Consider the following 72089-nt stretch of genomic DNA (forward strand, 5'->3'; position numbering starts at 1 on the left):
TGAAGCCATCCACTTGTGGCATTTCCATCATAGCACCATTAGATAACTAAGACGGAACTTTGAAAGACATGATTTAAGACTCTTCCTAAATTGGACTGACAAACTTACCTTAATAGTTTCTGACTCACGTGAGATTGTTTATAATTCTGAGTACCAGGGCCAAGCAATTAATCTCAAATTAGAAAATCTATCATGATGTCAAAGTTTCAATGCTTTCAAAAATTAGGATGACAATGATGATGAATACTATTCTTATTATACAACAGGGACAACAACAAAACATGAGCAAAGTCTTCTAGGTACTTTACAAATCCCAACTCTGTTAATCCTGACAATAACTATATGCGGTAGATACTTTTATTATTCCCGTTTCACAGATGAAAACACCAGGGCACAGGGAGGTTGAGCACACTCTAATGACACCAGGAGATGCTCACAAGCTCTGCTGCAGTAAGCGATGATAAAAAGATGCAACAATTTGCTCCATGAAGGTTGGTCCTTTTGGGTTGACTTGGACGGCTCACCTCAGGTGTCAGGGCCTAGTCCCCAGCCTGGCATATTGAAAAATACCCTTTGCCGAGTTAACTCGGAGGTAATCAAGTTCCGGTGATTTATTTGTACCAGCTAATGTAATTTCAGATTCAATTGTAAGCCAGAGTTATCAGTCTACTAACTCAGACATTCCCATGCTTCGCTGGTTTTTGACTCAGGAATTTTATCACCATGCCCCAGGCCAGAAGAAATGTCACAGTCTTTCCAATCACCTCATATGCATGTGAATGTTGGGTAGTGAAAAAGGAAGACAGAAGAAGAATTGGTGCCTTTGAATTGTGGTGTTGGTGAGGAATATTGAGTATATTGTAGAAAAATGAACAATCAGTCTTAGAAGAAATACAACCAAGATGCTCCTCAAAAGCAAGAATGATGGCTTACTTTGAACATATCATCAGGAAAGGCCAGTTGCTAGAAAAGGACATGGTATTTGGTAAGGTAGAGGGTCAGCAAAAATGAGGGAAACCCTCAAGGAGAGGGACTGGCACAACAGCCACAACGGACTCAAACAGATCAACCACCTCGAAGATGGCGCAGGACAGGGCAACCTTTTGTTCTGTTATCCAAAAGGTCACCACAAGTTGGACCCGACCTGACAGTGACGAACAAAAAACACAAAACATTTCCTTTTATTAAGTAGTTAGATTCAAACCACTTAATAAGTATTTATGCCCTAACAACACTGAGCTGTCTGAAAATACATATATACAAATATAAAAGAAAAATATTTATTGTATTACTTGTTAACGTGACGTGTGTGCTTGTTGGGCACTGCACAATCTCTCCAACCCTAAAATTAGATGGGACACCACCACCCTTATTTTTGTGACAAATATGCCTTAATCACAGCGACCGCCGAAGTCCCAGCTTCAGGAAGTATGACCTCGTGGGAATTAGAGCAGCCTCCTCTAACACTGAGACCCTGAGCTGCTTCCAGAGAGCAGTTCACGTGGTGTTCCATAAATGTGCAGTATTGATGCGTTTCCCTGGAAAACTTAAAACATCCTGTTCCTGTGAATTTGCTGTGGGGGCCTGGGTCGACTCAGGCCCAGGTTGGGAACTGCGACATTAATTCACACTAAGAAAGGTAACTGCCACGTGGTCGGGGCCTCTCATATTGGGAAAGCAAATGAGAATCAGAAGGTCTTTGGCGCCCACAGTCAGCAAAGGGAAGTAATGGGGTGCTAAAGAGCTACCCTGACTTTGATTTAGTTTCTGCGTTTTATAGCTTGTCGACGTGTGTGTGTGCGTGCGTGCATGTGCACACGCGCGCACACCATCTGGGTTTCTCAAATCCCAGGATAGAACACAAAGTCTTTTTCCTATAACAATTTCTTTAAAAGGCAAGGGACTTATTTGTTCATTATTCACCTTTACAACTTTCTCATGTAATATATATGTATTACATTGGAGCCCTGGTGGCACAGTGGTTAAGAACTCAGGCTGCTAACCAAAAGGTCGGTAGTTCAAATCCTATATGGAGCCCTGGTGGCGCAGTGCTTAAGCATTCGACTGCTAACCAAAAGGCCGGCAGTGTGACTCCACCAGCCACTCCCTGGAAACCCTACAGGGCAGTTCTCCTCTGTCCTATAGGGTCCCTGTGAGTCAGAATCAACTTGACGGCAATGGGTTTGGTTTTTTCTTTAATATATATAATTTTGAAATGTTTCCTTAAATTTTTAAAATTACCATTTCATAGAAATTTACAAAAACGAAACATCGGTTTTTAATTCTTCTTTTAAAAAAAAAAAACTGTATTCACTTCCTTAGTGACACAAGGAAAAGTAGCAGCATTATTCACATTAGGAAATTGGTGCCTTCGACATTTTTTGTTGATGAGAAATGGATTCAGAGAGTTCGTGATTGGCCTTCAAAACTAAAAGCTATAATGGTCAAGTAAAAATAACCCAGTGTGCCCCCTTCCTCTACGGAAAATAACTGTCTCAATTCATCAATCCTTAGCACCCCCCCCCCCCATTTTTAACATCTGGACCTCAGGGTGCGTCTCACAATTGCTGTCACCCAGGCAGCAATTGTGATAAAGATGTGATTGTTCGCCACCTTCCGGGAGGATCTGGGAAGTGCCAGCACCAAAACTAGGAGAATAGGGCATCAGAGCTGGACTCCTAATGAGAGGATATTTTAAGAACACCTTACCAATTTATTTTACCTCTTTTTTACTTTTTTATGTACACACCGGAGTGATGTGACAAGAATTTGTGTCTGGATACATCTGAGCGAGCTCCTTCAAATGTATAAAACAGAGCTGTGTTCCATGCAAGTTCACACTCATGTTGAGCCACCAGCATCCCACCTAAAAGGCACAGCAAGTCCCTCTCCAAGGCACAGGCACACCGAGTCCCTCTCCAAGGCACAGGCACACCGAGTCCCTCTCCAAGGCACAGGCACACCGACTCCCTCTCCAAGGCACAGGCACACCGAGTCCCTCTCCCAGGCACAGGCACACCGAGTCCCTCTCCAAGGCACAGGCACACCGAGTCCCTCTCCAAGGCACAGGCACACCGAGTCCCTCTCCAAGGCACAGGCACACCGAGTCCCTCCAAGGCATAGGCACACCGAGTCCCTCCAAGGCACAGGTACTTGCTCAGTCTTTGTACAAACAGATCCCAGAAGAGCAGGGGCGTTGTCCTCTGGAAGCAGCCCTCAAGCACGGGGCACCAGGACAGGGGGATAAATAACCCAGGTTCCCATGTGTTGGGTGGACAATTCTGGTAGACCTTCTGGTAGTTCTTAAGACTCTCCCTCGGTGGTGTAAACAGTTAGTGCTCTCAGCTACTAAACGCAAAGTTCGAGTCTACCCAGCATCGCCTCAGAAGAAAGGCCTGGCGATCTACTTCCAAAAAATCAGCCATTGACAACCTTATGGAGTATAGTTCTGCTCTGACACACACGAGGTTGCTATGAGTCAGAAGAGACTCTGTGACGTTTGTTTCTTCATTCTTCTTAAAGGTCTCAGAGGGCCTGAGTTCTCAGTGTATACAACGCTGTCCTTAGATTAAAAAAGCCTGTTGCCGTTGAGTCAATTCTGGCTCATAGCGACCCTATAGGGCAGAGGAGAACTGCCCCGTAGGGTGTCCAAGGAGCGGCTGGTAGATTCCAGCTGCTGACCTTTTGGTTAGCAGCTGAGCACTTAACCACTGCACTACCAGGGCTATACTGGCCTTTCCTCTTCCCTGCCTCCCTCCCTCAGCTCCCTTGTGCCTTTGTCTTGGAATCTCACCTCAGATAAGCTCTGCACCCAAGTCTGTCTCAGGCTCTGCATTTGGGCAAACCCAAGGTGAGACGCGTGTCCTTTAGTCACAGCGCTCAAGAACTGACCACAGCCTTTCCTGCGTTAGTTACAATTTCCATCTTGATGTGATTCTTGAACCACCATATTTTTTTAAATAAATTATATTTTTTAGAAGAGTTTCAGATTTACAGAAAAATTGGAAGATAGGAAAGAGAGTGCCATGGAAGCAGCTGTCAAGAAGTCAAACTACATACCATTTTGGACAAATCTGCTGCAAAAGACCTCTTTAAAGAGTTAAAAAGCAAAGATATCATTTTGAGGACTGAGGTGTGCCTGACCCAAGCCATGGTATTTTCAATCACCTCATATGCATGCAAAAGCTGGACAACGACTAAGGAAGACCGAAGAAAAATGGACACCTTTGAATTGTGGTGTTGGTGAAGATTATTGAATATACCATGGACTACCAAAAGAATGAACAAACTTGTCTTGGAAGAAGTACAACCAGAATCCTCCTTAGAAGCAAGGATGGCGAGACTACATCTCACATACTTAGGACATGTTATCAGGAGGGATCAGTCCCTGGAGAAGGACATCATGCTTGGTAAAGTAGATTGTCAGTGAAAAAGAGGAAGACCTCAACGAGATGGATTGACACAGTGGCTGCAAAAATGGGCTCGAGCATAACAATTGTGGGCATGGTACAGGACCGGGCAGTGTTTCCTTCTGTTGTACAAAGGGTTGCTATGGGTCAGAACTGACTCAACGGCACCTAACAACAACGACAACTTTGGTCATGTTATCAGGAGGGACCAATCCCTGGAAAAGGACATCATACTTGGTAAAGTAGAGGGTCGGCCAAAAAGGGAAGACCCTCAAGGAGATGGGCTGCACAATGGCTGCAACAATGGGCTCAAGCATAACAACGATCATGAAGATGGCACAGGACCGGGCGGTGTTTCATTCTGTTGTACGTAGGGTCGCTAAGAGTCGGAACTGACTCAAAGGCACCTAACAACGATTACCACTTTATGCTCTGAATTTCCCAGATAAAATGCTGGTTCCTTAGAAGCAAAGTCTTATCTTTACAACCCCAGGCAGCATCTGGCACATATCAAGTGATGAATAAATGTTTGATGAATTAGACTAAATTGAACTTAATTTGTGAATGGACAGGAAAAAAAAGAGGAAGAGAATCGTCAGAGAGTAGAATCCCCAAAAGTGGAGAAGCTAAAGAAGCCAAAATGAGAGCTTGAAAGAAGAAATGGTCAAGTGTATGGGAAGTTGTACTGAAGCCCAGTAGGACGAGGAGGAAGAAGGGGCCCTTAAATTTAGTGTTTAGCAGTTTCAAAGAGGGGTGGGGTTAGAAGTCTGACTCTCCTGCTGTTCTTTTTCTAACTCGAGTGGATGCTTAGTGGATCGATTTTCAGCCGTTCTACTTTTCTAACATTGTTTAATACAAATTTTGATACTTAGAATTTTCCTCATGGCCTAGTTCTAAATCTGTTTTCTATTTTTCTAGTTATATCTGTTAATTTCTAACTTAACGGTATTGTGATCTGAGACCTTGTTCTGCATACAAATCCTTCAGTATTTTTTGAGCCTTGCTTTATATCCTTCTCTGTGTTAATATCATAAATATTCTGTGTGTGCTTGGAAGGAATGTGTATTCTTCAGTCTTAGGCGTAATGTTCCATATTATGGCCAAGAGGGCACAGGACCAGGCAACATTTTCTCCTTATACATCATCAGGTCCCCATAAGGTCAGCATGAGTTGGAGTCAATTCAAGGGCAACAAGAACAACAAAAAATCAAGCTTGTTAACTGAGTTGTTAAAGTCTTCATAGAGGTACTATTTATTTTGTTGTCTGTCTGATCTATTGATTTCTGAAAGAGGTATGTCAATCTCTCTCACTTTAATAATGGATGTTAATCTTTCCTTGAAATTCTGGCAAATGAAGTCGGATATAGCTTGAGGCTAGGGTAAAAAAAAAAAAGGGTATTTAGGTACATGCAAATTTAGGACTCTCCTGCTTTCCCGGCAAGTAAAAGCATTTTTTAAGCACACAGTGAGCCCTTTTATTTATAGAAGTGAATGTACCTTCGATTCTTTTTTTCTCATCTTTCTTTTTCTTATTATGTGCCTGATATATAAGATCCATTCTTTTACTTTCAGTCTTTCAGAAGCCCGTGTTTCAGATGTAAACAGCATAGCTGGTTTGTGTGTTTATTCAGTCTCATAATTTTTGCCTTTTGATTTCTCGTGATTACTGTTTTGGGTTTATTTCTGACTTCTTACTTTGGACTTTCCAAGGCCCAGTCTTTTCTGTTCCTTTCTGGTCCCTTGAATTAACTGACGTTTTTTTGTTTTGTTTCATTTTTTCCCTCCTAATACTTGAAAGGAAACCCTGGTGGTGTTGTGGCTAAGAGCTACGGCTGTTAATCGGAAGGTCAGCAGTTCAAATCCACCAGCCGCTCCATGGAAACCCTATGGGGCAGCTCTACTCTGTCCTATTGGGTTGCTATGAGTCGGAATCAACTTGACGGCAGCGGGTTTGTTTTTTTTAAAGGTTATATTCTATTTTTTTCTCTTTCATTGCTAACTAAAATATTTTTAACATAAATATTTAAGTCTAAAGACTTTGCCAATCTTGAGTGATTTTTAAGGATCTAAGAACACTTGAACTCCAATTAATCTCCCTTCAGTGTGCACGCTATTTTGTCCCTTTTTTTATTTTTCAGTTCTATCTTCCTTTTAACGTCACAAATAAGATATTATTTGTATTGTTTTGAAAAATTAATGATTGCTCAGATTCACTTTATTTTTTCTTCTTTCTGTTTTGGTCACCATGCTTTCTTGAACTTCAAACCTTCCACCAGAGTTTATTGTCCTTCTACACAAAGTAAATCCTTTAGATTTCTTTTAATGAGAATCCATTGGTGGTAAACTTGTTCAGTCTGTGTCTGAAAATATCTATTTTATCATAATTCTTAAAATATAGCTTCACTGTGTATTAACAATTCTTGCTTATATTTATTTTTTTCTTACCATTCCACTGTCCTTTGGCTTCTGTTGATGCTGTTGAGAAATCAGTCTAGTTGTTGTTGTCTCGTAGGTCCTCTGACTTTTCTCACCAGCTCACAGAAGTTCAATGCACCAAGGTGTGGTAGATGCCCCTGGTGAGAAAACTATTTCAGTATCTGCTTATCTTTTTTGGGAGTCCTGCTTTCATTTTGTTTTCTTGCCTCTGAGAATGCTTTCCTTTTTTGACAGCTCAGTGACACATTTAGAACTTTAAAAAAAAAATGTTTTATCGAACATTTTGAGTTTTCATCAGGTAGGTTACTTAGGATATCTAGTCCTTCACACATTGGAAATGGAAGCTCAAGAGTCTAATTCATCAACTTAATAACAAAAAGACAAATAACCGAATCATAAAATGGGCAAAGAACTTGAATAGACATTTCACCAAAGAGGACATTCGAATGGTCACCAATCACATGAAAAGATGCTCAGTGTCATTAGCCATCAGAGAGACGCAAATCAAAACCACAGTGAGGTACCACTTCACTCCTGCTAGGATAAAAAAAAAAAGATTAAAAAACAAATGTTGGCAAAGATGTGGGGAAATTGGTACCCTTATTCATTGCTGGTGGGAATGCAAAATGGTACAGCCATTGTAGAAAAATAATGTGGCAGTTCCTCAAAAAACTAAAAGTAGAACTACCATTTGACCCAGCAATTTCACTCCTAGGTATATATCCAAAAGACTTGAAAGCAGAGACTTGCACACCGATGTTCACTGTACACTATTCACAATAGCCAAAGGTGGAAACAAGCTAAATGCCCATCAACAGATGAATGGATAAACAAAATATGGTACAAAAATGCCGTGGAATACTACTCAGCCAGTACCAGAAGTGAAGTCTTGATACATGCTACAGTATGGATGGGGCTTGAAGACATTCTGCTGAGCAAAATAAGCCAATCACAAAAGGACAAAGATTGTATGACCCCACTTTTATAAAAAGACAAGGAAAGGCAAATGTATAGAGAACGAAGTTTACTAGTGGTTACCAGGGGTGGGAGGGAGGTGGGTAAGGGGGATTAATGGTGATGGAAAAATCAATTGATTAAGGGTAAAGTTGCACAGCTAATTATTGAAATTGCTGTCAATAAGTTGTGTGGCAGTTGTATGATGGATATTGTCTTAGTTACCTAGTCCTGATATAACACACATACCACAAGTGCGTGGCTTTAACAAACAGAAATTTATTCTCTCACAGTCTAGGAGGCTAGAAGTCTTAATTCAGGGTGCCAGCTCCAGGGGAAGGCTTTCTCTCTCTGTCAGCTCTGGGGGAAGGTCCTTGTCATCTATCTTCCCCAGGTCTAGGAGTTTCTCAGCACAGGGATCCCAGGTCCAAAGGACACGCTCCAGTCCTGGCACTACTTTCTTGGTGGCATGAGATCCCTCTGTCTCTCTGCTCGCTTCTCTCTTGTATATCTCAAAAGTGATTGACTCAACATAACTGCCACTAATCCCATCTCATTAACATCATAGAGGCAGGATTTACAACACATAGAACAATAACATCAGATCACAAAATGGTGGACAATCGCAATACTGAGAATCATGCCCTAGCCAAGTTGACACACATTTTTGGGGGACACGATTCAATCCATAACATGTATATTTCCAACAACAACAAAAAAGAGTAGCTGCTGAGGCTGATTATGTGCAACCAAAAACCTCATGGGATTTGATTCCTTGGTTTGAAGGTTTAGGGTCATGGTTTCATTGGATAGCCCAGTTAATTGGCTTAATAATGTTTAGTGCTTCTGCTCTACCTCCTAATTTGTTGCAGAGTACCTGGGGTCTTCAAAGCTTGCAAGCAGCTGTCCCAGGCATAATAATCAGTCTCTAATCACCTGGAGCAACAGAGGAAGAAGGAGAGTCAGGAACAGGAGGAGGATATGGAACGTGTAGCTAATTACCTCCTTTGCCATGAGACCAGAAGAACTGGGTGGTACCAGGCTACCATTATTGAACATTTTGAACAAAGATTCCATAGAAGAATCCTGATCAAAAGGGGGAAAATGCAGAACAGAATTTCTAATTTTCATGGACTCTAAACTTTCTGGAGCCATGTTTGGAGGATGAATGAACCCCTGAAACTATTGCCCTGATATAATCTTTAAACCTTAAACCAAAAACTTTCCCTAAAACCATCTTAAAACCAAACAATAGTGTAGCTTTGTTGTTTCATTGTTGTTAGGTGCTGTCAATTCGGTTCTATGTACCACAGAATAAAAAACTGCCCAGTCCTGCACTGTCCTTACAGTTGTTGTTACACTTGAGCCCATTGTTGCAGCCACTGTGTCAGTCCATCTCGTTGAAGGTCTTCCTCTTTGTTGCTGACCCTTTACCTCACCAAGCATGATGTCCTTCTCCAAGGACTGGTCCCTCCAGATAACATGTCCAAAGTACGTAAGAAGTCTTACCATCTTTTGCTTCCAATGAGCACTCTGGCTGTACTTCTTCGAAGACAGAGAACTACCAAGAAAGAACTTCCAAGGAAGAAGTACCCAGCACTTGAGTCCCACTTAAGAAAGGACTAAAACCCTTCCTCATAACCCTTTCCACTGAACACCAGAAGACAGGTTATAGGCATCCTTCCTGTCTGTTTTCCTCCGGTTACTATGCGTTTTTGCTGTGGAATTAGATGAACTCAATGCTTACGAGCCAAGTCTTATTGTCAACGTCACGTTAATCATCCTCCAAATGAAATGAGAAGTGGGGAAGTCTCCCAGAATTAATTAAACTACAGAAACTTAAAGATCAGGCTCTTAATCACAACACTACTTTTGGGATAGAAATGATTCTTTTTTAGAATTTCATTGTGGTAAAATATATACAACATAAAGCTTGCCACTCTAACCATTTTTAAGGGTACAATTCAGTGATACTAATGACATTAACTTTTTAAATCAAGTTTTAGTCAACACGACTACAAAACTGCCTTTGTCCTGGGTGTTCTGTTGGTCAGGGCTCATTAGCCAACCTCACTAGTTCCTAATCTTCTCACGAGCTCAGCGAAGGGCTTTGGTCTGGTGTGAAGGGAAGGAAGATGATGAGGCAGTTGTCACACACACAGATCAAAGTGGCAGAGTGAATACGGGCTCCACAGCACAATGCCGCCTGCCACCCTCCACCACTGTGGACACAGCTCTCTCCGTGGTGTGGGCATTACAGCTCTCAAGCAGATGCAGTACTTGAGCTTCCCACCTGTGTTTCTCCCGTGGCATTTCATTTTAATGTCAGCCACCAAAAGAAAATCAACGGAAGAAGCTCTCCTACAAAACCCTTGAAACCAGCATACAAGTGACAGCACTGACCAAGTTTATTTCAACCCTGCAATTAAACTTTCATGAAAAACCCTTTAAGGCAAACTGTTACATAGGCTATATTCTCATCAACAGCACTGGCTCTCATTTACATAAGAAAAAAATATTCACTAACACAGCCACTTCTGACCGATAAAAAAAGGTCACAGCTGCTTGCTATTCTTTAAATCATAGCAAAAACAAATTTTATAATACAGTCCAAAAAAAGTGACTTGTATTTTTAAGATTCGAACCAACATTAACTAAGCATTACCTCATACAGCACAAATATTAGGAAATCATATCTTCCCAAATTTTTTTATCAATGTCAATTTGTCAGAAAGTGCTAAATGCCAAGGACTCTGGTCCAGAAAACTTTATTTTTTTATGATTGATGTATAATTTATCTACTTGTTTATATCCTTTATGAATTGAACTGTTCCCCCAAAATGTGTGTCATCTTGACTACGCTATGATTCCCAGTATTACTTATCCTCCATTTTGTAATGACGTAATTATCCTACATGTTGTAAATCCTAACCTCTATGTTAATAAGGCAAGATTAGAGCCAATTATGTTAATGAGGCAGGACACAACCTACAGAATTAAATTGTATCTTGAATCAATCTCTTCTGAGATATAAGAGAAATGAGCAGAGAAGAGAGGGACCACCTACCACCTAGAAAGAAGAGATGGGAGCAGAGTGCATTCTTTAGACCTGGGGTCCCTGCACTGAGAAACTCCTAGACCCAGGGGAAGATTGACGACAAAGACCTTTCCTCAGAGCTGACAAGAAAGAAAGCCTTCCCCTGGAGCTGGTGCCCTGAATTTAGACTTCTAGCCTCCTAGACTGTGAGAGAATAAAACTGTTAAAGCCATCCACTTCTGGTACTCCTGTTATAACAGCACTAGATAGCTAAGACAATATCTCATTTCCAAAAAGAATTTCATGTGGCCTTTTACGATAATCAAGATTAGCCGACATTTTAACAGTTTGAGGCAATAACTATTTTAACTACAAAAGAAATAGAAAAGAAAGATGGCAGTAACTGGAATCTTTCAGTTATGGCTTTGATAAAATGATGTTTTATAAAAATTATTGCCTTTCCCCATCAACAAATGAATGGATAAATCATGGTATATTCAACAATGGAATACTACGCATCAATAAAGAACAGTGAGGAATCTGTGAAACATTTCATAACATGGAGGAATCTGGAAGGCATTATGCTGAGTGAAATTAGTCAGCTGCAAAAGGACAAATACAAGACCACTATTATAAGAACTCGAGAAATAGTTTAAACAGAAGAGAAAATATTCTTTGATGCTTACGAGGGGGGAGGGAGGAAGGGAGGAGGGTATTCACTAATTAGATAGTAAATAAGAACTCCTTTAGATGAAGAGGAAGATAACACACAATACAGGAGAGGTCAGCACAACTGGACTAACCAAAAGCAAAGAAATTTCCTGAATGAACTGAATCCTTCAAAGGCCAGCATAGCAGGGGTGGGGCTTTGGGGACCATGGTTTCAGGGGACATCTAGGTCAATGGGCATAATAAATTCTATTAAGAAAACATTCTGCTTCCCACTTTGGAAAGTGGCGTCTGGGGTCTTAAACACTAGCTAAGTGGCCATCTAAGATACAATTGGTCTCAACCCACCTGGAGCAAAGGAGAATGAAGAACACAAAAGACACAAGGTAATTATGAGCCCAAGAGATAGAAAGGGCCACATAAAACAGAGACCACATCAGCCCAAAAGCAGAACTAGATGGTGCCCAGCTACAGCCAATGACTGCCCTGACAGGAAACACAACAGAGAACACCTGAGGGAGCAGGAGAGCAGTGGGATGCAGACCTCAAATTCTTATAAAAAGACCAGACTTACTGGTCTGACTGAGATTAGAAGGACTCCAGAGGTCATGGTCCCCAGACCTTCTGTTAGCCCAAGAAAGGAACCATTCCCAAAGCCAACTCTTCAGATAGGGATTGGACTGGACAATGGGATAGAAAATGATACTGGTGAAGAATGAGCTTCTTGGATCAAGTAGACACAAGAAACTATGTTGGTATCTCCTGTCTGGAGGGGAGATGAGAGGGCACAGGGGGTCAGAAGCTGGCCAAATGGACAGGAAAAGAGAAAGTGGAGGGAAAGAGTGTGCTGTCTCATTATGGGGAGAGCAATTAGAAGTATATAGTAAGGTATATATAAATTTTTGTATGAGAGACTGGCTTGATTTGTAGACTTTCACTTAAAGCACAATAAAACTATTGCCTTTCTTCTAAATAGAATACTAAGATTGTTTTTGCCAGATGTCATTCTTATGTATTATTGGAGCTAATAGTACTGTTCCTACCTTTATAAAAGAATAAGGAAAATAAACAACAATGTAACTATAAAGTCGGATTCACAATTTTTTCCACTGTATAATTTGTTCACATTGAAAAACTCCATATCCCTTTTTATATAGTGCATGTCAATAGGCAGTGAACAGACTTTTACGGCTTACTTACAAGGTACGCAAGGAAAACACAGACATTCACCATACCAGTATCTCGTTTTTATTTTTATTAAGGAAATGTCATTAATTTAAAAAGAGAGCTGCAATGAAATTTAAAAAGATTCCCAGCAATGATTATTTCTGAGATGTATAAGATTTTCAACATAATTTTATATAAAAGGCTAAAAACTAAAGGATTAAGTTCTGCATTTTCCTTTTTAAAAAATCCAGGTAACGTGTCACACCGAGAACACCCGGCAGGTTATCATGCTGGCGCCTCAGTCATCCTCGGAATCACTGCCTCTCCTTGTGGGGACCGAGCTCCGCACCGACGACAGTAACGCGTCTTCTACTCGTTTCCTGGGATTCTCCTCCAGGTCCGTCTTGATTGCTCCAGATTCAGATAACTGCCACTCCAATTCTACGTGATAAAGAAAAAGCAAGTCGACTAAAGAGCGGTCCTGGATGGGGCCCCTCACACCCTGAAGTTCACCAAGTTACATTTTTTTCCAAAAAAAAAAAACTAAATCATCAAGATTTCAGGACAATTGAATCTTGTGCCATAATGTTAAGATGACTAGAAGTGAGGAAAAAAGCCAGCCCTTTAGGAAAGGAAGATGGAAAATACTTTCAAACACTTTTTTAAAAGATGAGATCAAATGAGAATTACAGAAATTGGAAACTTTGTGGAGATTTTTTAAAAAATACAAAGGCTAAACCTGTTTTCTAATGACTATAGTTTCTCAGTGTGGGCAATTACAAAGGAAAGAAATCAGCACGGCACACTTAAAGGAAATAATTTTCACAGTCCTGCTGGCCATCTAATTACATCTAATTTTAGTTAAAAAGAGGAAATTCTTGAGCCTCACACTCAGTATCTCGGTCTATTATAGTCAAAAGACAAATGCATGACACACTGGAACTGCGTTATTTGTACCAAGTGATAATGATAACTTAAAAAGTGCCTGACAGTAAAGAGTCAGTAACTAAAGGCTCAGATCCTGCGTCTCTCTCTCACGCTCAGTGGAACCACCAAGGGGGCGGGATGTTCGTGAAGCAAAATCAGCTGGGGGGCTCTCTTCCTGTAGACGAGAACCCTGGCAGAAGGAGAGAACTAGCCAAGAGATGGTAAAACCAACAGCCCGGGCTTTAGTTACACCTGCTTTAAACATGCGTCAACAAGTGACACTCTGCCAATGAGGTGCTTCTGCACAAATCTGACAACCGGTTTTACTGAAACCATATTAATCTGCAAACCGCTCTAGGGATGTGAATAACACTAGTATTTTCAGCACTAGGTAGCGTGGTTGAATGTTATGAAAATTCAACAGATTTCTCAAAACTCTTTAAGATTTCTGATTCTTGACTCAAAAAATACATATCCACATTGTTGCTGCTGTTGGGTGCCGTCGAGTTGATTTCAACTCATAGTGACCTCGTGTAACAGAGCAGAACTGCCCCATGGGACTCCCTGGGCTGTAATCTTTATGGGAGCAGATCGCCAGGTCATTCTCCCATGGAGTGGCTGGGTAGGTTCTAAACCTCCAGTCTTTCAGTTAGCAGCCCAGTACCACCAGGGAGTTAGCAGCCCAGTACCACCAGGGAGATACATGTCTGTATTTAATGCCACTGTTTATTTATAAGCTATAATCATTATTAATATAAACTTCGCTAATCCTCAAATATGACTTTTTCTAGAAACAAAGACTGTAACTACTATTGTATACCTATCTTTCTGCACTTATGGTACTTTCAAAAAGGTCAAAATAAAATGCAAAATATTTAGTTTGAAATGTTGTATGCCTTTGAACAATAGAAAAATGACTGTAAAATTGTTGTATTTTATATACATATTTGTGCATGTGTGTATAAAGATGAGTATCTTAGTAGCTGTAAGAATGGCAGCAATGTGGCATCTTACCTCCTCTAACTTCATGATGGGGAGGAGAGAAAATCAAGAAAGATGGGCATCAGCCCAAGGCAGGTCCCCATGAGGCAGAGGTCGGACAAACCTCCCCTCTCGACCCTATTCATCAATTCTGAAACCAGCCGTCCCTCCCACGACACTCTCTACTTCTCTGCTGGGTTCGATAATTCGTTGCAATAGCCACACAGAACTCACAGTTATGGGGTTTACTAGGAAAGTAAAAGGTTACAATTCAGGATCAGGAAGGACTCAGGATACAGTTCTTCCATCAGAACAGCCTCTTCTCAGCTGTGCCCACAGGCAGGCCTCTCTCTGGCTCTTGGACCCTCAGCCTGGCCTCTGCCTTGCTCAGACAAGTGTTCCAAAGCTCTCTAGTTCTGTCAACAAGTACCCACAGAAAGCTACTCCACCAGTAAGCCTTGGCCCAAAGGCACCCAGCTCTCACTCCACGGGTCAGGACTCCCACCGTAGCCACTTGCTTCGTGGGCTGGGAGGCTCACGGCACCTCCTCATGCCAGTCTCCTGGTTCTGCTGCTGCCATTTCTCTGCTGCCACTTCTCACGCCTTCTCCAGTGTCACAGCTCTCTGTCTCCTGGGTCTAGAGGTTCTCAGCACAAGGACCCCAGGTCCAAAGGTCACACTCTACTCCCAGCTCTTCTTCCTTGATAGTAGTAAGGTCCTCTCCTCAGCCTTTGGGATTGGCTTCTTTTAAGCCTAGTGGGATGGCAAAACTAACCAATCCCCTCGCTAGGATTTCATACACCTTATTTGCATGGTCTCATCCCAGCAAGGGCGTCATGTACCTTGTTTGCATTATTAGTAAGCCATCCAATTCCCTTGGTGGGCCACAAGCACTGTATTTGCATAGTCCCACCCAATCACTTTGTGGGAGTTACAAGACCATGCATGGCTAAGCCAAAATTAAACCAAGCCCGTTGCCGTCAAGTTGATTCCAACTCATAGTGACCCTACAGCCCCATAGGGTTTCTAAGGAACGGCTGGTGGGTTTGAACTGCCGACCTTTTGGTTAGTAGCCAAGCTCTTAACCACTGTGCCACCAGGGCCCCATGCATAGCTAGAAAGATCATATTTAGTAATTCAATGGACCGCAGTAGTAAATAAAGTCATGTTTTAAAATTATGTTTTTAAAGACCAGTAAAGCATAGACGGATAGAATATTTCAGTAAGGAGATAAAGAATTTCACTTGGTGGGAGGCCTTCTGGCCTTGGGTCGATATACACACATTGTATGTACACACATTGTGTGTACATATGTATACTGACATCTCCAGGTGTAACAGGTGCAAAGGAATAAAAAAACATATCCTTCAGGGAGTTAAGAGGTAGAATTAAATACACTTCTAATTTAAATTGAAAAGCTACTAAGACATTCAACTGCAAAAATATTTCCATAGAAAAAGCTAACGTGTGTGTATCAGCACTTGTGACTAACATGTTCATGAAAATGAAATAAAAAATGAATGATGTGACGCTGAGCTACAACTCAGAACACAACACATTAAACTGTGGAAACAAACTATATTAATATAGAAAACACCTATCTTTAAATCCCCTGTGCCTTCCTTAACTGAAAATTATCAGACCTCATTTTAACTGCCCTGATTTAAACCAAACCAAACCCGTTGCGGTCGTCAATTCCAACCCATAGCAACCCTAGAGAATAGACCAGGATGGCCCCACAGGGTTTCCAAGGAGCAGCTAGTGGATTCAAACTCCCAGTCTTTTTGGTTAGCAAGCGAGCGCTTAACCACTGCTCTGATTACTAGTCTAAAATAAGGGATTCAATGTGCTTATTCCCTTTTAGCCACCACTCACACAGAGGAAGGATGAACTGAGCAAATCCTCATAACACATGTTTAGGAGTGGGTACTCTCTTCAGTAGTATTATTCCTCCCTCCATCTGTAAGACCCCCTTACCGTCTCTTGTCAGGTTCATGCCACCAAACACTAAAGGACCAATAAACTGAGCTTTGATGTCTCCTTCAAGGTAAACAAATATTGTGGGCAGGTTCTTATCAGGATAATTGGGTATACAGGTTGTTGAAATGGCTTTGATAAATTTAACATCAGGAAACTTCCTTGCAAGTCCACTGAAGTGTTGGTTTATCAGGGCACAGAGGGGGATCCTATAAAACAGAAAGAAAAAAGAGAAGGAATTGTTGTGATCCTGCATTTATACAAAAGAAAGCTCAACTACCCTCCTACCCTGTGTAAAACCTCATATTAGCATCACATATGATGCTACTCTAGGCCAAGATAACTAGCATTTTTAAAAACCTTTCTAATGCATTCAGGAAAAATTAAGAACTCAAAATCAAAGTCCGATTTAATCTAGCTCAATCATAAGACAGAAAAATAACTTAAATGTAAAAAATAATTGCTACAACCCTTCTGTAAGGTTGAATAAGAGAACATTCAAGATTTAGAATGTGTGAGGTCTCGGGACATCTAGCTCAATCGCCATAACACAGTTTATAAAGAGTATGTTCTACATCCTACTATGGGGAGTAACATCTGGGGTCTTAAAAGCTTGTGAGCAGCCATCTAAGATACTCTACTGGTCCCACCTCATCTGAAGCCAGGGGCAATGAAGAAAACCAAAGACACAAGGGAAAGATTAGTCCAAAAAGAATAACTGACCACAACTACCACAGCCTCCGCCAGACTGAGACCAGCACAACTAGGTGGTGCCCAGCAACCACCACAGATTACTCTGACAGGGATCACAATAAAGGGTCCCAGACTGAGCTGGAGAAAAATGTAGAACAAAATTCTAACTCACACACAAAAAAGGCAAGACCAGGCTTACTGGTCTTGGAGATTGGAGAAACCCCAAGAGTATGACCCCCGGACACCCTTTACCTCAGTACTAAAGTCACTCCTGAGGCTCACCCTTCAGCCAAAGATCAGACAGGTCCATAAAACAAAACGAGACTAAATGGGAACACCAGCCCAGGGGCAAGGACGAGAAGGCAGGAAGGGACAGGAAAGCTGGTAATAAGGAACCCAAGGTTGAGAAGAAAAGAGTGTTGGCATGTCGTGGGGCCGGCAACCAGTGTCACAAAACAATATGTGCACTAATTGCCTAATGAGAAACTAATTTGCTCTGTAAACCTTCATCTAAAGTGCATTTAAAAAAGAAAAAAAGATTTAGAATGTGCAAGATAGGTCAGAAGGCATTTCCTGCTTTACAGAAACTCCTAGTCAACTGACGACTCTATCGCAGAAGAACAAGACCAGGCAGGTGGGAAGCAACAGAGAACAGCTGCAGCAGTTCCCACAGAAAATTATTATAAAGGTCACCCTTGCCATCTACAAGAGTGAGGAATTACACTGAATTCTGAAAAGCCAGACCTTTTCCAGACGGGTAAATAACTTAGGAATTCCCTTCCAACAAAAGTCTTTATTACTACATGTCAACACAGACATGAATATAATACGTTAGTTACGAGATAGTAACTTGAAAATCTCAAGATGAAAATTAGGCATTAAAAAAAAAATAAGGTTTGTGAAAATGAGTAATCAAAACACATAAGACATGGCCCCTGGGCTCTCTGTTACCCCAAAACTAAAACCATTCCTGAAGCCAACTCTTCAGACAAAGATTAGGCTGGGCTATAAGACATAAAATGATACTGGTGAGGAATGAGCTTCTTGGCTCAAGCAGGCACGTGAGACTATGCGGGCAGCTCCTGTCTGGAGGGGAGATGGAAAGGCAGAGGGGGACAGGAGCTGGCTGAACGGTCATGGGGAATACTGCACGGAGAGGAGGAGTGTGCTGTCTCATCACAGGGAGAGCAACTAGGGTCACAGCAATGTGTACGTTAAGTTTTTGTATGAGAAACTGACTTGAACTGTAAACTTTCACTTAAAGCACAATTTAAAGAAAACACATAACAACACCAATAAAATAAATGACAACCCGGATTAAGCTCAAGGTGTTCAAGACATAAATGCAAACGAACATTTTTAAAGACAACGCATAAGAGCCGCTCACCCTTGCTTGTAAAGGTGCAAGACTACCCACAAGCCCTCACCAGCTTTAGTAACTTCTTGAACATAATCCTTTCCAGAGATCTCCAAAACTTCTCCAAATTTATTCTTCAGTTTAGTTGCTTTCCACTCAGCCAGTCTTTGCTGCCTGCACAACAGGACAAAAACGTCTTATGTACACACATAGATGTACACACGCATACATGTACACAAGCATGTACACATATACATGTACACGCACAAACGTGCACACATACATGCATGCGCACACAGATGTACACACAGATGTACACATACATATATGTGCACACACATACATGTGCACACATACATGTATACACACACATCTATCTTTCAGACAGCAACCTCTGTAAAAGGTCCAGGTTTATTTGCCTCATGACAAAACCTAAGACCAGTTCACTGTAATCTGCTATATTATTATTTAATTAGTCCTTCCCAAATGCTATCTTAGCCAGGAAATTCATTTTTCACAGGACACTCGTTGTATTACCCAGCAGAAAACCCAACGGTCCCTCTGGGCAGCACTGACCTGTACATTTCAATAGCATGTTCGTCCTCCTCGTTAAACTCATCTTCATTATCCTCCAGCTCTTCCAATGTCATATCTTCATACGTTTTCACTGGAAATAGTTACGTTAGCAAAAAGCAGAACATTTAAAAGACAAATAAGCGTGCACTTTGTTTTTGTCTTCACTTTTCTCCTCAAGATGCACACGCCACATCAGAAGATCCCCAGCCCACCAAAACCAAGTATTTAAAGCATTACGCTAATAAGAAAGAAATTGAGGTGTTTTATAAAGCTGTAACTATGTCGACACCTAGAGGCTTGACTGTCTTACCTCGGCACAGTTATAAGGACAGGGATGAGGAGGTTCTCATGGGCAGGGTGTGCCAACGGTTCTCATCACAACCAAGGAGACAAGGAACCTAGTCAGTGTCCCCCACCCCCGGAGCACGCCCTTCCTGGAGCTAAAGGGGATTATCACATTACTTTTTGGTCTTTTCTTATGAGGGTTAGGCAGCCTATCTTTTTCTAACCAATAATTATAAAACCAGTAGCTTATTCTTATTGCTATACACACTCATGCTTCTGGCCATCAGATCAGGCTCTTGTCCCCCTCATCAACTCCAAGAAACCGCTCTAATCAAGGTCCACAAGGGTCTCCAGCAATTCCTGGTCCCTGTCCTTCTTGACCGATAAGCAGCATTAGACCCAAACGATTACTGCTCCTCCCTGAAAGACCTTCCTACCCTGGCTTCCAGGACACCCCCTCCTCCGGCCTCTATGGCTGGCCCTCCTTTGACCCTTCACTGACTGGTGTTTCCTAGGGCTCAGACCTGGGGGACTCCTTGTCTTCTTTATCAATTACTGACTCATTGCTTTAAATACTATCAATATTCTGACAACTATTTATGCCTCTAGCCCAGACCCAGCTTCCCACCTAACATTTCCATTTGTCTAATAAGCATCTCAAACTGAAGATGGCTCAAACTGAGTTCCTGCTTTTACCTCCAAACCCGCTGTCTCTCAGCTCTCCCCATCACAGCTGCTGGTGACTCTGTTCTCCTAGTTCTTCAAGCCCAAAGCCTTGCTGTCATCCTTGGCTCATCTTCCTCTCACACCCCATATAAGACCCACCGGCAAATCCTGCCCCATAGGGTTTCCTAGGCTGTGATCTTTACGGGAGCAGATCACCAGGTCTTTTCTCCCATGGAACGGCGGGTGGGTTAGAACTGCCAACCTCTCAGTAACCAGCCAAGCCCTTTAACCATTGCACCACCAGATACCCTTACAATAGGAAAAAAAAAAAAACCATTGCCATCAAGTCGATTCCAACTCATAGCGACCCTACAGGACAGAGTAGAACTGCCCCATACAGTTTCCAAAGAGTGGCTGGTGGATTCGAGCTGCCAACCTTTTGGTTAGCAGCCCAAGCTCTTAACCACTGCACTACCAGGGTTTCCGTACAATAGCACGCAGCACATAGTAATCATTCAATAAACATTTGCTGGGTGAACGCTTGGCAATAAATCCCTCCCTCAATAAATCTTTCTCTAAATCAGCTGGGAACAGGGGACAACGGCACTGGCCCCTGTGATCGACTGATCTCAAACCCTGGCATGCATCAGAAATCCTTTCGGGTTCTTGTTTACCATGGAGCTTCCTGAGCCCCATCTCTGGTCTGACTCAGTAGGGACTGGGAGTTATTTTTACAAGCACCCCGATGGATTCCAATCCAGGTGGTATGGCCACCCCACATATCGCAAACATCTCATGTCTCCCAAATTAAGTTATTTTAATTCAGTATTATCAGTCAAACCACAGAGACAGCAAAGTATAACCTCAGGAGAATACAAACACTAAAAACTTCTTTTGAACAAATTTTCATGACATTATCCATTAAACTCGTTGCTGTCAAGTCCATTCCAACTCATAGCGACCCTACAGGACTGAGCTGAACTGCCCCATACGGTGTCCAAGGAGCGGCTAATGGATTTGAACCGTCAACCTTTTGGTTAGCAGCCGAGCTCTTAACCACTGCGCCACCAGGGCTCTAACATTATGCACAGTGAATCACACACGAGAAAGTCAGATGCAGATATATTTTCTTCAGGGTCATCATACGCTTCACCTGACACAGACAAGGAACTATGGAACTGAAAGGAGCCTCTCAAGTCCCCCTAATTCCACAGCCCAGGAAGGCGAGGGCTAGAAACATCCTGTGACTCGCCTGAGGCCATATGGATTGTCTCCAGGCCAGCATTCAAGTCCCTGTCTCCTGACTCCTGCTCAAAGGATCCTAACCAAACCAGTCAGAGGTTTTGAAAGTTGCTCCCTAAGCCAGACAGACAGCAAATGAAGACCATGAGCAAGCTCACCAACTGACTGCTGAAGGGCTCGCTGCTTGTCCTCTTCTGCTTCCTTTTCCAATTCTTTCGAACTCTCCTTAGAAGGCAAGATGCCCTTTTTGCGTAAGATGTCATTCCACTCGGTGTCTGCATTGGGGTCCTAGAAGGGGAAAGTCAAGGATACCATAAGAGCAAAGCCCAGTGTGGAGGGCGCCATATTGGGCAAGGAGTCGAATGGGAAAGGTGGTGGAAGAGAGGAATGCAAGCCAAATTATTCTGCAGCCTCTCTCTGAGAAGGTGTCAAATGCCCATAGCGTCTGTTCTGCTCCTACATTCCTTCCCCTCCACCCAAGGAATAGCTTATCTTGGGTAACTCACGATACGATGGGCATCAGCCTAACTGCTGTTCATTATTTCTATTAATGACTCAGAGTGATTCATTCAACAGATATTTATAAATAATGGAGACCTGGGGGCACTCAGTTGCTAACCAAAAAGTTGGTGGTTTGAACCCACCAGCCGCTCCACAGGAGGACGATGTGGCAGTCTGCTTCCATAAAGATTCACAGCCTGGGAAACCCTGTGGGGCAGTTCTACTTTGTCCTGTAGGGTCGTTATGAGTTAGAATCAACTCCACAGCAACAGTTTTATACATAAATTACTGCACTAGGCAGTAGGGAAGTGGGGTGAATCCAAGTGACCTATGTTACAGTGAAGGAGAGACGGGCAATGAACAAATAAACCAAAAGATACATATTTACAGGGTGCAGCAAGGGCAACGACCAACAACCACACTGCTGAAGAGTTACAGGTGGCTCTCATTCCACAGAAGTTCTCTTAGAAAAGGTGACATTTAACCATCACCCAATGGTGGGAAGGAACCAATTACCGGGTTGACGGCTTGGGAAAAACTTTCCAGGCAAATGGAGCAGCAGGTGCAAGGACCCAAGAGCAGAGAGACTGTGACATTCTGAGCATCGGAAAGCCCTGAGGGGCTGCAGGAGACTCAAAGGGGACGAGGAGAGCCTGACACCAGGCTGACCAAGTTCTCTAGGGGCCAAACCTGAGAGGAAGATCTGAGACCCCGTGGAGCAGTTAACAACAGCTAACACTGAGCACTGGGTGCTGGGCACTCTTCCAATTCTTTTGCCACATCCACTACCCTGGAGAATGACATCATGCTGGGTGAGGTAGAAGGGTCAACAAAAAAGAGGAAGACCCTCCACGAGATGGGTTGACACAGTGGCTACAATGAAGGGCTCAAGCACAGCAACGACTGTGAGGATGGTGCAGGACAGGACAGTGTTTCGTTCAGTGGTAAGCAGGGTCGCTATGAGTCGGAGCCGGCTTGACGGCACCTAACAACGACTCACCTAATCCCTACCACAAGCCTAGGACACACGTGCATTTAGAAAAATACTGACGCGCTGGAACAACCGTATTCAAAAGGGGGCGCACCCCAATCGGAAGAGCAACACCGAGGGCGGGGTGGGGAGGGAGACAAGACCACGAGTTTCACCAGTTTTAAGTGGTGGGACCCTCCGGCGAGATCCTTCACTCCTCTGAGCCTCCGCTTCCACATCTGTACAATGGGTCCATAACACACCTGCTCAGGCCACCACGGGAGTTAACGAACAGGAAGTCATTTTGTCAGGTGGGATCCGGCGAGTCCTTCGCAGACCCCGGGAGGAGCCGACCTCGCCCAAAAGAAGCGATGTAGCCGGGGCACTAAGTGGGGGGTCACCCTAGGACGGGGCGCCCAGCCCGCAGGTCCGGCGCGGGACCACGCCCGCCCTGCCGCATTGCGCCTGCGCGGGGCCTCGATGCGCGCGGCGCTCCTCCCGCGCCTTGGCGCCCGGCGCTTCCCGTAGGCCGGTCGGGACGTCCGCCGCCGGCTCGGGCCGAGCTGGACAAACGGGCGCCGCGGCCTCCAGACCCCGCACCGCCCACCACGCTCACCTGCATCTCGTTTCCAATCGCTCAAGCCAGGCCGGCCGCTGCGCCCCTCCCGCCCCTCAGCTCGCTTCCGCGCACGCGCGCAGCCACCGCCCCGCCTCCTCCCCCGGCCGGGCCTTGGCCCCGCCCCCAGGAGCGAGCTGGGCGGAGCCAGAGGCGAGGCCGAGGTCTCTGAGGCTGCGCCCGCTCCTTGACGACCGGCGTGGGCCCTCTGCGCGTGCGCGAGGCGGGGCCCGGGCGCTCACGTGACCGTAGGCGATCTGAGTTCTACCTTATTTGGTCTCTGGCGGAGGGATTGTGGGGCTGGGTGGTGCCCCGACCCAGCGGTTCCTTCTCAGCAGCAGCCCCAAATCTATAAGGAAGTCTCAGCTCCGCCTTGGGAAAGGCCCGCTTCGACTAAGAAGTCAGAAATAGAAATGATGCAGGTTGCCTGGAATCACCCACTACCTTTTCAGTACCGGATAAGGCAACTCATTCATAAATATTTATTGAGTACCTGCTGTGTACCTAGCACTATTGTAGGCTCTGCGGATACCAAACCAAAAAACCCGTTGCTGTCCAGTTGATTCCAATTCAGAGGGACCCTGTAGGACAGAGTTGAACTCCCACATAGAGTTTCCAGGGAGCGCCTGGTGGATTCGAACTGCCGGTCCTTTGGTTAGCAGCTGCACCCTTAACAACTGTGCCACCAGGCCTCCATGGTATGATAATGTACCTGAAGAAAGCCAGGAGAATCAAGTCTTAAATGCATACTGACGATACAAGAGTCCAGAATGGGAGCAGGACATAAAAAAAGCAAAAAAGTAGCTTTCATATATATTTACAATAAAAAACAAGAAAGTATATGGGACCCCAGTGACAATAACAGAAAAAAAATAGCGTTTTGGAATAAACTTAAGTTCACAAAAATCTACGTGAGGAAAATTACAGAACTTTCCTGAAGATCCAAAAGTGAACTTGAACAAAAGCAAAAATGTTCTTCGTTTTTGAATAGGATGACTCAACATTATAGAGATGTCAATTTTCCTCAAATTAATATGCAAAATTTAACAGCTTTGTTTCAATTTTAAAACCCATCAAATTACTTTCTGAGACTAGACTGATTCCAAAGTTTGTTTTCCTTTTATGGTGAGAAGCAGTTTTAATTCTCTTGGAATCCAGATTACTGGGGTTCACAGAGTTGGGGTGACCCACCCAGGCCATTTGCCCTTAGATGTCCTTTTGAACCTTGAGCTGTGAAGAAACTGGTTTTCTAAAAGTCACCTTTGAGTCAGATAATGGGCTAGAGAAACAGTAAGACTTTTGCCCTGGCATTGTGCTCTTTTGAAGAAGTTGGACAGTCTCTGGAAACAGAGGCTCCAAAAATCAGACTGAGTTCTTTTAGGGTAAATCAGTAATTAATTGTTCTTCGAGGCAATGCTGTATCAAATCCTTCCTGACCACAAATTGTTTATCAGTTCTGTTCCAGCCCTTTTTGCAAGGCAATGCCAATAAGAGTTGGTATAATAAAGTTTCAAGGTTCTCTCATTTTAAGAACACTTCTGACTCTCTAGTCGAAAGTTACCCCGATTTGTGAATCGTGTATTCAGTAGACTTCAATCCATTTATATTGTTGGCTTAAGAGGATTTTTGTTTTAAAAATGGAAAAATAAACATGCAAGAATATCAAAGGGTGGGGGGAGAGCTAGTCCTACCAGATATTAAAACAATGTGGTGTTGTTGGATGAGTAGACAAACAGATCAACAGAACACCATAGCAAGTTCAGAGCAATTCCAGAATTAGAGCCAAGTAACAATGAACATCCCTGTATGCTTAGGGTGGCATCTCAGTCCACTAGGGGAGGGGAACAGGCTTTTTAATAAATGGTGTTGGGGCAATCAGATAGCCATTTGAAAGTAGAGAATATTGGGTACATGCTTCACTGCGTATATCAGAATCAAAATTGAAAGCATAAAAATACTGAATTCAGAGCGCCAGCTCCCGGGGAAAGGCTTTCTCTCTCTGTTGGTTCTGGAGTAAGATCCTTGTCGTCAATCTTCTCCTGGCCTAGGAGCTTCTCAGTGCAGGGACCCTGAGTCTGAATGACGCGCTTCACTTCTGGCTCTTTATTCTTGGTGCTAATGGGGTACATTTAATAAAAGCGAGAGGGAGACGAACTCTGAAGTTATACACAATGTGTGGATTTCTTAACACCAAGTACAGGAAAAAATCTCTGCATTTAGCCTGAGGGAATGTGACCACAGAAATGTGACTTGGGCTTAGACACACTTCACAGAGGATTCTTCTGAAGCTCGGCTCCATAGGCCATTACTATTCCTTTATGCAAAATGCCAGGTGTTGATGACTCTTGTTGAAATTGCTAGAAAAGCTACCGCTGGCATTAAAATTTGATGACTGTCAGTTTTATAGGATCATAAATACAGAAATGATGTTATTAGCCCATCACTCCTTCTCCTCCCAGGGAAAGCCGGCAAGCGGGTTCACATCTTGAGCTGATCTCAAACATTCATTTCTTTTTAAGACAAAAGGCACTTATGTAAAGATTCAGCTGAGTGACCATGGTTAAAGCAGCAATTTTAATGAGCTGTCCTTCAGCTTGGGACTCCAGGGCTGCTGCCAAATAAATTAAAATTCCATATTCCAAGTATGATTTATGTTTGGTTTTGAGGCAGCCATCTTCCTGAGACTTCTGGTGTTTTGCAGCTTGCGTGTAATTTCTCAGTTAGTGAGAAATTACACTGATCTCCCTTTCTTCTAATTGTCTTCCATCCCCACTTACCCAAAGTCAAAAAAATAAGACACATGGACTGGTTGTGTTATTACAGGAGGTGATTGCATGGCTGTAGGTCTCTGCCAGTTTTGAAGCTAGCTGGAAGTTACAGTGATTAAGAGACAAAGTGGCAGGTACGATTCGATGCTGAGATAGTATCTAAAGTGAAAAGCATTTGGAAGGGGCTTTTGGAGCCTTGATGACTACAGAACCCAGTGAGGCAAACACTATAAAAGAAATGTTTAGGGGAGGGTTTTGGTAAGCAATGATCATTGAGACTACTCTTTTCCCAGAAAGTTAGCTGGCTATTGGACTTCATTATAGAACTAGGGCTCCTACAGGTTTTACATAACCGTAAAAGAAGTCAAGTACTTCGTAAACATCAAGTGGAACGTCTCATCGGAGGCTCTTAGCCTCAACTGGTCTGCACAGGGTTGAAGGGCATGCTTAGAGCTTCATCTGCCTCAGGTAAGATGGCCCCTGTTATGGGTTGAATTGTGTCCCCCAAAGAGATTTGTTGAGGTCCTAACTCCTGGTACCTGGGAACATGACCTTGTTTAGAGTTAGGGTCTTTGTAGATGTTGTTAGTTAACATGAGGTCATCCTGGTGTAGGGTGGTCCTAACCCAATCTGTGTGGTGTCTTTATAAAAGAGGACAAGAGACACAGGCAGAGGAAAGAAGACCATGTGAAAATACATCCATGAGCCAAGGAACACCTGGGCCTAGAAAGACCTGGGAGAAAAGAGAAAAGATTTTGAGAGGGAGCGTGACCCAGCCAACATGTCGATTTGAACTTCTAACCTCTAACACTGTGAGACAACAAATTTCTGTTGTTTAAAACCACCCTCTTTGTGGCATTTTGTTTCGGCAGCCTAGGAGACCAGTATAGCCCCTCATGTGTACCCCACCTCAGCCTCAAGCAAGATCTGAGATGGCTCCACCAAGCCCCACTGTCTGAACACCAGTGCCTACCTTTTTCTCTTATATCTTCACTTTAAGTAAGTTTGGCCCTACTGGGACCTCCAATCTATTGGCCCAGCATCTTTTCATTGTTGCTCACTCCCCTGAAGTTATAAGGAAGAGGTAAGGATTCGTATCACAGCCCTTCGCTATGATCACACTAGGCTCACTTGCTTTCGTCAAGCTTGCGTGTCATACTCCAGTACTAGTTACATGCCACGTTGGTGCAGCTCACAGCAGCTATGGAAACACATACAACCAACCTGACTGGTCTTACTTTAAATTTATGACCACACACTTCAAGTGAGCTTCTATCTACCGCCCTCTTTTATTCACTCTCCTGTCCTAGAGGACAATTTCAAACCTTCTCCTCCCTTTCCCTCTCCCGATTCTCAGAAGATCATCTTACATCTTATTACATCACTAACAGTATTTTATTATTGCAATTAGAAGAGAATTTCTACATGTTTCCCTGACTGTACCAGCCCATATACATCTGGATCCATTGACCCTACCGTCTTCCTGCTACGTGCTTGTTCTCTTTGTGCTACTGAGAAAGGGCAGCACCCCTATTTGTGTCCTGGAGCCCCCCTGCCACATCCTACAGGACTTTGTTCTGGCAATCATTCCTTTTCCTGTTCTTGTACCATTGGTTTCTTCCTCTCTACTGGCTCATTCTTATCAACATACAGATGTACTGAAATACTTCGAATGTTCAAAACCCTTCCTTGCCCCTACAAGACCCTCTCCCTACAGACACGTTCCTCTGTGTCTTTCTAACAAAGCTCCTTGAGAAAGCTGTCTATGCTCACTGTCTCCACCTCCTCCCCTCCCATCTATTCAACTCACTGCAGTCAGGTTTTTTTTTTTTTTTTACCCACTGAATAGGCTTTTGTTCAGGTCACCCATGAACTTCACATTGTTAGATCCGACAGCTCAATCTCAGTGCACGTCTTCCTCTACTCTCAATGGATTTGACATGATTGCTCCCTCTCTCCTTCATGAAACAGTTTCATTGCTTGACTACCTGGGCCCATGTTCTCTAGATTCTCCTACCTCACTGTTTGCTCCTTTTTAGTTCTTTTTGCTGGATCCTTCTTCTCTTCCTAAACTTTAACCTTGGAATTTCACAATGGCTCAGTTCTCAGCTGTCTTTTCCATCTAAATTCTCTTCTTGGGTGATCGCAATTAGTCTTTTGGTTAGGAATGCCATCTCTATGCTGAACGGAACCCTGGTGGCATAGTAGTTAGGTGCTATAGCTGCTAACCAAAAGGTTGGCAGTTCAAATCCACCAGCCGGTCCTTGGAAACCCCGTGGTGCAGTTCTACTCTGTCCTATAGGATCACTATGAGCTGGAAGTGACTCGAAAGCAATGGGTTGGGTAGGGTTGGTCGATATGGTGAGGGCTTCAAAAATGAAACTTCCAACATGCATGCGTGCATAAATGATTCTAATACCAGTTCTGGAGCAAGAATACCGAGGTTTGTATTCCAGCTCAAATGCTTTCCCCTAGTGTTGGGCAAGCTACTAATTTCTCTGGTCCTGGCTTTCCCATCTGTAAAATAGGGGTGAAAATAATAGTACCTTCCTCAAGAGCTAATACACACAAAGGGCTTATAACAGTCCTTGGCACTTAAATATTTAATAATTGTTAGCTATTATAAATATTAGGAAACCCTGGTGGTGTAGTGGTTAAGAGCTACAGCTGCTAACCAAAAGGTCAGCAGTTCGAATCCACCGGACGCTCCTTGGAAACCCTACGGCGCAGTTTTACTCTGTCCTCTAGGGTTGCTATGAGTCAGAATCAACTTGAGGGCAACAGGTTTGGTTTTGGTTTACTATAAATATTATTCTTCTAACCTTCTACCATGTGCCACTTCCACGCCTGGACCTTAGAACATTGTGCATACATGCCTCCAGCTTTGAAGATGCAGGGTATAGTGAGGTTCGATTTTCAGGGTCCTGAACCTCTAAACAGAGCCCTGTGGTCCAGTAGTTAAGAGCTTAGGCTGCTAACCAAAAGGTCGGCAGTTCAAATCCATTAGCTGCTCCTTGGAAACCCCGTGGGGCAGTTCTACTCTGTTCTGTAGGGTCACTATGAGTCACAGTCGACTCGATGGCAATGAGTTTGGTTTTGGGCTTTTTAAAAGGAGTCCCTGGGTGGTGCAAACGGTTAATGTACTTGGCTACTAACCAAAAGGTTGGAGGTTTGAGTCTACCCAGAGAGGCCTCGAGAGAAAGGCCTGGCAATCTACTTTCAAAATATCAGCCATTATCTACATGATACTACAAAAACTCAACTACAAAAAGACAAATAACTTAAATGCTAACAAGCGGCCATCTAGATGCATCAATGGGTCTCAACCCACCTGGATCAAAGGAGGATGAAGAACAAGAACACCAAGGTCACACGACAACTCTGAGCCCAAGAGACAGAAAGGGCCACGTGAACCAGAGTCTTACATCATCCTGAGGCCAGAAGAACTAGATGGTGCCCGGCCACAACCGATGACTGCCCTGACAGGGAGCACAACAGAGAACCCCTGAGGGAGCAGGAGATCAGTGGGATGCAGACCCCAAATTCTCATAAAAAGACCAAACTTAATGGTCTGACTGAGACTAGAGGAATCCCGGCGGTCATGGTCCCCAAACCTTCTGTTGGCCCAGGACAGGAACCATTCCCGAAGACAACTCATCAGACATGGAAGGGACTGGACAACGAGTTGGAGAGAGATGCTGATGAAGAGTGAGCTATTTGTATCAGGTGGTCACTTGAGACTGTGTTGGCACCTCCTGTCTGGCGGGGAGATGGGAGGGTAGAGAGGGTTAGAAACTGGCAAAATTGTTACGAAAGGATAGACTGGAAGGGCTGACTCATTAGGGGGAGAGTAAGTGGGAGTATGGAGTAAGATGTATATAAGCTTATATGTGACAGACTGACTTGATTTGTAAACGTTCACTTAAAGCTCAATAAAAATTATTAATAAAATTAAAAAAAGACAAATAACCCAATCAAAAAGTGGGCAAAGGATATGAACAGGCACTTCACTAAAGAAGACATTCAGGTAGCTAACAGATACATGAGGAAGTGCTCACGATCATTAGCCATTAGAGAATGCAAATCAAAACTACAGTGAGAAACCATCTCACTCCAACAAGACTGGCATTAATCCAAACACAGAATAATAAATATTGGAGAGATCGTGGAGAGACTGGAATACTTATACACTGCTGGTGGGAATGTAAAATGGTACAACCACTTTGGAAATCGATTTGGTGCTTCCTTAAAAAGCTAGAAATAGAACTACTATGCAATCCAGCAATCCCACTCCTTGGAATATATCCTAGAGAAATAAGGGCCTTCACAGGAATAGATATATGCACACCCATGTTCATTGCAGCACTGTTTACAATAGCAGAAAGATGGAAGCAACCAAGGTGCGCATCAACGGATGAATGGATAGATAAATTATGGTATATTCACACAATGGAATACTACAAATCGATAAAGAACAATGATCAATCCGTGAAACATTTCATAACATGGAGGAATCTGGAAGGCATTATACTGAGTGAAATTAGTCAGTTGCAAAAGGACAAATATTGTATCAGACCACTGTTATAAGAACTTGAGAAACAGTTTAAACAGAGAAGAAAATATTCTGTGGTGGTTATGAGAGTGGGGAGGAAGGGTGAGAGAGGGGTATTCACTAATTAAATAGTAGATAAGAACTATTTTAGGTGAAGGGAAAGACAACACGCAATACAGGAGAGGTCAGCACAAATGGACTAAACCAAAAGCAAAGAAGTTTCCTGAATAAACAGAATGCTTTGAAGGCCAGGGTAGCAGGAGTGGGGGTTTGGGGACCATGGTTTCAGGGGACATCTAGGTCAATGGGCATAATAAAATCTATTCAGAAACATTCTGCATCCCACTTTGGAGAGTGGCGTCTGGGGTCTTAAACGCTAGCAAGCGGCCATCTAAGATGTATCAATTGGTCTCAACCCATGTGGAGCAAATGAGAATGAGAAACACCACAGACACAAGGTAATTATGAGCCCAAGAAACAGAAAGGGCCACATAAAGCAGAGACTACATCAGCCTGAGACCAGAAGAACTAGATGGTGCCTGGCTACAACCAATGACCTCCCTGACAGGGAACACAACAGAAAGCCTCTGAGAGAGCAGGAGAGCAGTGGGATGCAGACCTCAAATTCTCGTAAAAAGACCAGACTTAATGGTCTGACTAAGATTGGAAGGACCCGGAAGGTCATGGTCCGCAGACCTTCTGTTAGCCCAAGACAGGAACCATTCCCAAAGCCAACTCTTCAGACAGGGATTGGACTGGACTATGGGATAGCAAATGATAGTGGTAAGAATTGAGCTTCTTGGATCAAGTAGACACATGAGACTATGTGGCCAGCTCCTGGCTGGAGGGGAGATGGGAGGGCAGAGGGGGTCAGAAGCTGGCCGAATAGACACGAAAAGAGAAAGTGGAGGGAAGGAGTGTGCTGTCTCATTACTGGAAGAGCAACTAGGAGTATACAGCAAGGTGTATATAAATTTTTGTATGAGAGACTGACTTGCTTTGTAAACTTTCACTTAAAGCACAATAAAAATTAAAAAAAAAATCAGCCATTGAAAACCCTATGGAGCACAGTTATATTCTGACATACATGGGGTCGCCATGAGCCAGCATCAACTCAATGGCATCTGTTACTGTTACCTCTAAACAGCTCAAAGAGCTCCTCCACCAGTCTAGGTCATCCACATCAGGACTGTAAGCTGGAGAGAAAAATAACTTACTTGTACTTTAAAACACTGTACTGTTGGGGCTCTTACCCTATGTAAGTAATACAAATCTCCTTACCAAAATGTTCCTTTTTGTTTTCTAGCTGAGTGGGCGTGGACCTCATACCCTGATAAGAAGGTACAGTTAGTATCATGTCCATCACAAGCACAGAATGACAACTCTCCTGTTGCTCTCCTTGCCACATAGAGCCCTTAATCTTCTTCACCTGCTTGAGGTCGTGGTGAGTCTTCCTCGGGGAATGGTTACAAATGGTAGCACTTCCCTCGGCCACCTCCCCTTCCAAATCCACAGCTACATGATCAATCACCAGGCTGCTCAGCTGCCCCAGATCCTTGGAGCTGCCGTGCACAGAACGCCTCTTTTCCTGAGCACTGCTTTATTAGAGCAATTCCCTAAGTTCCATTTCACCGCATCTGGAAGACAAAACGTGTAACTAAAGTAAGCCCTACCACCTTCTCCTGCAGGGTTTTGATTGATTGTAACAATCTCCTGAGCCAAATTGATGGTTTTAGTAGTAAGCTGAAATACCAAGAGTCAGCAAAGGGATCAGAGAATTGAACAAAAATAAAATTGTCCGGAAGTGGAATTTTCCCAACTCTGCAAAGGGGCAGGTTGAGGCCAAGCATGTTTGTTTTCTTTCAGGTATTGAGATTCGCAAGATTAATAACTTTATAAAGACTAAGGAAGGGAGAGTGTTGAAACACATTGGATTGGAAGAGTCTGAAACCTCAAGCAAAGGTGGGGGAGGGTTCCTGCTTAACCCTCCCCACCCCCCAACTCGGCAGCCCAACCAGATTTCTCCTGCTCCAACTCTTCCACTTCCCGAGACGACTTGGCTTGTGGCGAACTCTTGCCTTAATGTGTTCCTTGTCTAAGTGTGTCGCCTCTAACTAAGGAGTCAAGGGTCGAGATGATAGGAATTATAGCTTCGTAACTTCTTGTTCAACTCAACCCTGTACTTTCAACTCATCCCACTTTTGTGCCCGGAAATAGCCATCCTTGTTCCACCTCAAAATCTGAGATCGTTTGAGTAACATTTCACTACTAACGTACTCTGCTCACCCCTCCAAGGGGATGTGAGGCCTAGTTAGCTCTACATTTGCTCACAGGACCTGGGTAGCACCTATCTGCCGCAGGGCCTCAGGCCAGCAGCATGATCCCACCACCCACAGTGTGCACGCAGCAAAATGTCAGGCAGAACTAAGTTCGGTCATCTCGTTTCCACATGGTAAGATCTACCGACCAAAAACCAAACCAAACCCACTGTTGTTGAGTTGATTCCAGCTCATAGTGACCCTATAGGACACAGTAGAACCGCCCCATAGGGTTTTCAAGGAGCAGCTGGTAGATCTGAACTGCCAACCTTTTAGTTAGCACCCATAGCTCTTAACCACTGCACTACCAGGATCTACCATGGGGTCTTAAATTATTTTATTTGAGAAAATAGGCTTAAGACCTACTACAAAAGCTTATAAACATTAAAATTAAAAACTAATTTAGAAGTGTGATATGACGGTAATATTAAAAGAGGAGGACCTTTAAATTTGGCAAGAAACCTGAGAAGTTGAAATTTTGCCAAGTGAAAACCCCAGGTTTTGCTGAACGTAACTTGTTAGAGCCAATAAAAAAGAGGCAGGGGTGGGAGATCAGAAAGAAGCCTTTATTTCCTTGTGCAAGGAAAGGAGGAATCTGGGCTGCTGCCTCCAAGACTGCTCACAGGCAGCTTGGGGAGGTGGGCTTTTACAGAGAGCAGACAAGGAGATGCAAATTCATCATGAATATTCAGGATGGACCTTCACGCAGGCACTCAGAGCTTGGGGATGACTATGCTTTTTTTTTAGACAAGGCTTCGATCCCCCAGGATGGAGGAAGAGGTTGATTTTCTTTTATTAGGATGTTAAGTCTTTCCAGAGGTGGGTTGAGGCCGTCTATGGCCCGTTCTGTGGTTCTCTTGTCAAGGACAATTTTAGAAGAACGTGCAGCTTATTCTGCTGGGTGTAGGAGGATAAGCCAGAGCAGGTGTCTCTCAGAAGGGTTGGGCTCTGAGGCTGTCTGCCTCAAAAAGGAGTGCATATTCGGTGAAGCTTTGGTTCCTTGTGTGTGTCACTGGAGTCTAATGTGTTGTGACAGGTTCTCACCTTGCCTTTCCGCACCATCTACTCCTTAGGACAATCCCAGGAGGCCTGGAAACCAAGTACTATTTATGGAGGAAAAACCGAAAAAGGTAAAGGGCTGAGCCTCATGGTTTTGTGAGGAGTCTGGAGTTATGAGTTAATGCTGTTAACTCAAGCCTCTGGTTGACAATACAGAAGCATCTCTCTCATTAGGGCAAGTCTTTTTGGTACCATGGTATAACGAAAATCATCTTTTAATTATATTTATAGTCAACATTGAGTGTTCACTGTATATACCACCATGTTAAGCCCTTTATGGACTCTCTTCTTAATCTCACAAAAATTATGTGAAGTAGGTACTACTATTACCAGCCCCAGTTTACCATGGAGGAACTGAAGCACTGGGACGTGAAGTGACCTATCCAAGGTAACAAAGTAAACTGTCTCAGTTACCTAGTGCTGCTGTAACAAAAATATCACAAGTGGGTGGCTTTAAAGAACAGAAATCTATGTTCTTAGTTGAGGAGGCTAGTTCAAATTCAGGGCACCGATTCTAGGGGAAGGCCCTCTCTCTGTTGGCTCCAGAGGAAGACCCTTGTCTCCTAGTGTTCCTCAGTTCCTTGGCCATCTCCACATGGCACTGCCTTCCCCGTTTATGCTTTTCTCTGGGTCTATGCTGCTCTTTAAATAAATTGGAGGTGATTAGATTTAGGACACACCCTATACTGATATGACCCCATTAACATAACGAAGAAAACTCTGTTCCCAAACAGGATTACATCTATAGATAGAAAACCAAAAACACGAAACCTGTTGCCATCCAGTGGATTTCAACTCATAGTGACCCTATAGGACAGAGTAGAACTGCCCCATAGGGTTTCCAAGGCTGTAATCTTTACGGAAGCAGACTGCCACATCTTTCTCCCACGGAGTGGCTGGTGGATTTGAACTGCTGACCTTTCCGTTAGCAGCTGAGCACTTTAATCACTGCTCCAACAGGGCTCTTTCTCTACAGATATAGGGGTTAGAATTTGTCAAAGAAAAAAATTAATAATAAGCATCTTGCTTTGATTTTAAGGGTTTTTTTCTTACCCATGAATCTCAAAAATATCTGACCCAAAATTGATCTTGACAGGTGTCGAGGGCCTGTTCTTTTCACTCAAAGTTGCTAATCGACTTTACAGCCTGGTTAAACTTGTTTCTTTCCAGCTCAAAACCAAAAAAAAACAAAAAACAAAAAACACCAAACCCATAGCCATCAGGTTGATTCCAGCTCACATAACAAAACCGTTACCTCTTGATTTAATAAAAGAGACTGCGGGCTTACTTAAATTTCAAAAGGTCTCATGGCTGCAGATGGGCCAAATTTTAGCAGGCAGGCCAGACCACCTCGTAACCGATATCACCTGGTCTCAATAAAAGGGAGAAGGCAGGGTTCAATCAATCACATTTAGATTAGCCAATGGTTGGTTTCCTAGTCTTCCCCCTTCTCTTCTCTTTATAAGCTTCATTGTAACTAGCCTGCTTGGAGCCATTGGTAGTTTTTGGAATCAGAATGGTCTCCCTATATGCACATGGAATAACTGCTCAGGGCAAACCTTATCTTTCAATTTCTTTGGGTTTTGATTATTTTAACAGATGCCAATACATATTTTGGAGGGTAGGATGGGGACACAATTCAATCCATAACAGTAGGCCAGCTAAAAAGTGGAGGAGTCAGGATTCGAAGCCAGTCAGTCTATCCCAAGCCCATACTTTTACTTCTCAATAATAACAAGACAGTTGGAGAGTGCTAAAGCTATACCAAAAAGGGCATTTTAAAAATACACGCCAACCACCTCAAGATTTCCAATAAAAATTAAAACGTGTCAATGCCACTTTATTTTTTACACAATGGGATATTCTAGTGAGTTCAGGGCAAGAAAATATCTTTAAATATTGTTCACGGAAAGAAATTTGACATTTCTCAAAATCCGAAATAATCACTAGATTGCCGTATCAGATCCAGCTTTCCTGTGCCACTGAATTCTGAAAAAGAAAAGAAAAAACGTAGAGCTCAGGTCAAATCATTCTCAGGCTCGAGACAAGGCCCATGGGCATGCTATTATATAAAATGTTTTTAAAATTACACCTCAGTTTGACGTGCCGCAAGTGCCCAGGTTCCTCTCCCCACAATCAGTGCTTATAAGATCTGTTCCTGCTGTATCTAAGGAGGCCAGTAGGTTTGCGTGAGTGTTGTGGCCTCGGGGAATGTCTTCCCACCGCTTCCTCCTGGGTGGTTACGTTTCCCCTGCACCTGGACAGCTTTCTGGGATACCTGCTGAGGCCCTGGGCTGCCGGCCTGCTGGGTTGGGCTCCAGGAGGGAGGACAAGACACACTGGCGAGGTAGTGACCTCACGTCGTCATGTTCCGGGGACCAGGGCAGAGCAGGCACAGAGCTGCTTTTGTGCCTGGACCCCCTCTTCCACAGGCCCGAAGGCCACAGGGTTTGCCCAGATTTAACCTCCGGGTCTCAAAGCACCATTGAATTGAGGGAACAGCCTCGTCTGGCTGTACTCAGAAACACCCCCACTAGGGACCCTTGTAGCACCCAGGGGCTCCTTGGTGCCCTCCCAAAGCATGTCAGAATGGCTTTTTCCTCATCAAAGGAGCCAGGTGAAATGTCATGGAGGACCCGGCTGGGTTGTGGGGAGCCTTCATCCCATCACGGGAGGTGACAACACACCTACGAAGAGCTGGGCCTGGAAGCAAAGGCTGTTACCTGTGCCTGGACAACCTGCTTCTGCCAGGCCGGGTGGGGGCCTATGTGGTGCTGTGGGCAGGAAAGAAAGGCTCTCAGTGGTTCTACATGGTCCCCTTTCTTCAGACAACGGCCCCTCTGGCTGCCTCTCCTCCCCAGGGAAGGAGGACCCAATTAGATACATGACATTTGCTTGGAAGAGAAAAGTTGCAATGAAACCGACCTTTGGAATAGTCTATTGCACATGTCTTCAGTGTTCCTGCCATTCCTTGGCTGAAAGAAAAAAAAAAAAAAAAAAGTTGTAGCTACAGATACTAAGATGGAACTGCCTGGATCGTATTTCTTTGTTTCCGATCCTCTCTCCCCTGGACCTGAAAGTCTTGTCCTAGCCTGGAGTCAGCAGCCTCCAGTGGGGCCTCGCCTAGTAAGCCCTAGCACCTTGCTGTCCTAGGTCCTCTGTGCAATTCTCCAGGCTCCCTTGCTGCTTCAGGGGCCCTGACACTGTCCCTCCACTCTACCACCTCCACCTTTAGCCTTCCCTTGTCTGGCAGGAAGATCCTCAAATCGTCCACACAGGACTTCTGATCCGGAAGAGATCATAGAGCACACTTTCTCAAAGTGCTTACAAAAGCACAACCCACTAACAGGTCCCGCAGACCAAAGAAGTGTATGACGGGCAGGAGACAGGGTGGGAAGAGTTTCCAAGGTCAAGTAAGTTTAAGCCAGGTTAACAAAAGTTGTTGCTTGCAGGACTTCTCAGAACCTGCAATGTGCTTGTGTGCATTGCAAATCCTGGAGAATATCAGGCACAGTGTTCCAACATTATTTGATTTTTGCAAAGAATCTCTTAGCACCAGTGATCCAAAGAATAGAGTTGGGAGGGAAATACGGATCGAGCCCAGTGCTCACATTTTTTCTAATGCAAACACTGAGGATCTGTGGCGCGGACCTAGCTGGTGAGGAGCACATTAAAAACTAAACTATAACTCTCATGACTTCCCTACCATTACACCTGGGAAGGAGAACAGCGTGGGGCCCAGACACCTCTTGTCAGGGTGTTTTGGGGCCACGCATGGACCTTGTTGTTGTCGTTGTTAGCTGCCATCAAGTTGGCCCCTGACTCATGCAGAACCCATGCACATTGGAAGGAAACTCTGCCCAGTCCTGTGCCATCCCCATGACTGGTTGTGAATTGGACCACTGTGATTCCATAGAGTTTTCATTGGCTGGTTTTCAGAAGCAGATTTCTAGGCTTTTCTTACCAGCCCATCCGAGCCTAGAAGCTCTCCTGAAACTTGCTCAGCATCATAGCAACCCACAAGCCTCCATTGATGGATGGGTGGTGGCTGCATATAAGGTGCATTGGCCAGGAATCGAACCCGGGTCATCCACATGGAAGGCAAGAATTCCATTGTTGAACCACCTTAATGCTCAGGAACATGGACTCAGGCTCCGGTTGGCCCCATCCCCTGCTCTCCCAGAGCGACGGTGCTGTCCAACCTGTGACCTTTGCAAGTATTAGGTTTGGCGAGGAGATTTTGACTGAGTCATGCCCTAAGTAAGTGGGTGAGAGAATGCCCACTCTTATTCACCAGTTCACCATTGGGCACTGGCTGTGCTGATTGTGCAGGGGTGAATCAGGGTTAGAAAATAAAGAGAAAAAGTGTATCAAAATGTGTCATACCCTGAAAAGGAAAAATGGTCGTCCCAAGGTGGCAGCATAATCCTGCAACATAAAAACATAAACTATGATGCAATCACTTGAACCAAGGTATTTCTGAAATGCATATGGCGGCAGTGGTTTTCCAAGTGTGGGCCCTGGTCCAAAAGCATCGACAACACCAAGAACTGGTTAGAAACGCAAATTCTCAGGCCCCACTCCAGACCTACTGAATCTCTAGGGGTGGGATCTAGAAATCTTTGTTGTTACAAGCCTTCCAGGTGATTCCGATGCACACTAAAGTTTGATAACCCCTGGCATATAGGGTACGTGCCCACTTCTAATCCTCTCCCCAAATTTAGGCCCAGAAGCCACAGAAAGCAAATTCCTAGAAGCGGATGTTCCCAAGGGATCCATTTGCAAACTGGAGACGAAACATTAACAGTCAGGGGCGCTGCCCCTCGGGAAGCCGGAGGAAACCTCCAGTTAAATGCTCAGCCTCAGAGCAGACATTCAGAATCGTGTTTTGAGATCAGTTCTTGCCAGAAATAGTCTAGAGGGGATGCAAATTGGCCGCGCTGCAAGCGTTTTCCCGGCTCTCTTGTAGGTTGTGTTTTCTTTTCTTTTTTTTTTTTTGAGGGTTATGATCTCCACAGGGCTTACATACCTTCTTCTTGGTAAAGTCCACAGCAGCAGCCCCCGAATCCTGTGAGGGAACGAGGCACAGATTAATTTAACATAAACCACATCCCTGAGGCCAGGAGTAGTTGTCCTGTGATCCCGTACTGCCCTGGTTCCATTCTAAGGGACTGTTGTGAACTGAATTGTGTCCCCCAAAAATGTGTGTCAACTTGGCTAGGCCATGATTCCCAGTGTTGTGTGGTTGTCCTCCATTTTGTGATCTGCTGTGATTATCCTATGTGTTATAAATCCTAACCTCTATGATGTTAGTAAGGCAGGATTCAATCCACAGGATTAGGTTGTATCTTGAGTCAACCTCTTTTGAGATATAAAATAAGAAGCAAGCAGAGGGGAGAGGGACCTCATACCACCAAGAGAGCAGCGCTTGGAGCACAGCATCTCCTTTGGACCTGGGGTCCCTGTGCTGAGAAACTCCTAGACCAAGGGAAGGACCTTCCTCCAGAGCAGAAAGAGAGAGAAAGCCTTTCCCTGGAGTTGGCGCCCTGAGTTTTGACGTCTAGGCTCCTAGACTTTGGGAGATTAAATTTCTGTCTGTTAAAGCCATCCACTTGTGGTATTTCTGTTATAGCAGCACTAGATGACTAAGACAACTCAGAAGCAAGGAGCTAAAAAGCAGTTAAGTGAACTGCTAACGATGTATCTAATGACAAGCTCCTGCTGGAAGGTAGCCTATTTTCTTGATTTGATTTCTCAGTTGTACGTTGTCCAGGGCAATGTTAGTTTTGCTTGCCTTTCCCAACAGCTCCAACTTTTAAATTGACTGGTAAACCCCATTGCCGTAGAGTCGATTCTGACTCATAGCGACCCTATAGGGCAGAGTAGAACTGCCCCATGGTGTTTCCAAGGAGCGGCTGATGGATTTGAACTGTCAATCTTTTTGTTAACAGCTGAACTCTTAACCACTGTGCCACCAGGGATCCAAATTGACCGACAGTTGAGGCAAATTTTCATCTTTTCAGTAAAGTTCATTCTTTGCCTCATGGGTCTGACATAAGAATGAAGTCAGACTCACCCAGAGGAAGGCCTCAATCTGCTGGGGATCCAACAAACTGCTGCCTGGGCTTAGGGTGACCAGCCGCACCGGGGCTTCCCAGGACTGAGGGGTTTCCCGGGGATCTTGGAATTTTCAGAGCTAAAACCGGGAAAGTGCTGGGCAAACTGGGACAAGCTGGTCCTCTTTCTTACCTGTCCTGACAGTGTTGAAAACAAAAAATTTTTTTGCTATCATGCACTAAATCTTTAACATTTTAACAAAAAATATTTGTACACTTAAGAAACAAAACAAACACGAAAGGCTCTGAGATGGGGATAAAGAACAGAATAATAGGGGAAGCAGAGAGGATCCCACCAAGGTAAAATGTTCACATCAGGAGGAAGATGTAGGCAAAACCCACTCACTGCCATTGAGTCCATCCTGACTCCTAGCAACCGCATAGGACAGAGTAGAACAGCCCCATAGGGTTTCCAAGGCTGTAATCTTTAGGGAAGCAGACTGTCATATCTTTCTCCAACAGAGTAGCTGGTGGGTTCCAACTCTCAACCTTTTGGTTAGCAGCTGAGCGCTTTAACCACTGTGCCACCAGTAGGCACAGGGAAAGTTAAAAAAAATGGAGCTGAGGAGAGTGAAAAAGGCTATGGTGGGCAAGGCTGCCCACATGCGATCCCTCCCTCAGCCCTATAGCCCCTTGTGGGGTGACAGTCGGGGAAACTGAGGCTCTGGGAAGTTGAGGAATTTGTTCAAGGTCGACAGCCAGTGGCTCTGGCCCAGAGCTTTCTCCCCAGGTGGAGACTGCGATTCAGGGAAAGAATACAAGTGCACCCCCAAACCACAGCACGCATTCACCTGGAACTTTCACTGGCCTAAAAAACATGGCGGGGTAGAAAGAGAAAGAGCACCTACTGGCCGCAGAAACCTTTCCAGCCTCCGGTTGGCGAGCTTTGCAGCTAGGCGCATTAAAGGGTGCACGGGAGGAAACTGCAAAAAAAGAGGCGCCATGAGGGCAGAGGTGTCCCAAGAGGGTCAGACAGGAGCCGCAGACACCAACCCCAGCAGAGCATTTCGGGAGCCCAGGGCTATATGTATTCCTTTGACTCCCTTCCCTTACAAATGGGTTTAATTTTCAGAGTAAAATCCATTCCAGAGCCGAGCTTGAAATTTTATGTTTTCAATAAAGAACCACTTACCAGGTTTCAATTTCAACCCATCACTTCAAAATATTCGCTTAGGGCTAAGTCAGACTTGTGTCTGCATTAACTCCAAGCCTTTCATCCTCCAGGGTGGAGTGCTTTGCTGCAGAGAAGCACCTTCCTTGCAGGTTCTTTCTGGCTCCCTTGCCTGCTGGTCTTGTCTGAGGGACAAGGTGGAAGGAAGGGCAGCTTCCTCACCTCCCACCCTGACTCGTTTTTATTGCCCTATACTTGACTGTCATAGGAGAGGCAGGGTCGCTATGAGTCTGATCGACTTGACGGCAATGGGTTTGGGTTTTTTTCGGCTTTATAGTTGTCTGTGATTGCCCACACACACCCAGGCATGCACACTCATGCATTTCCTAGTTTTCTGTGAATCCTTTCTGGGTATTCGGGCCCAGAGTAAAAGCTAACTAGTGTCATGGACAGTTTATCTTTTCTTTTTCACTGTCCTTCTTTCTCCCTTTGGGGTGTCCCTGCCACTTCTTGATAACTGTCATTGTGTTTCATCGAGTCTGTTTTTGGCTCATATAGCGACCCCATGTGACAGAGTAGAACTGCCCCATAGGGATTTCTAAGCTGTAATCTTTACAGGAGGAGGCCTGCTGGTCCAGAAGTTAAAGCTTTCAGCTGCTAACCAAAAGGTCAGTGGTTCAAACCCACCAGCTACTCTATGGGAGAAAGATGTGGCAGTCTGCTTCTGGAAAGATTGACAACTAAAGTCATTGCCATCAAGTTGATTCTAACTCATAGCAACCCTATAGGACAGAGCGGAACTGCCCCATAGGGTTTCCAAGAAGCAGTTGTTGGATTCAAACTGCCAACCTTTTGGTTAGGGGCTGAATGCTTAACCCCTGCGGCACCAGGCCTCCCTGTAAAGATTACAGCCTTGGAAACTCTGTGGGGCAGTTCTACTCTGTCCTACAGGGTCGCTATGAGTCGGAATTGACTAGACAGCAATCTGTTTCATTTGATTTTTTAATCTTGACAGGAGCAAATTGCCAGGTCTTACTCCCACAGAGTGGCTGCATGGGTTCAAACTGCCACACTTCCGGTTAGCAGCCAGGTGCTAACCTTCGAGCCACCAGGGCTATCCCTGTCCTTATCTGTTCCCCATTCCCAGTCTTACACTACCTGTGAGTCTTTGCTGCCTTTGGAGGCAATGCTTCTCTGGGTATTTACTTTTTTAAAAGGCACTCTTGAAGATCTGAGAAGCCTTAATTACATAAATAAATGACTTTTTTATTGCTGTAAAAATGTATATAACACAACATTTTTCAGTGACACCATTACATTAATCACGCTGTGCAGCCATTACCAACATCCACTGCCAAATTTTCGGTCACCATAAACAAACTTGGTGCTTCCTAAACAGTGACTCCCCCTTATAAATGGTTTTCTAAAGGCGAAATTTCAGTTGCCGTGAACAGGCCACCTGAGTTATAAATCATGTTGTACGACCATCCCAGTGTTCCTCAAGTCTTGTGGTGTGAGAACCCTGCAGAAATTTACCTCTGCAACTGGCTCCCCGGGGCTTATAGGAAAAAAGCTAGAGGTGGCGGTTGTCCTTTGCGTAGCACAGGAAGATGCAGGCGGATGGATCACTTTTGGGGATATGGTGCTTTACATTTCACCAAGCACTTTCCAACATTTAAAAACAGAAGGTAATATAAAAAAAAAACAAACTCACTGCCGTTGAGTCGATTCCGACTCATAGCGACCCTGTAGGACGGAGTAGAACTGCACCATAGAGTGTCCAAGGAGCGCCTGGTGGATTCTAATCACCAACCTTTTGGTTAGCAGCTTTAGCTCTTAACCACTGTGCCACCAGGGTTTCCGAAGGTAATAAACAGCGTAAAGAAAGCGCAGAGCTCCCCAGGCTCCTCTCTGTGCAGCTGCTTAAGTGCATAATGTAAAAAAAGGTCATTCTTGTTTTCCCTTTTCTGTAATTTTATTCTCTAACTTTGCAGACCTGTCAGCCACCCACCACCCCCACCCCAGAGAGAAAGATAATCCCTGCAGCCCTGGAGCTGGGGTCGGGGTGGAACACTAAAAAGCTTCACCCAGAGGGGGTGTGGACGCCCCCTACTCTTCTATTTGCCCGTGGATATTAATTAAGACAAAATAAAAGGCGTGCGGGGGAGGGTCCCTTTTCCAAAAAGGTTATTACGATAAAATACTGACCTCTGTTTTAACTGGATGTGTTGGCTCCTGAGATCTGGAGTAGTGAAACAAAAACTAAAGAGAAGAAAAAAAAAGGCGATTTTAGTACTAAGCCCTGCTTGCTCTAACAGTGGAAGCTGCACGCACTTATTTCTGGGTTAGCAGGTACTCACCCTTTTGTGTATGTCTTGATTAACCTTGGACAAAGAATTGCGAGAGTCCGTTATGTGGGATTTTACTGGGACAAGCAACTGACAGAGTCTTCAGTCTGTTACACCGTGGCCTAGCCTGGTTAACCTGAGTACTATTGAATGAGCTGGCCATCTAAAAAGAAATCGCTCCATTATACAAACTTAAGACTATGGTTGATATGGGATTTTATAAAAAACAAAGTTGCCATAATTTTTCTTTAAATTCATTTCATTTCATCTTCTCAATCTTTGGGAGGGAAACCATACTCTATGATTTACAGTGAACAAACAAACAAAAAAACCAAATCAGCTGTTGTCAAGTTGATTCCGACTCATGGTGACCTAGTGTGTTTCAGAGCAGAACTGTGCTCCAAAGGATTTTCAGTAACTGTCATCTTTCGGAAGCAGATCACCAGGCCTCTCTTCCAAGGCACCTCTGCATAGGTCGAACTGCCAACCTTTCGGTTAATAACTGAGCTCTTAACCAATAACTGAGCTCTGAACCATCTGAGCCACGCTGGGACTCTGAAATCGGTTGTAGTGGAGTCCAACCCAGCTCACAGCGACCCCTTGCATGTCAGAGTAGAAATATGCTCCACAGGGCTTTAAAAAAAAGTTAAAAACGTTCCCTTCAGTGAATTCTGACTCATAGCGAACCCCTTAGGACAGAGTAGAACTGCCCCATAGGGTTTCCAAGGCTGTAATCTTTATGGGAGGAGCCTGGTGGTGCAGTGGTTAAGCACTGGGCTGCTAACCAAAAGGTCAGTGGTTGGTTCCAAACCACCAGCAGCTCCAAGGGAGAACTAGCAGTCGGCTTCCTAAAGATTAAACAAAAAAAGAATCAAACCCTTTGTGGTAGAGCCCATCCTGAAGTCACAGCAACCCTGTAGGTCAGAGTAGAACTGCTTCGTAGGATTTCCAAGGAGCAGATGGTGGATTGGAACCGCCGACCTTTTGGTTAGCAGCCAAGCTCTTAATGAGTGCCCCACAGCCTTGGGAACCCTATGGGGGCAGTCCTGCTCTTCCCTACAGGGTCACTATGAGTTGGGATCAACCGCATTGCAACAAGTAATCTTTATGGAAGCAAACTGCCCCATCTTTCTCCACAGAGCAAACCAAGCTCTTAACCACTATGCCACCAGGGCCCCTTTCATAAGGTTTTAGTGATACTCAAATCAGTCTCAGATCACCTTCTGACTAAGACACGAATAAAATGATTATTAAAGCCTTTAATTGCTGCTAGATGTCCTTCAGATTTCAGTTTTTTAGGGTTAGTTCAAATTCACCAATTTATTGTTTTTTTTTTTTAATGTGTCCTTTCTCATGAATCTTCACTCTTCTTTCAGAAAGCCCAACTTTTAATTTCTAAGGCCTTGTTAGAACCCAGCCTGGCCCTTGTTTGTGGATGATGATCGGGAAATGCTACACGCAGCCCATCTGACCCAAGGACCCTGCAACGTGAGCGTGTGGAGTCGTCTCACGAAACCCCACTCTGCGTCTTCATGCCTGAGTTTTACAAAATTGCTAGAGAGGATCACTGTGAAAGACCTTGTCATATGCTGGTCTGCTAACACTGATCATTGCCATCTCATTCCCATTCAAACATTCTTGGATTATCTCAAGCGCCAATCCAAAGAGAAATTAAAGTTGTTACTAAGACACCTAATTTTGTGGCTGCAAATATAAATACCTATTTGTACAAGCTTTGTGGAGAGCTTCTGCAATGCAAGCAGGTGACACCTTGCGTTCTCTCCTGTCCCTGCCTCTCTTTCTCCTCTTCCTCTACTCCACACTTGCACAGCTGTAAACACACACACACAAACACACGCACTGTAATTAATTAACATTTATAATAGTAGAGGCTCTGTTCAGATTGACTATTTAATCACCATTTTTAAACCAGCAGAAAGTATTCACTGTTTTCACAGCTCCTGCTTTTCCTGTTAGCATCTGCTCACAATGGTGTCTGTCTGTGTCTGTCCGTGTTCATGGACCCTTCTAGGGCAAATAATTGTCTTTTGTACCATGCTCTGCAACTTTACACTGTGACTTCAGGCCAAAAAATAACAGTAAACGTGAAGATGTTTTTCTTGGTGCTAAACACCCTTCTCTACACTTCCTATACAGCTTCCTTGCTTTACTTTTTTCTCTTTAGAAAAAAAATATTTAAAATTTTACATATAGATCTTCTTTGTTACTCATTTCTCACTCTAGAATATCTGTTTGATGAGAGCAGGTGTCTTTGTCTGTTTTGATCTCTTCGGTACCCACAGCACCTGGCCCCGGCATGCTCTGGTTAAATATATATGTATATACATATATTTTTAATGAATAAAGAGTAGGTCTCTCTGTTTGTAAGAGCCCATTGACTCTTTTCCTGACTTCTTCTAGTCCCATGTAGTAACACGAAACACAGAGAGCTTCTGCATAGGGCATTCTCAGCAGAATGTAACTCTTTTCTGAATTGCCTTGAGATAAAGTTCCTCATGTCACCGATCTGTACCATTCTGGAGACCAGAGCTAGATGTGCGCTGAGAGCCCTGGTGACTCATACCCATGGTTGGACAAATGAGAGAACCAAAGTCCCAAGACAGGAAGTGACTTGCTCACAGTCACGCTTTGAGGCAGCAGCTAGGCTAAGAGAGGCCATAGTCTGTCTATTAATAGCTTAAGAGTATTGGTAGTTTTGTTCCCTGTGCAAGCCCTGCTCTCCTGCGATTGGAAATAATGAATGTGATCAGATTTGGGAGAATGGAGACAGGGGAGGGGAAATTCATTCCAGGTTGGCCCTGCCCTTGGGGGACCCTCAGAGCCCCATGTAACACTGCAGGTAGCACGTGTGACGCCTCACTTCCACTTTCTCGGCTGATGCCGGGGATCCTTGCACAGCCTCATGTGAGGGACAAGGAAGGCCCTTCAGAGTGAAGTGGGAGGCAATGGCCAGGAGATGGAGGACTCTGAGTTCTCACCTGGAATCTCTGCTGCAGGTTCCAAGGCTGTACAGACTATTTCTGAAGATGAGAGGTGACAGTTGTCTTCAACCCTGTGAATGATGGTAAACTGCACATGCGGGGACAGAGGCATGATAAGGGGAAAGTGGCACCTGAGTCCTGAAGAGTGAGAATTAGTTGTATTAAGAGGTAAAAACTGTAATGAGATACTACATAGCCCCTATTAGAATGGCGTTGATCAAAAACAGTGAAACAACAGGCGTTGGCCAGTTTGTGGAGAGACTAGAACACTCATCCATTGCTGGTGAGAATGTAAAATGGTGCAGTGGTGTGGAAAACATGTTGGCAGTTTCTCAAAAAGTTGAACATAGAACTACCATATGACCTGGCAATCCCAATCCTACATATATACCCAGAAGAAATGAAAGCAGGAAAGCAAGCAGAACCTGTACACCAATGTGCATTACAGAGATTTTCATGATAGCTAAAAATTGAAAACAATTTAAATATCCACTAACACATGAATGGATAAACCAAATGTAGCGTCTACGCACACAATGGAATACCACTGACCCGGGAAGAGAAATGAAGCTCTGATGCATGCCACAACGTGGATGAACCCGGAAAACATGCTGAGCCAAATAAGTCAGCTGCAAAAGGACAAATACTGTATAATCTTACTTACATGAATAATCAAATATATAGAAACCAGAGATTATTAGTGGTTAGCAGGGGTGGGAGGGAGGGGAAAAGTAGAGTTTTTGCTCAGGAGGCATTGAGTTTATGTTAATGGTGGTGGAATGATTTGGAAAAGGATAGTGAGAATATCTGCACAACTCGCAACTGTTGTTGAGATGGTCATGTTTTGTCGTATATGTTTTCACTACCATATAATAAATTAAAAAAAAAAGAGAGTCAATGGTAATAGCTAACACTTAAATTATTTCATTTACCATGTTCTGGACATTGTTGAAAGCACTTCATAAATACTAAAGCAATCAATTCTCACAATAACATTAAGAGACTACTATGACTGTTATAGAAAACCCTGGTGGCATAGTGGTTAAGAGCTATGGCTGCTAACCAAATGATCGGCAGTTCAAATCCACCAGACGCTCCTTGGAAACTCTATGGGGCAGTTGTATTCTGTCCTGTAGGGTCACTATGAGTTGGAATCGACTTGATGGCAACAGGTTATGACTATTATAAGGAACCTTGTTGGCACTTAAATGGTTAAGCACTTGGCTGCTAACTAAAGGTTGGCTGTCCATACCTACCCTGCAGCTCTGTGGGAGAAAGACCTGGCAATCTGCTTGTGTAAAACTTACAGCCAAGAGAACTCTATGGGGCAATTCTACTCTGTCCTATGGGGTCACTATGAGTCAGAATTGACTCGACAACAACATAACTATTATCCCCATATTACAGATGAGGAAACTGAGGCATGGAGAGATTAAGAAACTTTCCAAAGGTAGGTGTCTAGTTGATGGTAGAGCTGGATTTTAGAACCCAGGTCGCTTAGCTTCAGAGCCTGAGCTGTCAACTCCAGAAGGAGTCAATGGAACTTCTGGCTAAGAAAAAGCATGTGTAGAGATACAAAGGGCGTTGAGCATCTGGGGAATAGTGAGAAGCTCCATATGCCTGGAATGTGGAATACTACGGTGGGGGTGGAGGTGAGAGACAGAGAAGAAATGTGGCTCGGGGATAATGGGCTCTATCCTGAGACACAATTTGCACTTTCTACTGAATCAGCATTTACTTAGTAGCCATTGGAATATTTCTGTTGTGGTTCCCGTAGTTAGTTAGGACCTTTACATTAGCTCTGCTAAGGTTTAAAAAAAAAAAAAAAAAGGTTTTAGAGAACTGCTATATCATAGTATCTATACATAATATACAATATGCTGTATTTTTTATATATCCTGATGTATACATTTAATTAATTATATATATATATATAAACTACAGAGCCGTAGTCACACAGTGATTAAGAGCTCGGCCGCTAACCAAAAGATCAGCAGTTCGAGTCTACCACCTGTGCCTCAGAAACCCTATGGGGCAGTTCTACTCTGTCCTGTGGGGTCGCTATGAGTCAGAATCAACTCAACAGCAATGGGTTTGGTTTTTTTATATTTCTATGATAATTATAAGAATAAAATGAACTCCTGATATTTTTATGGTAATTTATACAAGAGATTCACTTATATTTTCTAGAACTACAGTCTTAGACACACACATAGCATCCTCCTTTGGTAGCAAAAGAGTGTGTTTATTACAGATATCAATTGTAGTGTAAAAGAATTACCATATGTATACTAATTTTTTTTTTACCTTACTTTGGATAGAAAGAGTTGCCCACTGATTCAGACAATATGCCAGTTGCTAAAAAAAAGAAGAAGAAAAGAATAAATGAGGAAAATGAATGAAAGATAGGTAATACCCTCTTTAATGAATAGAATTTTATTACAACACATTTAAAATTCTAAAATTGTCCCTTTTGTGAGTCTTGCATTACCTTCTCACGCAGTGGCAGTGGCCTTGAATGAGGCCATGAAAACTGCCACAGTGAGCTCCTGCTGCAGCCAAGAATCTGATCTTAAGACACAGTTTTATGTGAACATCACCCACAGGACAGGTTCAAGGCAACACTGACTAAATAATAAAAATCTCACATAAACGGTGTACCTCAAGCTGCACAATAGCCAAGGCTTCTGGAGGATCACTTAAAGGTTGAGGAAATCCTATGGTAAGAAACCACAAAAACATCAGTTAGGAGAAAAGGGGCCATGGCATTTATTTTTAAACTTTTGCCGTGAAGATCATGGTAAACATTAAAACAGTATTATTTAATAAATAGTATTTTATGTAGTAATAAAAATATTTAATGAATTATTACAATAAATCAGGAAAGAATCATACAAAAAAGTTAAGAGGAAGAGAGGATTTACAAAGAAAACACACTTCCACCTACCACTGGTAAGTCAGAGATTTGAACCAAAATGAATCTTAAAAGACATGTTCTTGTTTGTTTTGTTTTGTTTTACCAGGAGCTTTCGGTACAGGAATTGGCAAATCAGGAAAGAAAGGGAAAAAGAAAAACCCTAGGTGACAATTTAGTTTGTATTTTGATGGAAATTAGGGCAGAATATTAGGGAATGGTGTCAACAAAGCAGGTGTGTCAGAATCACCCTTGGAACTTTGAAGAAATACGGATACTATTTCTCTGGTGAATCAGACTGTCCAGGGATGGGGTCCTGGAGGAGGTTGCTCCCAGCATGCAGCTGGCTCCTGTGCCAGTCAACCTTTATCTGACCTAAGAGAAGACTTCATCTCATTTGCATGTGACGTAACACTCAGAGGAATAAACAATACTGCAGCTGACGGAAGCAACTGCATAGGTAAAAACTAACAAGATTAAGTCAAAAAGGGATAAATATAAGATCTTGAACTTAGGTTTTTAAAAATATGGTACAGAGGGTTTCTGGCTCAAGAGTAGTTTAATAATAATAATAAAGACCCACTGTTTGCTTGTGTTCAGTTGTTCTCTTTTGTTTTGTTTTTGCCCCCTGAAAACTCTCTATAACCCAAGAAAAAGCAAAGGGAATTTTATGCTACAGTCAAATAATTACAGCGTCCAAATCTTGAACTGTAATAGTCCTATTTGAAATGCCAAGATATAATGTAGAGTTAAGAGAACTGAGCATAGTTTTCTCTGGCAAAGAGAAAAATTAGGAAGTGGATGTTGACTGCCTGCAAATATTTTGAGAACTGTCATAAAGAAGAGATACCAGAATTAGGTCTAGTGGTTAGAAGTTACGTACGAACAGATTTCAGCTCAGTGTAAAGAAGTTTTTGATGATTGGCATCATTCAAAAACATAAAGCAATTCAAATATGTGAATTTATTGAGAACCCACTCTATCTAAATTTCTCTGATAACAATACAAAGATAAGTACTACAGGTATCTTACCCACAAAGAACTTACAATCAAGTAGGAGAAAGAGGGAGGTGAATATAAATATATGGACAGATAAACAAAAGCTAATAACTGATTTCCGAAAGTGTAACATAAACAAGGTTCTGCTGGAGTCCAGAAAGTGTAGTTACTGTCTCAGGTTGGTAGACAGTGGGGTGTCACTCAAAGTAGCCTGTGGTCTGGACTACCTTCTGCAGGGAACCCATAGAAGGGATTCCTGACTCCGTGAGAGGTTAAACTAGATGACTGCTAAGGTTCTTTGCAATGCCTACATTCTGTGATTACACTCCACAACAGGAAAAAACAAACATATGTTCTCTGTTTGAAATATATTTTCAAAGGTTTTCTGCTTTTCCTAAATCAAAATGCTAACGGAAAATCTAAAACTTTGAAAGTGTGTGTTTCCAACCATAACTCCTGCTACCACACTCTTCCCTGTGTCCTACGGTGAGTTATCTGGAGATGATGGTAACGCATTCCGACCCCTCATCCCTCACCCCACCCCTGGTTCACTATAAACTCTTTGACTCTCAGAACTTGAGGCGGTGCCAGGCGCCGGGTCAGCACCTCGGACAGCGCCCCAGCCACGCAGACCTGGGGCCTCGCCAGCGCTCTCGGGCTGTTGCCTCCGGGAAGCCCACGGGAAAGGCTTTGAAAAGATCCCTTTTCCTGTGCACGCGTCACCCCTTCCCCTTGCTAACCGCCTCTCAATTCTCAGCCACTGGACTGTAAACTCAGTTTTCCCACCTGTGCTCTTATCTCTTCAGAACCACAGATGGCTAAGAAGTTGAGATTGTCCTCTGATTCCTACCACGACTGCGCCTCACTCCTCACAGCAGCACAGCCTGGGGCAGGAGCTGTTTAAAGACAGTCCCACGGGGGAAAGTCGTCTCTTTAGGTAAAAGGCTTCGGCTTCTCGCTCTGTCCACTCTCTCATAAAGGCTGGAGACAAATGGGAATCCAGGAAGCCAGAGAGTGGAAGTAGGGGTAGGTGGGGGAGTCAAGTCTGACTCTCAGAAGGGTCGGCAGGGGGCCAAGGTCTGCTGCAGTCCTCCTCAGGAGCTCAGGCCAGGTGGGGCCAGGTGAGGAGGTCCCCTTACCTGAGGAGGGAGACGGTAGCATGCAGAAGCAGTAGATGGCCAAGATGGAGGTGAGTTGGGGAGGAAAATGTTTCATCTTCTTAGTCCGGTTTCTCTTTTCAGGCCACAGAAGTGTGCAGTTAGGACAGGAATTGAGTACCCCCCAAGTCTCACAGGCAGAGGCAAGCTTAGCGCTGCGTCTGGCCTCCCCAGTGAACAGGGTGCCTTTAGTCGCAGTGCCCCGGAGCCCGGTGGCTGAGCACCAATCAGCTTTGCGCAGGAGGACCTTGGCTTTCTGATAAATGTCATGCTGGACCCTTATTTGTAGAATAATATCCTCCTGATGCAGGCATTGTGGAGAGTCATCTTTTCCAACTCGGTGATAAAAATAAAAGGTGGAGAGCCGTAATTGTTATTCTATAGTGGCTTGAGAAACAGTTATGACTCAGAAATGTTTTTTTTCTCTTTTTTTAATCAAAGAACTGGACATAAATACATAAACTCTTGCATGATGAAGTCTTGTTTCCTAAGAAAATGTTTCTTTTCCACCATTAGGATGGTTTGTAGCCTTTGGTGTATCTGAGAAGGATAAAATTTGGAGTCCTGGATATAAAACCCCAAAATTCAATTCATTATTTTTTAAAATCATTGTTAGTAATTAGGCTTTTTGGGTCCCATACAGAGCAGTGAAAAATGTAGAATAAAAGATTAAATTCACCAAAAAAGACCAGACTTACACATCTGACAGAGATTGGAGGAACCCCAGACACCCTTCTAATTCAGAACTGAACCCACTCCCGAAGTTCACCTCTCAGTCAAAAATTAGGCAGGACTATAAAACAAACAGTAACACACATGAGCAATGTGCTTCTTAGTTCAATCAGGTATCTGAGACCAAATGGACAACACCCGCCAAAAACAAAGATAGGAAGGGACAGGAAAACTGGACGAATGGACACAGAGAACCTAGGGTGGAAAGGGAAAGGGGAAGAGTGCTGAGATAATGTGGGTGTTTCAATCAATGTCACAAAACAATTCGTGTATAATTTTTTCTTTTATTTATTGTATATAAAATTTTTAATAAATTTGTTCTGTAAACTTTCATCTAAAGCACAATAAAAAAAAACGCAACCATAAGTAAGAAAAATAAATTAGCCTCTTTAAGGTTTGTTCACATTCATTTCCATGAACAAGTTAAATATTTCAAATTAAATCTCTGTTCAAGAAAACATGGAGATGTTGTCAAGGTGACTCCGTCCCCTGGGCATCTACATGTTGGGATCTGTTGCCGGCATTTCACATTGGTGTTTCATGTTTTATGAATGGGGAAACTGAGTCCAGGGGCAGCTAAGGAAATGGTCTAAGGTCACATAGCTATCAAGAAAGTAGAGCAGGAACCTGGACCCAAGCACATCTGATCCCAGCCACACCTGTAAAAGTATGAAATTCTAGTTGATAGTTAATTCTTTCTGAAAACTTCCTCGAGATGAGATATGGGAACCAAACCAAAAGAACCCATTGTCGTCGAGTCCATTCCAACTCATAGCAACCCTATAGGAAGAGTAGAACTGCCCCGTAGAGTTTCCAAAGAGTGCCTGGTGGGTTGGAACTGCTGACGTTTGGTTAGCAGCTGTGCACTAAAGCACTACGCCACCACGGTTTCCGAGGTATGGGATAGAAGGGATAAAGCAAAAGAATGAAATCTGCTATTTTTTGCCGTATGTGGCAAATATAAAATAAATATTTCTAGCTTTTGTTTCGTTTTGCATACCTTTAATTTTTCTCTTAAGAAGGTTGGCAGGTAGCTAAAAACTGTTTAATGCTTACTGTATGCCTAAAACATGTTAATATTTTACCTAAGTTGTTGTTAAGTGCCGTCGAATTGGTTCCGACTCATAGTGACCCTATGTACAAAGGAAACACTGCCCGGTCCTGTGCCATTCTCACAATTGTTGTTATGTTTGAGCTCACCGTTGCAGCCACTGTGTTAATCCATCTCCTCGGGGGTCTTCCTCTCTTTGGCTGACCCTCTACAATGGATGTTTGCAGCTATTTCGTCTCGGTTTGAGTCATGCCACATCAGCAAATGAAGGCCAGAAAAGCTTTATTCCATCCATGTCATTAAGGTGGACTCTGCCTTAATGACATGGATGGAGTAAAGCTTTCCCAGTTATATTTTGAGTGCCTTCCAATCTGAGGGGCTCATCTTCTGGCACTCTATCAGATAATATTCTGCTGTTATTCATAAGGATTTCACAGGTCAATTTTTTCAGAAGTAGACTGCCAGGTCCTTCTGCCATTCTGTCATAGTCTGGAAACTCCACTGACATCTGCTCACCATGGATGACCCTGCTAGAATTTGAAATACCAGTGGCATAGCTTCCAGCATCACAGCAAGGCACAAGCCACCACAGTAGAACAAGCTGACAGATGCGTGGTGGTTTACTTAAGTAATCTCATTTAATTTTTTAAATGAATGAACTTTTAAAATTAGAATAATTTTGGGTAGGAGTTGCTCAGAAGGAACTGTAGACCTACAACTTGAAATGTGGTATTTCGCCCCAAAAATCTAATTCATAAACAGAGTAGAGATTATAAGCTACTTCATAGACATAAAATTTTGCCTACTTTCTGGAGCAAGTAAGAAATAGAGTTTTCTATTTATTACAATATTTATCACTTTCGTTTAGGAAGAATAGCCTAAGGTCTGTAAACAACGGGCACAGACTGCGTCTTTTGTATTGAAATACACCCACTGCCTGACAGAAAACCTTTACTGAAAGGAAAAAAATGAATGACTACTGTGTTGAACATAAATCACTTGCCTGTTATTGCTGTTGGGTGTGCTCGAGTAGATTCCAACTTATGGTGACCCTATAGAACAGAGTAGAACTGCCCCCATAGGGTTTCCTGGGCTGTAATCTTTACGGGAGCAGATCGCCAGGTCTTTTCTTCTGGGGACCCGCTAGCAGCTGAGTGCTTTGACCAGTGCACCGTCAGGGGTACTGAACCACTTGCCTCCATGGTATGAAATACGCCTACTTATAGACATTTCTCACACTCACCCAGACACACATATACACACACACTATCAAAGGTTTGTGGCAATTCTGTTGTCAATTAATGAGTACTTTTTGAATATCTGGTCTGTGTCCACCAGTGAACTAGGTGCTATATACACAAACATGCATTTTTTAAAATAATCCTCTTTGATAGCACTGATGTGTATCAAATACACTTTAAGTTTCCTTCACCTATTTTGCTCACATTATTTCTCAGATATTCAGAGTAAAAATAAAAATATTTTATTTAATCCATAAATGAGAAAAAGGAAAAAATACAAACAAAAATCTGCACTATAACTATTCAACAGCATACAGGGAGTTTTAGCCAATTCAATACAAAAAGATAAAAACAAAATAATGAAATACGAAGTTAAAAATTGAAATTTTTTGTTTTTAAGTGATATTATTATGCACCTAGAAAATCTAAAAGAATAACTGGCAAATTATTAGAGCTAATAAGAGGCTAGAGAACATCTAGACTTAAAGACAATTATTTATCAGGAGTAATTTTCTTAGACACAACGAAAAAGAAAACATAAGAGCTTTAAAACTATGAAATAACATCTATTGATACTCTCTCATTTGAAGCAGAGGTGAATGAAGAAAACCAAAGACACAAGGAAAATATTAGTCCAGAGGACTAACGGACCGCATGAACCACAGCCTCCACCAGCCTGAGCCCAGAAGAACTAGACGGCACCCAGCTACCACCACCGACCGCTCTGACAGGGATCACAATAGAGAGTCCTAGACAGAGCAGAAGAAAAATGTAGAACAAAATTCAACTTCACAAAAAAAGACCAGACTTACTGCTCTGACAGAGACTGGAGGAAGCTCCAAACTCTGGCCCTCAGACACCCTGCTAATTCAGAACTGAAGCCACTCCTGAAGTTAACCTTTCAGCCAAAGATTAGACAGGCCTATAAAACAAACATAATATACGTGAGGAATGTTCTTCTTAGTTCAATCAAGTAAATGCGCACCACCTGTCCAAAAGCAAAGCTGAGAAGGCAGGAAGGGACAGGAAAACTGGGTGAATGGATACGGGGAACCTGGGGTGGAAAGGGGGAGACTGCTAACACATAATAGGGATTGCAACAATGTCACAAAACCATTTGTGTATAAGTTTTTGAATGAGAACTAATTTGCACAGTATACCTTCACCTAAAGCACAATAAAATTTTTTAAAAACTATGAAAAACTAAGGACCAAACCCAAGAATAAATAGGTAATACATAAAAAAGAGAACTACAGAGCAACCATCTAAGATACAACTATTGGTCTCTACTCATATGGGTCAAAAGAAAATGAAGGAAATAAAAAATTCAAAGAAGAAACTAGCCCACAAAAGACAACCTCTTCAAACCTGAGACCACAAGAACTAGATGGTGCCCAGCTACCACTGCTGACCATTCTGACCAGGGATACAAGAGAAGGTCCCGAATAGAAAAGGAGAAATATGTAGAATAAAACTCAGATTTCTAAAAAAAAGCCAGACCAACTGGAGCGATAGAAACTAGAGGAACCCCTGTGACTATCGCCCTAAGATACTCTTTGAACTTGGAATGGAAGCTATTTCTGCAGGCCATCTTCAGCCAAATAATAGATTAGCTTATAAATTAAACACTATCACCTGTAAGTAATGTGCTCCTAAAACAATTAACTATATGAGACCCCAAGAATGCTCCGAGTCTGAAATAAATTAAGATGCAGGAATGGGAATTAACAGGTCCCTCCAGGGGTGCAAACCATTAAGCACCCAACTACTAGCTGAAAGGGTATAGTTTGAACTAACCCAGAGGCGCCTCAGAAGACAGCCTGGTGATCTGCTTCTAAAAGGTCACAGCTTTGAAGGGTCTGTGAAGCAGTTCTACTCTGCTGTAATGGGGTCGCCAGGGGTTTGAGCCAATTCCATGTCAACTGTTATAGATTGAATTGTGTCCCCCTGAAATGTGTGTCAACTTGGCTAGGCCATGATTCCCAGTATTGTGTGGTTGTCCACCATTTTGTGATCTGATGTGATTATCTTTGGTGATATAAATCCTAACCTCTATGGTGCTTACACAAGTAAAATTTTGCCGAAAATCATTCAAAAGTGGTTGCAGCAGTACATCCACAGAGAATTTTCAGAAATGCAAGCTGGATTCAGAAGAGGACATGAAACAAGGGATATCATTGCTGATGTCAGATGGATCTTGGCTGAAATCAGAAAATACCAGAAAGATGTTTACCTGCTTTTTATTGACTATGTGACAGCATTCGACTGTGGGGATCATAACAAATTATGGGAACATTTCAAAGAATAGAAATTTCAGAACACTTAATTGTGCTCATGAGGAACGTTCACAGACCAAGAGGCAATCATTAGAACAGAACAAGAGGATACTGCGTGGTTTAAAGTCAGGAAAGCTGTGTGTCAGAGTTGTTTCCTTTCAGCATACTTATTCAGTGTGTATGCTGAGCAAATAATCTGAGAAGCTGGATTATATGAAGAAGAACTCAGCAGCAGAATTGGAGGAAGACTCATTAACAACCTGTGATACGCAGATGACACAACCTTGCTTGCTGAAAACAAGGAGGACTTGAAGCACTTACTGATGAAGATCAAAGACCACAGCCTTCGATATGAATTACACCTCAACCTAAAGAAAACGAAAACCCTCATAACTGTACCAATAAGCAACATCATGATAAATGGAGAAAAGTTTGAAGTTGTCAAGGGTTTCGTTTTACTTGGATCCACAATCAACGTCCATGGAAGCAGCAGTCAAGAAATCAGACGACATATTCCATTGGGCAAATCTGCTTCAAAAGACCTCTTTAAAGTGTTAAAAAGAAAAGATGTCATTTAAGGACTAAGGTGCACCTGACCCAAAGCCATGGTATTTTCAATCACCTCATATGTATGCAAAAGCTGGACAGTGAATAAGGAAGGCCAAAGGAGATTGTATTTGAATTATGGTATTGGTGAAGAATATTGAATATACCATGGACTGCCAGAAAAATAAACAGACCTGCCTTGGAGGAAGTACAGCCAGAGTGTTCCTTAGAAGAGAGGATGGAGATACTTTGTCTCACATACTTTGGACATGTTATCAGGAGGGACTCGTCCCTGGAGAAGGACATCACGCTTGGTAAAGTAGAGGGTCACCAAAAAAGAGAAAGACCCTCAAAGAGATGGATTGACACCATGGCTACGACAGTGGGCTCAAGCATAACAACGATTGTAATAAATTTAGTTACTTTTCATGAAAAAAAAAATCATGCTTCATTTATTTTATGTTTTCCTTTGTCAAGGGTAATAGTATATCAGACATTTGTGCCAGTTACTTTGTTCATTGGCCTTCAGCTCCATAAACACCTTTCTTTACTCTTCTCTGATCACACAAGGCTGGAAGCCTGTAAAATGCATTTCTTAAACTTCCTTAGAGAAGTTTTTCTTCCATAGAGAAAACAAGAACCCTCAAAACTGGACCAATAAGCAATATCATGATAAACGGAGGAAAGATTGAAGTTGTCAAGGATTTCATTTTACTTGAATCTACAGTCAACACCCATGGAAGCAACAGTCAAGAAATAAAATGATGTATTACATTGGACAAATCAGCTGCAAAAGACCTCTTTAAAGTGTTAACAAAGCAAAGATGTCAGTTTGAGGACTAAGGTGCGCCCGACTGAAGCCATTGTATTTTCCACCACCTCATATGCATGTGAAAGCTGGACAGTGAATAGCGAAGACCAATGAAGAACTGATGCCTCTGAATTATGGTTTTGGTGAAAAATATTGAATATACCATGGACTACCAGAAGAACAAACATCTGTCTCAGAAAAAGTACAGCCAGAATACTTCTTGGAAGCAAGGATGGCGAGACTTCGTCTCATGTACTTTGGATGTGTGATCAGGAGGGACCAGTCCCTGGAGAAGGACATCATGCTCTATAAAGTAGAGGGCCAGTGAAAAAGAGGAAGACCCTCAAAAAGATGGATTGACACAGTGGCTGCAACAATGGGCTCAAACATAGCAATGATGGTGCAGGGCAGGGCAGTGTTTTATTCTGTTGTACATAGGGTCGCAGTTCTACTCTGTCCTATAGGGTCGCTATGAGTCAGAATCGACTTGACGGCATTGGGTTTTTTGGGTTACATAGGGTCGCTATGAATCAGAACTGGCTTGATGGCACCTAACAACAACAAACTTCCTTTCCAGCTGGCTTCCAGTTAGTTTTTGTCAACAGCAGAGGGGATTGGGAGGAGTTTGGGAGATAGAAGGAAGGGGCCAAAACCAAAAGCAAACCAATAGCTGTCGAATCAGTTCCAACTTATGGCTTCCCCGTGCGTGTCAGAGTAGAATTGTGCTCGTAGGGTTTTCAGTGGCTGATTTTTCAGAAGTATATTGCTGGGCCTGTCTTCTGTGGTGCCACTGACAAGTGGACTCATATAGCCAATTTTTCAATTAGCAGCGGAATGCTTAACCATTTGCTCCATGCATGGACTCCAGAAGGAAGAGAGAAGTCTTTTTTTTTCTCCTGTTTTGAGGGGGTGCCTCCAGCAGAGGCAGCACCCATGGGCTCCAGCTCCAGAAATAGCTACATCACTTATGCGAGACTTCAGGTTCCCCAAGTCTTGTAGTGTAATGAGAATGCATGCTCCTGGCCTCCTGAAAGGACATAGAGGTGGCAATCGAAACAGGAACACCAGTAGGGGTCCCATTAGTCTTGGTGGCCAAGCAAACATGGGCTCTGTGACACCATTTTTCCTTATGTTCCACCAGCCCAAGGAGTGGATGAGGCTTTCTGCAGTTGCTAATCTCTGGGTAATGTCTCCTCTTACTATTTTGCTCTTCCAATATCCTTCCAGCACTATATATATATGTTTTAGAGTTTTGTTGAGGTGTAACTGATGAACAATAAACTAAACATATTTAAATTGTACAATTGGATACATTTTGACATAAATATGTACCATGATACCATCATCATAATCAAAATAATGAACACATCCATTATTGCCAGACGTTTCCTTATGTTCCTTTGTAATCTCTCCCACTCCTTACCCTATCACTGGTCTACTTTCTGTCATTATAGTTCACATTTTCTAGGATTTTATATAAATGGAACCACACAGTATATATATATTTTATTTGACTCTTTTACTCAGCATAATTTCCCTAATTCATGTTATTTCATGCTTAAATAATTCATTCCTTTTTATTGTTGAATAATATTCTTTGTATGAATGCATCACAATTTGTTTTTCCATTCCACTCTTGATGGACATTTGGGTCATTTCCAGTTTGAAGCAATTACAAATAAAGCTGCTATGAACATTTGGTTACCAGTCTTCGTGTGGATATCTGCTTTCATTTCTCTTGGGTAAATATCTGAGTTTGGAATGGCTGGATCATTTGGTAGTTTAGCTTTTTAAGAAACACCAAATAGTTTGTCAAAGTTGTATTATTTTATATTCCCACCAGCAGTGTATGAGAATTCCAGTTGCTCCACATCTTTATCAACACTTGGTATGCTTAATATTTTTAATTTTAGTCATTCTAGTTCTTTTAACACTTTTGTAACCAACTCCCTAAACTTAAGTCCCTGTACTCAAAATGCTGGAAATGCTGGTGGCATAGTGGTTAAGAGTTTGGCTGCTAACCAAAAGGTCGGCAGTTGGAATCCAACAGGCACTGCTTGGAAACCCTATGGGGCAGTTCTACACTGCCTATAGGGTCGCTATGAGTCAGAATCAACTCCATGGTGACAGGGTTTTGTTTCTGCTATTTAAAATGCTAGAATGATTTCTTTTTTCCTAGTAGGATGCTAACACTCAATACATTTTAAATAAATGAATGAATGATTCATTGAGAAGAAAGCTCTCAGGCTATGAAAGGATGAGAAAGCAAGAATGATGGCTAGACAGGAACTGACTATGGCAAAAAGAGAACCTGAAGACTCTATCTGAAGCACAGACACGAAAGAGAAGCAAGGAAAGAATCTCTGAGCAAACACATAGAGGAAAGTTCAGATGTGTTGAATGGGCAACACCTAAGGGTAGGAGAGAAGAGTAAATGACAAAGTAACGGCAGGGTATAGATGAAGGCCAAGGTCAGTTGATCTAGGAAGAAAGAAAGAGTGACTAGAAATGACAATCTGTAGAAATGGTAATGGCTTACATAGAATGGTGAGGTGTCCAAAGAAGAGTTTGAATAAGAGAAGAGGATTCAGTGGGCCAATTAGAATACGAGTATAGTTGAAGGCAAGAAAAAATGTGTAGCTTGTGCTGAACTCTAAACTGGTTTATCAACAAAGTACACAGATTATAGAGAAACAAAAAGGCCGGGAACAGAATTAAGCAACTCACATACCCCAAGGTAGGCTCAGGAGATTGGAACAGTAGGTCTGGCAGTGACATAAGGCACTAACGCTAGCCTGTATCTTCTGGACAGGTGGCTGGGGTGGGTGGGCAGGAGGTAGGATGTAGCTAGAAATGAATGCCTTATGCTCAAGAAAGAGATTTAATCCACAGATAAATTTAACCAGCAGCAGCAGCACATGGGAAACCTTGGTGGTATAGTGGTTAAGCGCTGTGGCTGCTAACCAAAGAGTCAGCAGTTTGAATCCACCAGGCACTCCTTGGAAACTCTATCTACTCTGTCCTATAGGGTCTCTATGAGTCGGAATTGATGACAATGAGTTTGGTTTTTGGTTTTTGCGGCACATGTATAGTGGCTGAAGTCACTCCAGAAGGAGAAAACACTTGGGGAGAATGAATGGAATGAAGATCAATGGGACCAGCGAGGAGACCCTGAGGAGTGTCATTGCCTCCAGGACAGGTGAGAAACAGAAGCCAAAAAGAGGTCAGAGCAGGACTTTTCAGGGAGAGAGTCCGGTGCAGAAGAGTGCTTCGATGAGAGGGGGCCAAGAGACTCCGAGCTGACTGAGAGTCGGAGAGAAGACTTTGGATTTACTAGAGTGTTACTGCTGAACCGTTTCATCAGGGGCTGCAGGGTAGGGGACAGAGAGAAGCCAGGCTGTATAGAAGACTTCCTTTCCAGAAGGATGGGAAATGAAGAGCCTGGGGACAAAGAAAGCTGTTTTATTAAATCTAGAGTGAGGAAGACATGAATATGTAGGTAGGATGAGGAGAAGGAATTGGAAACAGGGAGATGAAAGCAAATTGAGGAAGCAAAGTTCTGAAGTCATGAAAGGAGATAGATTCACAAGCCAAGAGGAAGGATGAGTCTTCTTCTGTCTTTGAAACAGCAGGGAGGGTGGATGAAGACACAAATAGATCTGGAGATGGTAGGCAGGAATTCCAGCCATGTCATGTGACCCTACGTTGTTGTGTTAGCTGCTTTACGGCCACCCCCTCTCCTGCTCAAGGGGCCCCATGCACAAGGGAACAAAATACTCCTCGGTCCTACACCATCCCCATGACAGGTTGAGGCTTGGGCCGTCGTAATCCATAGGGTTTTCAATGGCTGATTTTTAGAAGTAGATTATCAGGCTTTTCTTCCCAGTCCTAGTTGGTCTGAAAGCTTTGCTGAAACCTGTTCAGTATCCTAGCAACATACAAGCTGGGTCAAGGCTGTCCATGAGGTGCATTGACCCCGGGTCTCCCACATGGAAGACAGGAATTATGCCCCTGAATCACCACTGTCCTCACATGACTGATAGTCTATACTTTCTGTGGAATGATGAAGCTACGTTGCCTAGACAGAGGGTGGGGGAAAGAAGCAGAGAGTTAGAAAGGGTAGTTTAGATGGAAAGCGTCACATGTCTCAAGTTCAATTAGTTAAATTCTCTTTCTACTTTCCCTTCCATCTATATTTTAAGTTTTGAGCTCCACAGGCATGCTTTATGCCTCTCAGTGCTAATGAATGGAAATTCAGGCTTTGAAATGGCAGGGCTTCCTAACTGCTGGTGAGAGAAAGCTCAGCAAGTTAAGAAGAAAATATATCCCTCTTTTCCTAATTGAAACAAATCAAAATGAAAACACTAAGAAATGTTCTTCTACATCATTTAACTATGCTTGTAAATGTTTTTTTTTTTTGTAAATGTTATTTCTAACACAATAGTCTTATTTTTCTGTCCAGATAAATAAAGAATACTTTTTAGTATACCCCAAGTATTTCATTTTTTCATTGTGCTTTAGGTGAAGATTTACAGAGCAAATTAGTTTCTCATTAAACAATGAATACACGTATTGTTTTGTGACATTGTTGTCAACCCCGTGATGTGTCAACACTCTCCCCTTCTTGACCTTGGGTTCCCTATTTCCTTTCATCCAGCTTTTCTGTCCTTCCTGCCTTCTTGTCCTTGCCCCTGGGCTGGTGTGCCCACTTAGTCTCATATATATGTATGGTTGAGCTACGTGTATTATTGTTTGTTTAGTAGTCTTATTTTTCATCTGGACTTCAGGGATTGTTGTTCTGGTTTATGAAAATAACCTGTAGGTTTCATGAAGGCTATAATTCTAATTGGTGGTCTTGGATTAAGACATGTTGCTTTCTGGTAATGTTCCATCTGAGGTCTGTTTTCTGAAAGGTGTGCATACTGGAGAGTTTTCTCTGTTTTAATCTGAAGAGTGCTATGGACACTTCCCTTATCTCCCATTTGCCCAAAGGTAAAATAACAATAATAAACTAAAGCCTATGACTCTTTTGGATATCTTATTTAAACAAGTTTGAAAGAATAATCCATTTAAATTAATGGTAATAAATGTTTGGGAAGCCAATGTGGGGACTGAAGAAAAGGGCTAAGGTTCGTGTTAGGGCAGACAACAAGGACACCCCATTTAGCTGTGGGCAGCTCTTCAGTTTTGCACAGGCCAAGGGGCAGAAGAGGAAGGTTCTGGAAGCTCAAGGAGTCATGGAGGGGGATCTGAAACTGAAGCCAAAGGGCTAGTGAGCCTCTTCTTTCTAATCAGATCTTTGATGGAAAGTCTTCAGCAACCTCGAGAGTTGTTTCTTAGGGAGCAGAGTCAACAGGACTGAAAGGAACCAGCTCCTAGGGAAGCTTTATGCTCCTTTTGCTATCTTTTGAAGCCATTAGCAAGGCTGCATGGTGCACACAACTGCACTGCTATTTTTATCTGTAGAGACAAGTTGGGTAGCCAGCCTCAGGAGGATGTCCCCTTTGAGTACTTTATAATGGTGATGATGGAGCCACAGGGACCCAATCATTCTCTGACCAGAACCCTCTCAGTCCCAAGAACATGGCTCTGTGAGATGAATGGATGGACTTCAGGGAGCCATCTGAAGCTAGAAGCAGAGAAAAGTTAAATATTCCCTATGGAATCAGAAATCCTAAAATTAACTTCATAAAGACCACATGCTATCATGGTTTGTAACCTTTAGGGGGGACATGGATCCCTCTGAGTGTGCGAATAAAGCTATAAACTCCAATCTTTGAAAATGGGTGCCCAATCTTTCATAAAGTTTCAGGAGCTCAGGCACATGCTTCTTTCCATGGTCCTCTTCATGAACCCCCTAACGTAAACAACCACTTCATCCTTAGGACAGAGTTTCTCTGAATGAGGTCTCCAGACCTCCTGCTTTAGAAACACTTGGGTCACCTAAGACAAATGCAGGTGCTTGGGCTCCATTGGAGACTCTGAATGAGAATCGTGCTGCCTGTGGTACACAGGTCTCTGCATTGTAAACAAGCTTCCCAGGGGATTCTTTTGCAATCTGAGTTTGAGAACCACTGGTTAAGAATCTCAGCTCAAAAAGGAGAATGAGGAACACCAAAGACATAAGGAAAACATGAGCCCGAGAGACAGAAAGGGCCACATAAACCAAAGACTACATCATCCTGAGACCAGAAGAACTAGATGGTGCCCAGCTACCACCAATGACCGCCCTGACAGGGGACACAACAGAGAGTCACTGATGGAGCAGGAGAAAAGTGGGGTGCAGAACTCAAATTCTAGTAAAAAGACCAGACTTGATGGTCTGACTGAGACTGGAGGGACACCAGAAGACATGGCCCCCAGACTCTCTGTTAGCCCAGAACTAAAACCATTCCTAAAGCCAACTCGTCAGACAAAGATTAGACTGGACTATTAAGACATAAAATGATACTGGTGAAGAGTGTGCTTCTTGGCTCAAGGAGATACATGAGACTAAATGGGCAGCTCTGGTCTGTAGGTGAGATGAGAAGGCAGAAGCGGACAGAAGCTGGTTGAATGGGCACGGGAAATACTGGATGGAGAGGAGGAGTGTGCTGTCACATTGTAAGGAGAGCAACTAGAGTCACTTGATGTGTGTATAATAAGTTTTTGTATGAGAAACTGCCTTGAATTGTAAACTTTCACTTAAAGCACAATTAAAAAAAAAAAAAAAGAATCTCAGCTCAGACAAAGTAGGCAATTTCTCTTGCTCACTTGAGCGCTCATTGGAAGCCTGTTTCAGACCCTGTCTGCCTTTTCTCTCTAGACAGCATGCTCGGGAACATTCCTCTCGCCATTGCTTTAGGGGTGCACAGAATACGCAGTTATTTAATGTCGGTCTTGGAAAAACACAAAGATGCTTCTTATGCCAAAAACAAATAAATAAGACAGGGGGCTCCCCTGAAGCCAAAGGTTATTTTTGCCATAGCCGGTTCCATCACAGCCATCTGACCATGTTAAATATCGTTCTCCCTCTCTCCTAAGCAGCCCTGGTGGATGGAAAGTTTCCAAGAAGGCTTTTATGACTAGAATTTGCCGTTTAGAGAAGTGGTCTGCAAATGACATCCAAGTATTGCTGCCCGCTCCACGTCGTGGGCTCCCCGGCCTTTTCATTTTACAACCTACCATGAATACTTCTCACAGCTCTCCATCTCCCTATTAGTCAGATGTCACAAACTCAGCTTTTCACCCGAGAGCCATACTTCAATACCATTTAGCATGCTGTTCCTTGGAAACCTAGTTTTTTATGATCCATCATAACACTATGGAAGCATACTTCCCAGAATGCATTGAGGCGAACGTACCTCCTACTACCAAGAAAGCAATTGGTTCAGAGGAAATGGAACTGGACCACAACCCCCCATTTCTCACTTCAGTGATTTTCTTTTGGAGAGTTTGCTGACCAATTCATAGGCTGACTCACCTTCCTACTGTGTGAATTCTTGCAATTATAACTAGCCAGCTGTAATATCTGACACCACCATACTTATTAGAAAGCATGAACCCAACTCTGAAGCTCATGTCAGACCATTAAGCATCTGTATGAAAGGTCTCTGGACTGTTTTTATGAACCTTTAAAAAACTGGAGCATGTCATCAAAGGGAAAATAAGAATTTCCTTTTTCTTTCTCCTCAGCTTCAGACTATTATTTCCTTTGGATGTTTGGAGTCCACAAACCAAAATCAAGATGGCCAAAGTTTGAAGTTGTCTATGAAGCTCTGGTGGCACAATGGTTAAAGTGCTTGGCTGCTAACCGAAAGGTTGGCGGTTCGAACCCACCAGCCCCTCTGTGGGAGGAAGATGTGGCAGACTGCTTCCATACAAATTTACAGCCTCAGAAACCCTACGGGGAAGTTCTACTCTGTCTTATAGGGTCACTATGAGTTGAAATCGACTCCACAGCAGTGAGATCTTACATAGAAGATTGTATTACGTATCGTATTCATAGAGAGACCCCAGGTTTTAGGGATATTTGGCCTAGGAGGTGTTACCGATCATGGAGAAAGAGTGGACTAGTCAATAAATGGAGCTGGGACAGTAAGAAATGGGGGGGAGGTATGGGTTGTACCGATTCTTTAATTAAACCACAGGGTTGTCTTCAACTGTTGATGTGACTCTACTCCCTCATTGCCAACCTCCAAAATGATGTAAACGACAACCTGTCTGATTCTGCATCCTCTCACAGACTTCCCTCCAGGCAGGGCTGCTGAGACCATCCAACATTTAGGTGCCCTTCCATGACAGCAAACACTGTGGCCCCACCTTCACTCCACAAGCCAGGCCGAGTGGGGAGCCCAAACCTGGAATCGAGTGGGAATCAACTCGATGGCAATAGGTTTTTTTTGTTGTTGTTGTTTTAGTGTCATTAAGGGCCCTGGTGGCACAGTGGTTAAGAGCTTGGCTGCTAACTGAAAAGTTGGCAGTTGGAATCTACCAGCTGCTCCTTGGAAACCCTATGGGGCAGTTCTACTCTGTCCTATAGGGTCACTATGAGTCAGAACAGACTCAATGGCAGTGGGCTTGGTTTTTATAGTGGTGTGGTGGTGCAGTGGTTAAAGTGCTGGGCTGCTAACTGAAGGGTCAGGGGTTCTAACCCACCAGTTGCTCTGCAGGAGGAAGATGTGGCAGTCTGCTTCTGGAAAGATTACAGCCTTGGAAACCCTATGGGGCAGTTCTGCCCTGCCCTATAGAGTTGCTATAAGTCAGAATCGACTTGGTAGCAATGAGTTTAGTTTTTTTGTTTAACAGTAATGAGGCCAGCCCTGCCGTATGGTGTCACTGGAGCAGTGACAAAGCCCTCCTGCCTCTCCCAGCCAGGGAGGTATACGTGAAGCCACAACTCCCATAGATAGCCAGCAGAAATGAGAAGCCACCCTTACTCGATGTCAATGGAGGCCAAGGAGGGGACCTGGACTTCCACCCCGTCCTTGCAGTAAGAGGCAGTGCTCCTATTTCCCCTCCCAGGCCAAAGCCAGGGGAAGCAACAGCTGAAACAAAGGATTAAAAAGATCCAGAGCCTCATAACATAATATCCCAAAGGTCCACGTTTCAACTGAAAACCACTCATTATACCAAGAACCAGGAAGATCTCACCTGAATGAGGAAAGGAAATAAATATCATTACCAAGATGACCAAAATATTAGAATTATCTGGCAAAGATTTTAAAGGTGTCCTGGTGGTGCAGTGGATAAGTGCTGGGCTGCTAACTGAAAGATCAATTGTTGGCAGTTCAAACCCACTAGCCTTTCTGCAGGACAGAGATGTGGCAGTCTGCTTCTGTAAAGACTTACAGCCTTGGAAACCCTGTGGGGCAGTTCCGTTCTGTCCTGTAGGGTTACTACGAGTTGGAGTCAACTTGGCAGCAATGGGTTTGGTTTTTATCATATAAATGCTTTAAGAAGCAATTACAAACATGCTTGAAAGAAGTGAAAAAATTGTCTCAGCAACGAAATAGACAATATAGAGATGAACCAAATAGAAATTTTAGAACAGAAAAATACAGTAGTCAAAATTAAAAAAAAAAAGAAACCTCAATGAATGGGTCAAGAGCAGAATGGAAGGGAAAAACAAAATGGTCTTCGTTTCTTGGTGCTGCTGTAACAGAGATACCACAAGTGGGTGGCTGTGGTGAACAGAAATTTATTTTCTCAGAGTTGGGAGGCCGGGAGTCTGAATTCAGGGCACCAGCTCTATGGGAAGGCACCTTCTCTCTCTGTTGGAAGATCTTTTCCTCTTTCAGCTTCTGGTGGTTATCTCCATGTGGTATCTGTCTCCCCCGACTTGTCCTTTCACATGTTCAGCATTTCCTTTTAAAGTCTTGACAGAAGCACATTTAACGTCCACATTTCCAGTGACGTTCTGTTAATGGCGGTAGAAACATCCCCACAGCTCTCAATTCTTTCCGAGCCCTCATCAGAATCACCCTGAACATCCATAATTCTATCAACAGCCTCCTCAAGGAAACCTACGGCCTTAATACGAAGCAAATACAAATTCCTCTAGCCTCTACCCATTAGCCAATTCCAAAACCACTTCTATTATAAGTATTTAGTAGAGCAGTACCCCCATTTCTCGGCACCAAATTCTGTCTTTGTTTCTCAGAGGTGCTAAAACAGAAATACCACAAGTGAGTGGTTTTAAAGAACAGAAATTTATTTTCTCACAGTTTAGGAGGCTAGAAATCCAAATTTAGGGCACGGGCTGTAGAGAGAGGTACTTTCTTGTCTATTTCAGCTTCTAAACCAAACCCTTTGCCATCGAGTTGATTTTGGCTCACAGCAACACATAGGACAGAGTAGAAATGCCCCCGTGGGGTTGCCAAGGCTGTAAATCTCTACAGCCAACTGCCACATCTTTCTACCACAGAGTGACTGGTGGGTTCTAACCATCAACCTTTTGGTTGGCAGCCGAGCACTTAGCCTTTGAGCCACTAGGGCTCCTTTTCCAGCTTTTAGTAGCCGGCAATCTTGGAGTTCCTGGGCTGGTAGACTGGTCTGCTTCTGTCGTCTTCAGAGAGTGTCCAGGTCGTGCTTGCTTCTGTGCCAAATCTGGTCTTTTTATATCTCAAAAGTGATTAGGTTTACGGCACGCTCTACACTGATATGGCCTCATTAACAAACAAAAAATCAAAAACCCAGTGCCGTAGAGTCAATTCCAACTCATAGCGACCCTATAGGACAGAGTAGAACTGCCCCATAGAGTTTCCTAAGAGCGCCTGGTGGATTCGAACTGCTGACCCTTTGTTTAGCAGCCGCAGTACTTAACCACTTTGCCACCAGGGTTTCCTTAACAAACAAAGAGAACCCTATTCCCAAATGGGATTACATTTATAGGTATAGGGGTTAGGATTCCAACACACTTAATTTTTTTGGAAAAAAAACACCTGTTGCTATCGAGTCAACTCTGACTCATAGAGCCTCTACAGGACAGAGGAGAACTGCCCCATAGAGTTTCCAAGGAGCGCCTGGTGGATTTGAACTGCCAACCTTTTTGTTAGCAGCCGTAGCTTTTAACCACTTTGCCACCAGGCTTTCCATTTTGTTGGAGGGGGGAGCAAAATTCAGTCTATAACAGGAAAGAACCAGTGAGCTGGAAGACAGAACAATAGAAATTACCCAATCTGAACAGTAGAGAGAAGATAGACTAAAAAAAAAAAAAAATCAGAGCCACAGCGCCTGTGAGACTACAAGGAAAGACCTAACTGTGTCACTGCAGTCCTGGAAGAAGAGAAGAAAAATGGTGGGTCTGAAAAAGTATTAAAAAAATAATGGTCAAATTTGCCATTTGGCAAGAGACCTAAATTTACAGATTGAAGAAGCTGAGGAAAACTCCGGTCACTTGCATCAGCCAAGTCAGAGACTTGGAAGCAGTGAGAAAATGATGTAGGTTTTAGTTTGTCTTTGTAGGTTCCAGTTTGTCTTTGGTCTCCCTCACTTCACGTCTGTCTTTCTTTCCTGACTCTGCTCTACTGGCTCCAGGCTCAGCATCAGATGCAGGAACAACCTCTGTTCATAAGCAGTTTAACTGGCTCCCACGATTGCATAAGGCCAAATTCCCATAACAAATCCCTTCTTCTGTATCACAGCTAGGACTTGTGCTTTTCAGATTGAACTCTGGTGGGTGCCGGGGGAAGCATCCAGTTTGCCATGGCCTGCTGAACCTCAGCCCCAAAGCTGATTCATTAGAACAGAGAAGCTCAAACTTGGAGGTTTAAGCTTTAAATGCAAATATTAGAAAAGAGAAATGTTGAAAATAAATAATCTAAGCGTCTGTCTCAAAAAGAACAGCAAATAAATAAAAAGAATAGGAGGAAGGAAATAATAAAGCTAAAACCAGAAATCAATAAAACAGAAAGCAGACATGCAACAGAGATCAATAAAATTGATCAAAAGTAGATTTTTTGAAAAATACTGATAAATTGTAAGCTTTGACAAGACTAGACAAGAAAAAAAAGAGAGAAAACACAAATGACCAATATTAAGAATGAAAAGGGAAACATAATACAGATTCCACAGGTATTAACAAAAATAAGAAGATATCATGAATAACTTTATGCGAGTAAATTTGAAAATGTGGATGAAACGGAAAATTTCCTTCCAAACACAACTTATCAAACTTACATAAAAGAAAATAAAAATTCCATATAGTCCTATACAGGTTAAAGAAAGAAATCCATAATTAAAAACGTTCTCACAGAAAACATAGACACGGATGGCTTTGCTAGTGAGGCCTTCCAAACATTAAAGGAAGACATGACATAACTATTTCAAAAATCTCTACCTACCTCCTAGGTTTGTTGTGAGAATTAAATGAATCCGTATATTTAATCCTTCAGATGTTCTATATACACAAGTATTTCATCTGTGAATAAATATAGTTTTACTTGAAAAAAAAAATTTTTTTTTTTTTCAAGTTAAGACCTTCAGTACAATGCTGAGTAGACGTGATGGTAGCACATATCTATGATTCGTTTACCCATTAAGTATGGTGTTAGCTATAAGATTTTTCTTTTGTTTTTTTGGTGGGGGTTGTTTGTTTTGTTTTTCTTGGTAGATGCCCTTTATCAGATTATGGAAATTGCCTTCTATGCCTCATTTCCTGAGGGTTTTACCAAGAAGAGGTATCAAATTTTATTAAATTTATTTTCTGCACCTATTCAGAAGTTATATTATTATTTTCTCCTTTATTCTGTTAATGTGGTTAGTTATGTTGAATGATTTTCAAATATTAAATGCCCTTTGTGTTCCTGAAATAAACCTCTCATGGTCATGATTATCCTTTTCATATACTGCTGGATTCAATTTGATTATTTTACTGAGGATTTTTTCATCTGTTTTTGAGAAATACTGATCTGCAATTTTCCTTTATTATAATGTAAGATACTTACTGATTCCAGAGGAGTTAAAAATGTGAAAAAATAACCGTTAATACTTCCTGTAATGATGTTCCAGACCAGTGGTTTTTCAAACTACTTTGACCAAGACAATACCCAGCGCAGAGCAAAACCCTTCGCTGGCAAGTTGATTCCGAGTCGTAAGGACCCCACGGGACAGGATAGAAGTGCACCACAGGGTTTCCACGGTTGTAGTCTTCACAGAAACAGGCTGCCGCATCTTCTTCCCACTGAACAGCTGCTGGGTTCGAACTGCTGACCTTTTGGCTAGTAGCCGAGCACTTAATAATCGCGCCACCACTGTGCAGAGTAGAACCACCCCACTGGGTTTTCAAGGCTGTGATTTATTGGAAGCAGGTCACCAGGCCTTACTTTTGAGGCACCTCTGGGTGGATTTGAACTGATAGCCTTTATGCCACCTAGGGACATCGTCAGCCACGAGGCCGTAGAGCAGGTGTCACTGCCTGCATGTATGCAAATTTGCTCATGTCAGGAAGGCTTCTGTTCGTCACACTGTCACTTCATTTAGGTAAGTGACTTTGATGGTATGAGTCTGTGAGTGAATTTTAGCTTGAATTTGGATCCCTAATAGTCACATAAAATATGTTAATAAAGAAAAGGCTTAAGATGCAGCATTGAAACCTGGTCACTGGGCATACAAAGCAAGGCAATCAAAGCCAGGGGACGTTATCA

The 72089-nt window shown here is 43.1% G+C and overlaps 2 protein-coding genes across 3 annotated transcripts; both read right to left on the reverse strand.

Moving 5' to 3' along the window:
• Positions 1 to 12738: 12738 nt before the first annotated feature.
• PDCL3 (phosducin like 3) lies at positions 12739 to 23568 on the reverse strand. Of its 2 annotated transcripts, none has more exons than XM_049856179.1 (6): positions 23464 to 23568; positions 21535 to 21664; positions 19184 to 19274; positions 18638 to 18781; positions 16558 to 16766; positions 12739 to 13113 (listed from the first exon to the last, which is right to left on the reverse strand). In XM_049856179.1, the coding sequence occupies exons 1-6, from the start codon at positions 23467 to 23469 to the stop codon at positions 12971 to 12973; spliced, it is 723 nt and encodes a 240-aa protein (XP_049712136.1). In that variant the 5' UTR covers positions 23470 to 23568; the 3' UTR covers positions 12739 to 12970. The 2 variants fall into 2 exon arrangements, with proteins under 2 accessions (XP_049712136.1, XP_049712135.1); XM_049856178.1 differs by lacking the exon at positions 23464 to 23568 and adding an exon at positions 23024 to 23104.
• On the reverse strand, positions 23485 to 51865 carry NMS (neuromedin S). The gene is made up of 11 exons (XM_049856373.1): positions 51790 to 51865; positions 49399 to 49454; positions 49045 to 49095; positions 43748 to 43771; positions 43596 to 43649; positions 41125 to 41199; positions 40237 to 40320; positions 39190 to 39228; positions 38547 to 38588; positions 37086 to 37135; positions 23485 to 23671 (listed from the first exon to the last, which is right to left on the reverse strand). Exons 1-11 carry the CDS (start codon positions 51863 to 51865, stop codon positions 23485 to 23487), a joined length of 738 nt encoding a protein of 245 aa, XP_049712330.1.
• Positions 51866 to 72089: the final 20224 nt, after the last annotated feature.

This window comes from Elephas maximus, chromosome 17 (assembly GCF_024166365.1).
Source record: "Elephas maximus indicus isolate mEleMax1 chromosome 17, mEleMax1 primary haplotype, whole genome shotgun sequence".
Taxonomy (NCBI): domain Eukaryota; kingdom Metazoa; phylum Chordata; class Mammalia; order Proboscidea; family Elephantidae; genus Elephas; species Elephas maximus.

What these genes read in the sequence shown, in the direction of transcription:
- PDCL3 (XM_049856178.1), bottom strand. Translation starts at nt 23,086, where the DNA reads ATGTGGAAGCGGAGGCTCAGAGGAGTGAAGGATCTCGCCGGAGGGTCC. An exon ending in GGTCCCACCACTTAAAACTG is followed by an intron (nt 21,665 to 23,023) that starts GTGAAACTCGTG and finishes TTCCCCTTCTAG; the next exon opens with GACCCCAATGCAGACACCGA. An exon ending in CATGCTATTGAAATGTACAG is followed by an intron (nt 18,782 to 19,183) that starts GTCAGTGCTGCC and finishes CCTGTTGTGCAG; the next exon opens with GCAGCAAAGACTGGCTGAGT.
- NMS (XM_049856373.1), bottom strand. Translation starts at nt 51,865, where the DNA reads ATGAAACATTTTCCTCCCCAACTCACCTCCATCTTGGCCATCTACTGC. An exon ending in GCTACCGTCTCCCTCCTCAG is followed by an intron (nt 49,455 to 51,789) that starts GTAAGGGGACCT and finishes TTCTTACCATAG; the next exon opens with GATTTCCTCAACCTTTAAGT. An exon ending in TGGCTATTGTGCAGCTTGAG is followed by an intron (nt 49,096 to 49,398) that starts GTACACCGTTTA and finishes TCTTTTTTTTAG; the next exon opens with CAACTGGCATATTGTCTGAA.